We start from the raw sequence: 71,886 nt of genomic DNA, 5'->3' as shown, positions 1-71,886 counted from the left end.
AGAAAATGGCCACATATCAGTTGCTAAAGAAGAAGACCAAAAAGGGTCAACCCAACCTGAATTTGCAGATGGAGCTGCTGCTTCAGAAAATCCAGGCTCAGCGAAAATAACCAGCATGCCTGCAACCGGTTGTTTAAAGTCCTAAAGTGTGATTTATGAATCTTGCAAACAGTGAGAGAGGCGTGGAAATGTGTTTATGCTACACAGAAACTGCAGCAGACTAATATATACGTCTCCATGACTCATGTCTGTGATGGATATGAGTCAGCAAATGGTGCTGTGCTGTGTGTTTATGAACTGGTTAATGCAGTTGGGATAAAATGTGGATTTGTGTGATTTTAAAAATTTTACAGACACCTATTCTTTTTAAGTTTATTATAATTTAATGATCTCAGATTTAATGAGACCAAACTCTAATGTAAATGGAGGCTGTTTGTGCCCTACTTATCTTTTTGGAAATAAAACTACACTTCATACACTTTGTCACCACTTTGTCACTTATGCCTAATTTATGTACAATACTGAAACCATGCATTTGTCACATAAAATTGTCATCCACGCATTTTTGGTATTGCAGTGTTTCAGTTGTAAGCCACACAGTATTGTACTGGTGTCAGTATTGTACTTAGAAATTGCTCAGACTGGAAGTTTATTTGAGGTAAACCTATATTTTTTTGCTGATTTACACATACGCTTGGTCCTTAGGGGCACGCATTATCCCCACCAGGATGGATGGATGGCTGAATGAATGAATGAATGACTGTAAAACAATCAAGCAGCTGGGTTGTATGTTATGTTGCTGTGAGTTTTATGTAAACAACCAGCTGGTAAATCACATACTGTTAGAAACAAAGGGTTCCTTAAGGGTTTTTTGGATAAGTAGGTGGTTCTGCTTAACCCTCTCTGAAAGGGAAGCCCTCTAGTAGGATTTAATAAGGAACCTTTAAGGCTGGGTATGAGGGACAAACTCAAAAACTCTTTAGTGTTCTTTTCTCAAGGTTTTTAATTAAAAAACTGGAGGAGGGACATATATCTAATACTAATAATGTAGGAAAAGAAATCAATTAATCTATATAAAAACTAACATTTCAACTTAGGCATATAGATCAATGGTTCCCAAAATGGGGCCTATGAAGGAAAGCCAGGCAGGCTGTGATTTTTTTTTTTTTAATTTATTTATTATAGCAATAGAAATCACAAGCCAGCATTATGGAAGTTTCTTATTTAGTTATAATTATTAGTCTGTTTGGCTAGTCCCTTGAATTGAATGTGTTTAATCCAAACCTCAATAGCAAAAAGGCCTACAAATAAATATTTATTATTATAAAATATTATTGTACATATTTAATGTTATGTCCAGAAGAGTCCATGAAATTTATAAAGTGGTCTCTGGAACCAAAAAGTGTGAGGGCCCATGTTATAGAGAATTGCTATTTTTACATTATTGACAACTTGTAAACTCTACGTAAAGTAATTACGACATTTTACGACTTGTTTAAGTACCGTATGAGTTTGCTAAGTAGATTAGCGTGACATTTGCAGGCTAGGAGACAAGCCGGCTACGTCCTAAATCGCACGTCCATACCTGCTACACTAAATAACATGAATAGTAGACTAGAATAGTGGACTAGCCCCCCTGTTAGAGGTGATAATCTGGCTGTTCTGAGACATTAGTTATTGCAGGAGTTTGCTATTTAGGACTTGGCCTTTATCATGACTCAGGGAAAAAAAACAAACGGAGGCTGTGGGTTTTCGTCACTATGGAAACCGCGACGCAGCGACCGCGAGCGCAACTGCTGTGTCCTCGCGCTCAGTTGTAGCAGCTGATAGCCTTCAGTGACAGAAAACTGGCAGAGTAAGAAAACTAGACAAAATGCCATGGGACATATTTAGTTTCTTTAAGTTGTGTGTTCCATTTTTGTAAACGAATAGAAAATTTTTTTGTAGTGTATATTTACTTTTTTAACTTCACTTTAAATTGTAATAAGGTAAGTTTCATCTTGTGTGGTGAAAAGCAAACCTTTCCAGTTAAGTACTCTGAGGTGACAGAGCTGTAGGCTATTGAAGTACATTTCCTCGTATATATATATATATATATATATATATATATATATATATATATATATATATATATATATATATGTATATGGAAATTCTGTTAAAGGATTTATCTCATATGAAATTGCAATTGTGTAAGAAATACAAAATGGTATTTTACAAAATTTACAAACTACACCTGCCTTAATGAACTTGTTTTTTTAATGAGCCATTAAAGAAACTTTTAGCTAAGCATCTGTTAACTCTAAAGCATCAGAGAACATAATGTGAAAGAATGAAAACTAACATTAGCCTTCCCTTTAAGTGAGTCCACCCACCATGATGTGGTCTGTCTTGAGATTCTTTCTGCCTGTCAGATATTACAGGAAATTTAGCAGTTGCAGACCACACAAGCCTCTTCCTGTTGCCCCGTCTATGATGAGGTAGGACTTTCATGAAAAGGTAGGTTTCCGTTTCTCATAACTGGTTTCATTACGCTCTTTAAACATGTTGGATTTGTCCTGTTTTAATTTTTATATCAAACAATAAAGACAGGACAAATTGTCTTGTTTAGAGAAGCCTGAATAAAGGGAAGTAAATACGAATATGTGAATCCTGATAAGGACATCAGAATTTACATAGCTCTATTTTTTTTCATCTGCTATTTCATAAATTTATCAAAATACTATCAAGAAGACATAACTGCTTTAAATATTTACTAATGCGTCACATATTCATAGTCGTACTGGTGGAAAGTGTTCACTGCAGCTTTGCAGCAGTGGTGCTGCACGGTTTTACTAAGAACTTGGTCAAGGGGAACCACAACAAAGTTCTTTAAACACACGCACACACATTTCACAACGTGATGAGGTAATACGTAAAGGACAGAAAGTGATGATTGTTTCACTGTTCTCTACAGCCTGGAAGAGAAATGGATCGAAATGAAGAATCGGATTCTTTGAAATAATGTTCTTTGCTGTGGATTATATCAACTTTCTACTATGACATCTCACATTAACAGACGATTAGGGAGTGGGAAGTATGTCTGAATTCCTGAATCACAAGGCCATGAAAGTCGTCTACAAAAGTCCAGATAACGAAGACATACAGCCAGAGCCTGAGATGATGAAGGATCTGGAGAGAAGGGGATCAGGCCTGGTACTTGCTTCACAGCTGGAGAAGATCGATGAATTCTTCCAGATCTGTGACAGTGAAGGCAAGGGTTACATTACGCCCACTGATATGAGGGTAAAGAGCAGGAAACTTCTTGTGATTTGTGTTTGGGGGAAATATGAATGACTTGACATACTTGCTTTTTCAATGTTGCTTATATATTTTCTGTTTAATATAGAAATGGGTAGAACTACAAGTTTTGTTATGTTTATATATTATATCTATCTATCTATATCTATATCTATATATATATATATATATATATATACTGTATATATAATTATGTACCCTTAAACGAAGCCTCTGCCGTGAAACATATGAAATAATTTTCCTTATTCCTGTGAGAAGTTAGCAGTCGTGTGCCTCTCAGATGTTACAGGGAACATTATTAATGCCTATTTATACACATGTTTAGAGTGTGTATTTGTGATGTACGTGATGTGTTTTTTAATGTTCTTTCTTTCAGAGGTTGAACAAAGAATTACCACTCTCTGCAGAAGAACTGGAGAATGTCTTTGACTCATTAGACTTGGACAGAAATGGCTATCTTACTCTAGAAGAGTTCTCCTCTGGATTCAGTGAGTTTACAAAAAAAAAAAAATACAGTAATTCTACAGTATGGAAGATACTCAAATCATGTTACATTGTAATAAGACTACTGGTTTTCTACTCTCAGATGCTTTCAGAGGATCTAATAAGTCTTGATTTTGGGTCTGAATTCAGAATTTTGAGAAGAACCTAATGTGAGCGTATCTTGCATTCTCTTTTTATCCAAGGTAAATTTCTGCAGGGATGCAGAATGAGTCAGGTGGAATATCAGTTCACGGGTCTCTCACAGGACTCTCCAGAAGCTCTATATCAGAATGATCCACAGGATTATGAGGAAGAAAGACACTTTAGCACTCTGATGGAAAGCCTCGGCGCTAGCAATATCTTTGAAGAGTCAGTGTCTTTAGCTGTATTTGACAATTTCAATATAGTTTTGTTTTTATAAGAGTGAGACTACTATCTCTCTCTTTCTCTTTCTTGTTCTTTCGCTCTCTCTCTCTCTCTCTCTCTCTCTCTCTCTCTCTCTCTCTCTCTCCCTCCTATCTAGTCCCAGTGAAGTGCGCACTCTGTGGACTCAGCTAAGAAAAGATGAGCCACATCTCCTGTACAACTTTGAAGATTTCCTGGCTCGAGTCACATCCCAGATCAGAGTGGCCCAACAAGAGAAGAGTGAGATGGAAAGTGCCTTGAGAAAGTAGGATACTTGAGAAAAGTATTAATGCCTCCTCAAACCACTTACATCGTATGGAAACGATCATAACCTCACTGAACTTTCCAGCAAGTGGGATTAAATCCACATTGTTTAGAGCAGCAGCTCTCTGCCACAGGGGCCGCATAAAAATTCCAAAAGCAGTACTTGGTTTAAAAAAAAAAGTAGACGTATCAGAATTTACAGCCTCCAGATCAGCCCTACATCTTTTCTATGTGTGGGGTGGTTTGGGGGCTGCTGTGACACTTACTATCCACAAAGGGTGCCTTATACTGAAAATGCGTTGCTTACTCTTCTGGTTTTGTATAATGCTGTAGATCAGTTGTCATTTATGTTTTTTGTTGGTGATGTATGAAGTGTAAAGGTGTATAAAGTCAACAGTATGGTAGTTTGTGTTGCAGTGGTGTTGCAAACATATTGTCATATGCAGAGGTGTTTTTATTTGGCTCTGATAGTGATCTCATGTTGACATGCTGACATGAGGATATTAGTGTGGTTGATTCTGTAAGTGGTCTGTTTGCACATTACTTACAAGTTTCAAGGACGTAACGTAGAGCTCGGGGTTTAAAAAAGATAAAGATGTATCTTTTCTTTAACTTTTATCACTGTCTGGGCCTGAGATGTTGCAATTCACTTACTTTTGAAGTGAATATATATGAGCAAATATGTTTGTTTCCTTTTTAACAGGAAAGCTGCAACACACAATGGTGAAATCCGGCAGTTGTACGAGGAAATGGAGCAACAGATAAAAAATGAGAAAGATCGACTGAGTCACAAGGTGAAACACAATTTCCCTTTATTAATACTCTTTGTAATTATAATTGGCAAAACTAACTTTTTTACGTTTTTATGCAAAAAAAAACATTTTTATGCTTTATAATATATATATATATATATATATATATATATATATATATATATATATATATATATAAATATATATATTTTATACTAGACATTATCCAGATCAGTTATATTTCTTTGGAGATGTGTGTTAAGGTAGAAAGATGTTATGAAATTTTTTTTAACCGGTGGCCCTAACTCTCTGCAGGACTTCAGAAGTCAGGATCTGCTACAGCAGTTGAGCAGCAAAGAGCAAGAACTTGAGAAGCTCTTCCTCAAACAGAGGAGGGTGAGTGTAGTTGGGGCAGATTTAGAAATGCAAAGAACATGTCCAACAGTTGTTGTAGCTCATATTTTGCAATGTGAGAAAATTCTACTATCATTATCTAAGCTACACCTCTTCACCAAACCATTTTTCAACCTACTCGCTGACTTTGGGCAATTATGATGAAAAGAACTTTAACACTGTAAATATAAAGAGGACAGAAATGAGAAAGTTTTAGCAAAGCTGTTAGCTTGTAATTTTCCATCTTTTGAACACTGGAGTACAGATAAATTTTTTTTGTGTGACTACACTGACCACATTTGTTATGTATTAACCCTCACTGACTCACTGAGTGTCCAACAGCTTCCTTTGTAAGTGATTATGAGTAAAAAGGTTGTATTGTTACTATACCAGTACAAGGAAATTCTTGTTAGTGACAATTGTTCATACAAATGCAGCAGAAATTATTTCTTTAAAGAAAGATATAGTTATTACTTGAAAATAACTTGTTATATCTGATATGTTTTCCTTCAGTTAGAGCAACAGTGTCAAGAGCTGCACAGTGAACACCAGGAGAGTCAGGTGGAGAACATGAAACTGAAAATGACCAATCAGGAGCTCTCAAGCGAACTGGAACACACCTGTCATGAGCTGTCATTGGCTCAGGAGCAACTGGCCAAACTGCAGGAGCAAGGCTTGAGACAGCAGCGAGAAAAAGAAATGTAAGAAAGAGCACATACCCATAATACCAATGCATTTACATTACCATTCACTTATTCATTTTTAGTAGTTGCCTGGTCATGGTTGAGGTGATTTATACTAGGATACTAGTTTGTTTATATTTTGGAAAATAGAACCAACTAAACTTGTTAGAAAATATTACAGGTGCATACAAAAAAAAAATAATAACAGGATTAAAGGAGGATTAAAAAACAGTCACATATTGTGGACTTGAGTGATGTAGCTGAAGTCAAGGACCTCACACATGCTAACAGAGCATGCAAACAAAGGTAGCATGCATGCATTGCTACCTCTGTTTTTTTTTTTTCCAGTGCTTCCAGTGATAGAGTTAATTAAAAATAAATAATAATAATAATAATAATAAAAAAACTTCCTGGTTTATGCCACATCCACTTGAGTGTAAATCAGAATACAGGCACAGATACAGATTTTTCAAGCGTGATACAGATACAGGTGCATTTACTGTTCCTTTATTTTCTTATTCACCCTGGTGCACTACACACACTCACAACCAAACGTCTTTCACACAGGGAGGTGTACAGAATCGCAGAGAGACTGCAGAGAGAGAAACAAAACCTAGCTGATCAATTAGACCTGCTCAGGTATGCCTTGGGCACATCCACATGCACTGATTGAAGTCAATATTTACATCTCTCTCACAGTAATTGTGCTCTTTCAGAGAAATGAATAAACATTTAAGAGATGAAAAAGACTCTTTGGTAAGTGTTCACATAATGCCATGTTAATCTATTTATACTGTAAATGTTGTAAATGCTTCCACAGAACATATGTTGTTTTTGTTTATAGAAATGCAACAACTTGTTAAAGAAAGCCACCTTTGAACAGGGACCAGCCTCAAACTTAATTGTTCATTCTGACCAAAAGCAGACTACAGAAAGGTGAGAGATATTTGTGAGAACTATCACTATTTCACTATTTGTTTTCCTGAATAATAGATTTGTTGGCTCTTTTTCATTGCCTGGAATAGCTCCTTCAGTTAACAGTTAAAAAGCACATTCACAGACACTTTAACTCTCATCTTACACTAGTGAGGCTGGTACAGAAGTGACTCAGCACCCAAACAGGAAGACCTCGTCTCGTAGCTCTAGCCCACACTCTGCGTCCGGAGATGATGGGATGATGAGAGCGGCCAAGCATACTGCGAGTGCAGACGGGAACTCAGTGACTGAGAACCCAGACACCAATGCAGTGGATTCTCCACCATTCCACAGGGTTATCTCCATCGAGGAGGACCACCTCCCACACCTGCTAGAAGGAGAACCCTATCCTCTCTTCCACCAGATGAATGAGGAAGAAGAAGTGGCCCAGATTGATCTGCAGATGAGCCCCATGTGTCCCTTAAACATGTCCCTGCCCTCTGTGACCAGGGGCCAGCCAGTAGGCAAGGAGGCTTTGCAGAAGGTAAAGGGTGGCTCTTGTCAAATACATGAATTATTTAGAAATGACAGTTTATTTATGTAACCATACCAGCATTTTTGCATTTACATTTAGTAATTTGGCAGTTGCTCATATCCAGAGTGACTTTCAAAAAAGTATTGAAGGATTTATAACTGAAAGGTTGAAGTCTAATTCTAGTTTGTATGAGTGTTTAAAATAGTCTAGGATTTCAAAATGGAAATGAGGACCTCAATAACTGCATAAACAATAAATAGAAACAAGTTAAGAAAACAGAGAATTAATGCAAAGGACAGTAATAGGAATATATGCAAAGAGAAATACAAAGTTAATGACTTGCATATTACTCTTTATAATCAACATGTGATCTTCACTGACATCCAAGGTTTATTTTGTAAAGTAATTCTGAGTTTTAATTCGTTTCATTTTAAGCTTTTGTCATCAAAATATTGGTCATTTTTCACTTTGGTTAACAGCTTTCTACTTTACCCACAATGCCATTTGACTACTTAGAGATTGTGGTGTAAGTGGCATTTAGCCCTTGCTTCAATCTCGACCTAAAGAGAGCGATGCAGCAGTGCTTTAGTCTTGTAGTCTGTGCCCTGTCCTCTCTGACTTGTACACTCTGCTTACACAGATCCACATTTCCAAAGCGTTCATGCTAGTACTGCTGCCAACTTTGCCTGTCATCCCATGCATCGACAACTAGCTGAACTGAATCTCTGGTGTAAATCAGCACACCTGCGTCATATAGCTGCATTGCATTCTGGAACTTAGAGTCCAGCATTTGCTGTCTCCACTACATCTTAGTTGGACTTCTCAATAATTTGTCATGGAACATCTTGGGAAAAGGGCGATTTGTTTTTAGAAACTAACAGCAAAAACTGACTGTTTGAGATCAAATTTTTTCTCCAATTAAATGGTATTTTACCTGCACTAGCAGTGTCTCCTTGTGATGGCACACAAGTGCTAACTTCTAATGGGAATAGTGAAAATACAACACCAACCAAAAAAATTAGCACCAGAATCAATGAACACATCATAAATATTTCCATATAAACTTATTTAATGAGTTTCAGGGTGCAGTTTTCCTTTAAGACACAATATGTTACTCCTTAGAGTTCCATATTAACATATTGCATATATCACTCCCTTACGTTACGTTTAAGATCACTTTATATGTTGTATGTCCACAGGGTCCAGTGGAGAGTTCTGTGTCCACGCCACAGCGCCTCTTTAAAGTCATTCTTGTGGGCAACTCAAGCGTGGGTAAAACTGCTTTACTGCACCGTTTCTGTGGTCATTTCCACATGGACACTACAGCCACTGTGGGTGAGTCTCAGCCTGTATTCATAATCACACTCCCAGCCACTGTAGTTGTCTGGTCCAAGTGATGATGAGGCTAATGGTAGAAATACAAGAAGTTGTTCAATTCAGTGTGTTACGATTTATTGCCATGAAATAACATAAGATCATTTAATCTCTAACTTATGTCAGTGACTTGCAAACCAGTCTGTTCTATTATTTAACATGTACATATGCAGAGATGAGTGTGAGTGTGTTTTTATTGGCCTTTTTTTGGGCATCAGCAGAACTCACAAGCCTACTGAGTTTATGCCCAAAGAGGTGCTACAAGTTTTAAGTGGTTAACCACCTCTGCCTTTTCCTGTTACACAACTCATTTTGAGAGTTTAAAAGACACTGTGAGTTTGTAGAAGTGCTCTGGTCGTGACTGCGCGTGGTAGCATTTTTGGACTTTATTCAGATTCTAATTAGAAAATGCTAATTAAAAATGTACTTGCAGTTGCATTTCCTTTATGCGTAGTGAAATGTCCTTTTTGCATTAACAAGCATTAAAATGTCCTTTTAAATGCATTAAAATGTACTTGTCATTTCAAGAGTATTTGCTACCGTTGCCACATGTTCATAATGATTTGGTCGCTTCCTCTGGAACACATTCTGCACCATAGTGTCCCACCCTCAGCATTTGATTGACAGGTCTACCTCATTGATACTGACAACGCAAATGAAAAAGCAAAGATGTTTTATTTTTGGCTGAGTTGTAGTGGGAGGATGAATGCAATTGCAAATGGAATGATTGATAACACTTTTTCGCTTTAGCAGAATCAGACATGTTTAGACACTGGAAAATGGACTTAATGGATTTGCATTTTAATTTTGGCAGCCATTGTAAATTGTTGCGCACACAAATGTAAATGTATATACACTTGTTGCAACTGAATTTGATTTATGTCTCAAATTATGCATGCTCATAAAGGACATCACAAATACACCTGAGTACACTTTTTCTAATTAACATTTGAATTTCAATAAAGTCTGGAACATGCTACCATAACTGTGTGTGAGTGAGAGAAAGAGAAGGAGAAACAGACATGGCCCAGAAAATGAGTGTTAATGTTTATATCTGTGGATGCTGGAAATATACCTTTGCTATAAAGTTGTTAAAGAATTTGCAAAAACAGCATCACATGAAATGACTTGGGAGTAGCATCCTTTCTGAAATGTCATACACTTTGTCTGGGCAATTATTTCAAACTCCATTAGTTCACTATTATATGGGTTATCCTCTTAACCACTGAATCCAAATCCATGCACAATAGAAGCTGTTAAATTGGACTAATCATCCCAGTTATTTGCTTCTTATGGTTTGATGATGCACTTTTTGATACTGTACAGTTATTATAACTTTAGTGTGGCCATGTGTGTAGACACAGAGAGTGAATAATTCTGTTTCTATTTAAGGCATTGACTACAGTGTTCGGACTCTGAATCTGGGGGACAGTCATGTGGCTCTGCAGCTGTGGGACACTGCAGGACAAGAGAGGTGAGACAACAGATTTATTCCCCCTTTGCTGTTATAATAACCTCCACTCTCCTGGGATGGCTTTCCATTAGATTTTGGAGCATGGCTGTGGGGATTTGTGATCACTGCGTCACAAGAGAATTAGTGAGGTCAGGCACTGACATTGGGTGAGGAGGCCTGGGGCGCAGCCAGCTTTCCAGTTTATTCCAAAGGCATTCAGTTGGGTAGAGGGTCAGGGCTCTGTGCAGGTTACTCGAGTTCTTCCACTTCAGCCTTGGCAAAGCATGTCTTCATGGACCTCACTTTGTGCACAGGGGCATTGTCATGATGGAACAGGCTTGGGCCACGTAGTTCCAGGGAAGTGAAATCTTAATGCTATAGCATACAAAGACATTCTAGACAATTCTGTGCTTTCAACTTTGTGGCAAAAGTTTGGGGAAGACCGACATATGGATGTAATGGTCAGGTGTCCACATACTTTTGGCCATATGGTGTATTTTTGCTCACTGACTGACTAAATTGACTGTGCTGAATTCTCTTGTGACATCTGTATATTAGGTAGCATGTTCAATTCATTGATAAACTTAGATAAGCAGAGTAGCAAGTAACTGTGCTACCACATTAAATTCTGCCCCCCTTTGCTAGGATTGGCCTGTAGCTCTTCTTTACACGCAGCCTGCCAAAATGAACATTCGAGAAGCCAGATTATACCTCAAAACTTCTGTAATCATCAAGAATCTGATGCTCGTCCTTTCAGCCTGTTTAGTACTGTTTGCCTTTATAGCATGTAGTTGTAGAAGAGTAATGATTTATAATCCCATTATTCGGTGTCACCAGAAGAGGATGGGTTCCCTTTTGGGTCTGGTTCCTCTCAACACTTCTTTCTAGTGTTGTCTTAGAGAGTCTTTCCTTGCTACTGTTACCTCTGGCTTGCTCATTAGGGATCCAAATCTACATCTAGATTTCTGTGAAGCTGCTTTGTGGTAATGTCTACTGACTATTGTTTTTACTAATAGCTAGTGATTAATAATACTGAACATCACATGCATTAAAAGTAATAAAGGTTATGAATAAACACATTGGTTGAATGAATTATCTGTAACCTTACTGTTTGTATGAACAATAGTATTGAGGTGCAGTTTGTCTTGTTTTCTTGCAGATTTCGAAGCATCACCAAGCAGTTTTTCCGCAAGGCTGATGGCGTGGTGGTGACCTATGACATCACTCTGCGTGACAGCTTTAAGTCTGTGCGCTCCTGGCTGGTGAGCATACAGGAAACAGTCGGGGACCCAGTTCCCATCATGCTTCTGGGCAACAAATCAGACAGGGAGAGTATGAGACAGGTGGCAACTGGGGAAGGGGAAAAGCTTGCTAAGGTAAGGCTTTAAACATTCAAATTACAAAGTACTTTCATAGATTCCTGCCCACTAGACTGCAGAAATACTTAATGCATACCGTCATAATTTCTGTCTAACAGGAAGCACGTTTGTTGTTCTACGAGTGCAGTGCTTATACAGGCTACAATGTGCTAGAAGCCATGGTACACCTAGCCAGGTAAAAATGAACAGTAACACACTTTCCTACGTTCCTATGCTAATAACTGATTAATTTTCTATAACAGCAGCAGTTTATTATTAACGTACTCATTCTAATATGTTATTGTTTCTATAGTAACAGCTCATTCATATGGCCGTGTATGGTGGACGTGCCACAATAATCTAAAAAAACAAAACAGAAAAATGTATAATCATTGTGACGCTTTCTATAAGGACACATTTATTTAGCACTTATGGAAAGAGTCTTAGTAACTCTTTGACTCTTTGTAACAGTGAGTAAGTTTTCCACCACAGGAAAGTCTTCAGGACAGAGGATTTAGCATTTTCTGGTTTCTCTGACATCATATAACCTTTGGGGATTTTTAACTTCATGACGAAGAAAAAGGAGAGGCTGGTGAGGGAACTGTTTATAACTGCTATAACATAATAGATAACAGGAACCAACTTGTCTTGCAGATGCTCCACAATATTAAATGTTTAAAAGTACATAAATGGTTAAACGTTTAATGTGTCCTTCTGCGCATAAACTTTTTCATAGTTATAGCAAATTGCTGTGGGATAAGAGGAATAAAACATATAAGAATGTGCTGTTATTAAAAAAAATAATCAACTTTGGGATGGTAGCTGTAACTCTGCTTCATATCGGGTTGCACCCAGTCATTGACTCATTTCCTTTAACAGCACACCCACAAGTGTTTTATACCTTTACATCAATTTCTGTAATTTCTTTAGTGGCTTTAATCGGAGTGAGGTATGTAGTTCAGATGGCAAACCACAGCAGAGTATGTAGTGGCTATAACAGGAAGATGTGGGTGTTGGGAGTTTATTGTGGTTTGCTTTTTGTCTTTTGAGCGAAAGTGTAAAAGAGCTGATGTATTTATATCATTTAGGTAACAGGAATTCTTGAAACTGGAGGGGATCCAGTTGTCTGGTGTGAATGGTGTTGTGAGCGAGAAAGCAAAGATAGAAAATAAATTGCCAGCAGTCAGTGAAAGACTGTAGGCGAGTGAGCTACAAAATGCGTCCTGTGTCTATTTTTTCATTCTGTCAAGATGTTTTGCTCAGTTGACAATAAATGTTTGCATTTTTTGAGGTAATGAGAGCAATGCAAACTAAACAGTATCCAGACAGGTCTATGAGTGGGATTATATGGAGTATGTAACTTACTCTTTATAGTTGTACTATGTACCATTGGATTTTAATAGCACTTGCTCATGATCTTTGGAATATTCCACAAACATTTCACATTATTGTAATGTGCACTATTTTATGATGTTTTATACTGATTGCACTACATCTTGCTTATATTTACTTTACTGTAATCTCTAAGTGTATTGTATCATTTGTATTTATTTGATTTTAGTATAACCTTTTAGTAGCTTGGAACAAGAATGATTGAACTTCTAAAGAACTAAGCAGCTTAGGACAGGGCTTCTTAAACTGTCTGCAGCCAGGGATACTAATAACTGTTAAAACATCCCACAGATACCCCTAGTTTAATGAATATAAGCCAGCTTTTTAAATATTCATTTCTTAATTTTAATGTGTACGTTAATATTGGTTTGCTATTAATATATTAATTAATATTTGCTATTGATTGGAGCCAGAGAGCTTTTTATTCTGGATCATTCCACTTACGGAACACGTTTTTATTAACATTACATTAGGTTCACGTCTATTCATAGGTCTACTTGTTTGGAGTTATTATGGTTTGGATTAAATCCATTCACGAACTCAGTACAGTGAGATTGGTGGGCTGTAACTGCTTGTTTTTTTTTTTAGTCACAGACCCCCTGGATATGCTTCAAGAAGCCCATGGGGGTTCCTGGACCCCACTTTGTGAAACACTGGCTTAGGATAAACTTTAATCTTTACTTCCAACCGAAACAGCCCTTTATCCAATGAAGGGTTGTTTCACTTGGAAGTGTACATTGGTATAGGAATATAATTTAAAGAAAGATGCCTCTCACTATTTTATTATTTTTATTCTGAGGATTTCAGACAGTGTTTTCTGAATCCTGTTTAGGTATTGTTTATTTACTGATGTGTATATCTTGTTTGTTCACTGCTCTTTTTGTTGAATCAGAGTGCTGAAGGAGCAGGAGGACAGAGTTTGGGAGAACCCAGTGGGGCTGGTGGATCAACCAGTGAAGAAGAAAACCTGCTGCATGTGACCACAAACACACACACACACACACACACAGACACATACACACACAGGTATATTAAATGTGTACCATATGAGAAGGAGTGCTGGAGGTGAACAGCTAAGCAGTAATTAGGAAACGTTATCTGAATCAAATCCATCTCTTCTGCTCTGCGATTTCATTATGTTGTTGTTGCTGGGTTAATAGACTGACGAAAGTGTTCTTTACTCAGGTCTATGGACTCATGTGTCAGTAAGTGGTAGAATAAACTAGTGAGATACAGTACAGTTGATTCTGTTTAGGATTCAAATGCAACTACATGTAGAGCAACATCTACTCACTACAAGCATGAATGCCATGTATGAGCCTTGGTGAATAAGCATGAATAGGCATGAGTAGGCATGAAAGTAACAGACCAACATGCCTCCTAAGATTCTCTGTCTAAATTTGGAAGTAAAATATTTGAGGTGTAAATATTTAGTTATGTACTAAATTGTTAGTTATGTACATACATATTTTTTCTACTGTCATTCCATGTACAGATATATTTGTTATATAAAATTTGTTATACAAGATGTATAGAATTATGGTGTAATACAACATTTGTTTTTTATGTATATATATTTCTAATATAAATTAAAACTGGGTTAATAAATGTAATCAACTAGATGCACATATCGTTTTCACATCTCTGATTTATTTACCACTTCTAGCGTCCCAAATTCTTAACAAATGTTTGCATAAAATGTTTGAATTAGGCCAAAGAAACATATTTTTAATTAAAAATGGAAAAAACCCTTGAAAAATGATCATGAGGAATAAAACATGCCAGTTACATTATAAATCATTCAACCACAAAAAATAACAGAAGTAATAATTAAATTTTTAGTAATAATGAGGCATAAATGAAATATTTGAAAACAAGCAATCAAATGTCTCACTTTTAAAATCTTTCTCCATGCTGTCTGCTATAAGAATACTCATTCTGTAAATCCTGTTACTGTGCTCAAGTCTTTTTGGGCATGTTGCCTTATTTTTTTTTATTACATTACCTTGTAGATTACTATTCAACACTGTACTTGCTTTCATGCTTTCTTACTAAAATAAAGGACAACTAAGACATTCTCAAGGTCACTGACAGTTACATTCAGAGTGATGCTCTCTCACAGATTGGTAGTTTTGCAGAACTGGAGGACTGATGACACTATTGCTCTTTGTACGTGATTCACTCTGGGCTCATATTCTGCTGCTGGTCTCTCCTGTTTGGTCCGAGCATATAACAGCCTCGTGTGTTGTTCCCTGGGTGGTCGAGCTGTTAAAGAAAGTCTCCCTCTGTGGAAATCCTACCGCATCTTGTAGTCATGAGAAATCGCTGCATCACAAAGCTGCCCCTTGAAATCCAGCTCAAAGGTGAAGTCCAAGTCACGCTAGAGGAATAACAGACTTAAATGAGTGCTTCAATGGGTGTTTTTTAAAATCTTTTTCATCATGGCTATTCAGAGTGGTCCACTTCAGTTAAAAAAAATCTAATTTTACACTGGGAAAAGTTACTAATATTTAGACTCGGGTTAAGCAGCTGCTTCAGTCGATTTTCTGGGCTCCGCATTCAGGTTACGCAAATTACCTGCATGTTAGTCACACCATCAAGGTTGACAGATTTTTCTTGAGTAGAGGTGTCTGTTACAGGCTTTTTCAATAGCATAGACCATCTACAAATAATCAGGGGTAGAAATCGCTGACTGAAGAAAGAAATGCTGTTTTTTTTTCTTTTTTGCTGTCAAAAGTAATATGATGTAACATAAAAACAAGAGCACAAGCAGTCTAATAGGTATAGGTATAGATATATATACAGCCAATATATTTCTGCATGAAGAGTCGAACTTGATTAATTTACCAATATGGCTTTGACTTTCATTATTCATGGCTTATAAAATAACACTTGAACCAACGCATCTTATTATTGTGCATGTGGCATATACTGTAAAATGTGGCATATAGGATAATTTATCACTTCAAATTTGCTATTTTGATTTGACAAATTGCTAAAAAAAAAAGCCAATGATTTTGTTCGATGTGCTCTTCTGCTAATAAAAAAGGTTGAATCCGAGGTCAGAATCATGCAGAAGTGAGCCACACCTCTGTTTCCACCCCTACATGTGCAACTCTTGCGTAACTTCTGAATAGAGCTTGTTTCCGGAGCCACGTCTGATGTGTGCAATTTTGATGTTAAATCCTCACTATGCCGTTTCTCATTCTCTTTCTCTCCGCTTTTTCTCTCTTTGTTCACTGACTCACCTCATTGTTTTCATTGGGCTTGACGGCGATGCTGCCCATGATCTCCTCCCCTCTCCTCACTGTTAGGTAATCCTCTAGGTAAAACACTGTCTGCTTCCAGTGAGTACTTGGAGCATCGGGGGCTGAGATTGTGAGAGATAGATGAGTAATATCTATATGTGTGTGCATGTTTATTCAAGAATGAAAACAAGAGTGATTGCATTTTGTAGTATACTGTATATACTATATGGAAGCGAACCTGTGGAGAAGCCGGTCTTCTTGTGACACTTGGTGAACTCGATGTTGAAGTAGGTGACAAGAGCGTGGATGTAGTCATTTCTCTGGATCTGCAAGCAAAAGGCTGAGGTGAAGGTCAGATCCTCCAACTTTACTGTGTAGATGTCCACTTCCTGCAAAGCACACATGAGCACACAGCCACATAATAAAACCACAGGGTTCTCCAATTTCCTCCCACTTTCCAAAAACATGCAAGGGAATTGGCTACTCTAAATTGCCCCTAGGTGTGAATGAGTGTGTGAATGGAGCCTTGTGATGGACCGACAGCCCATTCAGGGTGTATTCTCACCTCGTGGCCAGTGTTCCTGGGACAGGCCCTGGATCCACCATGACCCTGACCAAGATAATGCGCTTACTGAAGATGAATGAAAGAATGAATATAGCTATTAATCTTATGCTACACAGAAAGGAGGCAGCATATGCATGAGCCCCATTTCCTTGTGTATTAAAATGAACGGTGCCCTATTTAATGGGTTAAATGCTTAAAATGCAATTGTGAAAAACCTGTGTAAAACCTACGACTATCTCTGGAAGGCAGACATGGGTAGGTTGCGACTGCAAAACCTTAATTTAAGTTTGATTTTGGTCTGATGTTTCAAATTTATGCAACAGGATATGAACTAGGCAACTTTTACATGATACAGTTTCAGCAGTATTGCTTAAGTAGTATTGATCTTTATGATAAATATCAGTAAACCTGTGACCATTAAAATCTGTGATCATTAAAAAAATAACGAAATGAAAATTTCTTTCTTCAAATTAAGAATGTAAGATGCACCTTGATTGGGAGAGTGACGATAGAGGAAGGAGAGGACTTGGAGAAGATGGAGAGATAAGACAGGAAAGAGAGAACACAGGTAACAGAGGACAAACAGAAAACAGAGGATAGAGAATAAGAAAGGAAGGATATTTATTAGGCTTTGGTTTATTTGATTAACGATTTTATGACTTCTATCATATCATAACACATTATTTGATTATAGCTGTAAAAATAGTTATTTTCTATATTGCTATTTTTGTACACTAAAATCCTACTGAAACACTTGAGCCTCTGCCCCACCAAAGTCTTTGCACAGCCCTGGTAAACTGTTAAGCTCCCTCCATTAACATTACACAATACTAAGCCTTCATGTCTCTAAAACATGGATTGGCGATGAAGGTGCAAAGCTTCCCTTGTGCCTTTAATCATTATATAAACAGCAGATCATTAACTTCATTTACCCTCCTGTTTGTTCATGTCATTCAGTATAGCCAACAAAGAGACAACACTCATTCTTCATTTCAGACACTTATCCTCCAGGTATTTCATGAATACACCAACTGAAGAGGCAGTGATGCTGAGATCTCTCTGGAGCCTTCTGCTTTAATGTGTCTGGCACCCTGTTTCTTCTCTGCCCTTTATTGTGTAGTTGCCTCAATTCTCTGATATTTTGACTAATGAAAGGATGTTGTGATGAAACCCCCTGAAAATAGCAAAATCTTTTCCAAAAGAAATCTGAGGCAGAAAATGTGTGCAAAATATCAAAATTGTTCACTGAATGACTAACTTGTGGTGCAAAAAAAAAAAAAAAAACAGAAATAGGGTCAGGATTAGGGTATAAAAAGACAATCACAAGATGATACAAGAGAATATATACCTGAAATGACATCAATTTTCAATGTCAGATCATTTAGACAACCTGATAAAGAACCGGGGCAGTTGTGGCCTAATGGTTGAGTCTCAGCCTTGTAACCCAAAGGTGAACCTGAAGGTCGTGGGTTTGAGTCTCAGGTCCGGCAGGGATTGTAGGTGGGGGGGCTGCCCACTGCTCCGGGTGTGTGTTCATGGTGTGTGTGTGTGTGTGTGCACGCACTTGGATGGGTTAAATGCAGAGCACAAATTCTGAGTATGGATCACCATACTTGGCTACATGTCACTTAACCTGTTATTTTAAATACAAGAACTCCAGGTTTAATCTAAATTTAACCAAAGATCCAAATAACCAAGTACTGCTCTCTGCTACTTTATGAACATTTTATAGTTAATCTGTTATAATTAATCTTGTTGGATATATATTTGAATCTACAATATGTGCAGTTTAAGCTTCCATGACCACCAGGTTTTTAGATCTTTAGTGGCATCTAGAACAAGCATGTCCCTGGATGATTCATATTATTATTTATTTTATAATTGTATATTTCTCTATTTTCATCAAATGGCATTCCACTGCTTTTTTTGTGTATTTATTTTACCGAAAGCACGATTTGGGTGAAATCTTGTAGTTACAACAAATTGTCAGGCAGTGGTGCTGGACCATTGTGCTAGAGTAAAGTTTAAAATCTGAAGAGTGGCTCAATGAGGGCGATACATCTCTCCACCACACGTTTACAACTTTCTGAGCAGGAAAAATCCACCCTGAATGAATTGCATATTAATATTTATAATTAACATGATATTCAGTGACATACAAGATTTATTTTGAGTTCACTTCTTAGTTTAAACTTTGACATGTTGATCTATTTTCACTCAGTGGTTTCCTACATTACTCACAATGCTGTTTGACTGCCTGCTGATGGTGGTGCCAGTGGGATTAAGCCCTTGCTTCATCTATACCGAAAGAGTGTGATGCAGCAGAGCTTTAATCTTTTAGATTGTCCAGCTCTCTCACCTCACCTTCCAAAGCTTCAACTTTCATGCTAATACTGCCGTCAGTGCCATCGCTCTTGTCACCTCATAGGCCACTAACTATCCGAGCTGAGTCTCTGCTATAATTTAGTGCAACTGCAATGTATAGATGCATTGCATTCTGGAACTCTGAGTACAACATTTGCACTAATGTCTTCACTACTTCTACACTGGATTTGTCATTAAGATGATGTTGAAAAATGTTGCTGGTGAGTGAGAAAAGAAACTCCTATGCTTTTGTTTTTAGGGACTAACAGCAAAACCTGACCTGATTCCTTATGCTTGAGATCACTTAAATGTTTTCTCCTATTGAACAGCATTGTAACTGCGTCCTCTTGTGACAGCAGAGTGAAAAACAGCTGCTAACTTCTCACAAAAGAAACAGCACCTACTAACAAATTCGCACAAGAATGCCAAAATACATCACATATATTTCAATGTAAATATATTTAATGTGTTGCAGGGTGGAGTTTTCCTTTATGTGCGTAGGTAATTCTGAGGTCTGTCACCGAATATGCATCATTTTGGTTTTAACTTCTCATTACACACACTGAACACCACTCCTCAGCAGCGTGACCACAAAATGATATTTTGGTCTTATCGTGTGGACGCGCTAACAGCAGAAGAAATGAGAACAGATTAGCACCCAGTCATCAGAAAGCCTCTTAATGATCATCAGGTCATTATGTAATGCTCACACAACATGTGTCCTGAGGTAGCGCCTAGTCAATCTGCTCTATGAATCAGTCGAGGGCTTTCACAAAAAGATCAAACACTCATATTCACATTCTCATATTACGTCTGCCAACCCACACACTTGCAAACACAGAATATTCCTACCTTAATAAGGCAGGAGTTGGTCACCACTTGTTTCGGGTCCACAATATCAACCAGTGGTTCCATCATAGCAACGTTGCGAATGCAGGTCATGTCAAAACCATAAACATTCTCCCACCCTAGAAGTCAGTTGGAGAGACAGTCATTACTATATAAGGAATAAAACATTTGGGGGTGTGCTGTTGTATGAAAATAATCAACAAGGGAGAGTTCACGTTTTCCAATAAAACCAAATTCTGAAGTGTTTTATTCCTCTTATACCACAGCAATTTGCCATCTATTTACATTTTTAACTAATGAACTTCACCTAATTCATTCATTAACTAATGAATTAAAAAAGTTGTACTTTTTAACCATTTATATTTACATGTAATGTTGTGGAATGACCATGAAACAAGTCAGCTCCTGTTATCCCCTAAATTCTAACAGCTCACTGGCATCTCTTTTTTTTGCTCTCTCTTGAAATTAATAACCCAGAAAATGCAGCTTTTCATGTTACAGAGGAAAAACCCACCCATGTCAGAAAACCTGCGCTTACACTGGAGACTCCTTCCGTAAATGATAACGAAAAGTCTCCTTGCAGAAAGATTCAACATATTAACAAGTACAGTACTGTGCATAAGTCTTACGCACGTGCAAAGAAATGCTGTAGAGCAATGATGCCTTCAAAAATAATGAAATTAAATGTTTCTGCATTTAAAAAAAATACTATAAAGCATAGTAAACAGTAATAACTGAAAAAAAAGTCAATATTTGGTGTGACGATCCTTCGCTTTTAAAAAATAAAAAAATAGTCTTAGGTACAGTGTGTGCAGTTTTATAAGGAAATGAGCTGTAAGTTTTACTGAGCATCTTACAGAAGCACCCACAGTTCTTCTTTGACTGTCACACTTGCTTCTTATTTTTGCAGCAAGTCTTCATTCTGTTTTTTTGTTTGAAAAGTGTCTCTTACGTATTAATCTGCTTTCTTTACTGCCATACAAACATTGTTCTGTAACATTTAATTTTGTGCTGAAAAACTACCGCTGGACATCTAAAATGTTTTTGTACTGACTCGATAATGTAGAAGTCATAAAATACAAATCTATCACAAAGTTTGTACTAAAAAATACAGGATGCCTAAGACTTTTGACAACACAGTTTTAAAAACAACCATTTTTGATTGGTCTTCGATCACGTGGATCATCCACCATGCAAGTCCACATGAATAAATTGTTACTATAGAAACGAATGAGCACATTACTTTATACCTGTGATTTGAATTACACCCGGAACTACTGTCAGAGACGTGACGTTATCGCGAATGAATAAGAATTCAGAATTCATCAAAGCTATTATAAGCAAAGTGTAGGTTAAAGTAAGAGAAAAAAGCAGCAAATGTGAATGCAGAGTAGAGCAGGAGGAGGAGAGGAGGTGCGAGCACTTGTGTAACGTGTCAGTGTGTGAAATATGGATGCTAACATTGAGATTCTTTGGCAGAGTCATCAAGTCTGAGCATATGCTGTAAGAAGGTATGATGATCTGATGCCATCTGTTTGACATCCACTGAGATAACCATTAAAATATAACAAATGAAAATTAATAATCATTAATTTAAGAAGATTAAGAATTGGCCCATGGCTGTATTGAGAAAATAAAATGCAACCATTTTAGGTGTTCTTGAATTGGCTTGTTATTAAAGGAGTTAATTAATGGACAAAAGCACAGAATAAAAAAATAAGGCTGTGGAGCAGTTTGACCTTTTGGGGTATTCTTGTTGCGTATGCTTAGCTCTTTGCAGGAGTGAAAAGAGGCGTCATCACCTCTAGGCTTTTTTGGGGCAGGGGGGGTGCATAGTGTTTTGAATTTGATGGAATGTTAAACTGGATATGTGAAAGTGATATCATGCATGTTCACATGACATGAGGAGGAAAAATGAAAAGAGTGGGTGCAGTAGATGGTTTTTTGTTACGAGGCAGAGCCATGAGACATTCTGAGAACAAGAAACTGACACCATCTGTTGTGTGTACAAGGAGACATCACTCTCCTCTCCCTTCCCAAAGATTTGATTAGTTACGTTTTGTCACTTCTGGCTTTTTTTTGCTTAGTGAACAAGCCCAGTCCAGAGCTCCTGCTGGCTGAAGATGAGTGTTAGGTTTCCTCTGGACAACCGTGAAGGAGTGAGAAACCCTAGCTTGACCCAAAACCCTATGAGAGATTCTTCAGCTGCTTCTCTATCTGTCTTTATTTATTCATGTATTTATTAAACGGTGTGTCGCTGAGGTTGTGTGTGTATACTCACAGTGGATTTTAAAGTCTTTGTATTGTCTGTCCTCTATGGCCACCACGTGTAGTGTTGCTCTATCTGGGAACATGAACCCTCCGGGCTTCTGAAAGAGGTCAGTATCATATCACTTATGTCACCAAACAATTATCATATTTGTTTCACACAACTGCCATATCAAAATATCATTATCATGTTCATTCACACTCTCTATCCCTCGTCTGTGCACAAAGCACACTCGTCCCTGTTATATATGCAGCAAATATTTATGCATTAAACCTCTGTGTCCTCTGTAATGATTCACTGTGAATAACACTGAATTGGGTTAAGAATCATATACATACAATAGAGTTATAGATATATGGGTCCTAATAGCATCTAACCACATACTTACTCATTAGCTATGCTTCAAAGATTTTTATCAAACCAAATGAATTAAATCTCATTGTAAGATTCTGATAAACTGTTTATAAGTATCCTAATTTCCTAAACAGGACATTCTGTAGACATTTCTTGATTTATTTGCACGTTACATGTAACTTCCGCTCTGAAGTTATGTGCATGCATGGAGCGTGCATTAGTGCCAAAATTACAATGATGAGAAACGTCTGAGTCTAGTAAGCGCATTCAGTGTTTTACTGCCTACATAAATTATTTCCATCTCAACAAAATGTCCTCCAAGTATAATTATTTAAAGAACAGCAAGAAGAAATTTGTGACCACAGTAAAGTTGCTCAACATTTCAATCAATACTTATCTAATAATGCTACCAACATTAAAAACAACTGCGGTCTGCACAAAAATATAATTTCTATCAAAGTATATGAAAGTTTTTACAGTAAAGCATTTGTGGTATCATCAAGAGATCACTAGTTTGAATACCGATCCCAAATCCCAGGAGCAAAATTGGCCTGGGTAGGAGGGATAGCATACTCTCCCTCCCCTGTCAATCACAGCGACACTAGCAAATAGTGGGCATCTGTGAGCTCATGTACAGTATGTGGAAGAGGGCAGATAGTCTCCAAGTGTATTCCATTACCCTGTGACACATTTTCCCTGGTTGGTAGCTCTTGTACGATAGGGGAGAGCTGGCTAGTGGGTAGGGAATTGACAGGTGACCAGATCGGGGAGAAAAATGAGGGGAAATAAATTGATGCCCATTGCACCTCCCACAAGGATCACATCGACCCAATCATACATGCACAGAACGTACATGCTGATTCAGATAGTGAATTGTTCAATCAGATAGAAAGTTCAGCCTCAGTTGGTTTACACTATCCCTATTGAGCTGTATATCTGATAGTTTTTTTTAAATCAAAATTCTGATTCAACTGTAAGTGGAATTATTTAACAGATTATTAGGCTGCATGTAAACCTTGCTACTAACCAGCCATTTGTCCCTGGCGTAAATGACAGTCTTCAGCATGGACTCGTAAAAAAGGCAGTATCCCATCCATTCAGAGACAATAATGTCCACCTGATCCACAGGCAGCTCTGTCTCCTCTACTTTCCCTTTAAAGATGGTAATAACTGCAAGATATAAACACACATACAGAGATATACAAAAAAAAAAAACACATTATGTAACGACTGTGTGTATATGAAGATTAGTTGAACTGATTCTGCCGTAAAGAAAGGGTGAAAATTAAATGCAGAGAAAACAATTACATGGAAAGTTTATCCATGAAATCCGATCTCCTTCTCTAAAGTTCAAGGTGAGATTTTTATGGACAGCTTTTTTTATCCATTCATTTTTGTCTGCCCATCCTGTTTCTCTCTCTCTCGTTTTTTTTCCAGCAGGCAAGCTGCCAGTCTCTAGTTACTAATTGCAAAGGAAGAAGGTGCTGAGAGAGTTGTGTGTGTGTTTGTAAGCACACTGCTATGATTCCTCTCCCGTTGATTCAGGCTTTACCCGGCACTGTATTAATCAGAACTGTTGAGGACTGATTTAAACAACGTTGTCACACCACAGGATGTGAGTGAGGATGTGACTGCTTTTTCCTGTGTAATGAAACCCTGTTTGCTAATTGCGAGTGTGTCACTCTTTCCTCTTCATAGGCATAAAGCATAAACTCTGTGCCCTCAGAGAAAGCAGAAAAATTTCAGCTAACAGATAAACAATTAGTGCCGTACTCAGAGTTAAGTGTGCATAATAAAGAGTTAATACAGAACTTATGAACATACAATATGTATTCAGACCTCCGAATTAATGATGCACTTAAGAGCCATTGCCCACATAATCCAGAGTGAAGTTTGCCAAAAACAGAGAAGTGCCTCTAATACATGAAGCCTGAAGCAGAATTAATTATTAAATACATCACCCTTTGCTATTAAATGTATAAATATGACATTATAATGAAAAAAAATAATAATAAGCACTTGAATTATCCATGCGTCTGTTTGACATTCCTATAGCACCGCAGCATTTTTTGACTTTTTTGTATGATACGTAAATAGCATCTTTAATAGAAAATGTGAGGATTTGCACACAAAACAATTTCAGAAACAAACTGCTAATTCTGCATGCTTATTTGAAATCTCAATGGTGAGACTTGAATGTGTGAAAAATTGAGTCCTGTTTTGTTTGGCCTGCTTCTATTATTATTAGGCTTTGCTGTATACTACCGTGGTATCAAAGTGTTATTTATGCCAATTAATGTGGGTGGAATCCCTTTTGCTAAATTGAGACAAATTTCCAAAATGGCAAATTGCTATTAGATGTTTATTTAAGTATTTGCCTTTGCCTTTTTATGTGTATTTTATCCATATTGGTCGTAAGTTATTTTGCATTTCTCCAGGCAATTAACAACAATCTGTTTTTAAAGAGGGGTTGGTCAATATGCTGTTGAAAAACTCCTGCCCAAAGTGTTCTACTTGACAAAAACATGTCAAGCTTGGAGGTAATTTCAATAATCTGAATGAGCTGCCAAAGTCCTTGTCATCTTGATGCATTTTTGAATTTAAGCTGTTGATGTAAGTCACCAACTCTGAATACGGCCCCTTGTGAGTCATTTTTTTTTTTCAATACGCAATTTTTTTCAATAGAGTATTTTTTCAAATACTTTTCACATTAAACAAAGGCACAATCATTTACACAAAATGTTTAGATTTTACCATTGTCCAGGTGGTTAGATTTGATGATTTTCTCTGAGTACTCTGATATACTTGAGCATTCAATCTGCAAAAAAACGTAAACATATGACAAATTGAGCACATTTTATTGGCCTATTGCTATTAACTGCAAGAAGATACACATCCAATTTCTCTTAATCTGCACTTATTAATGTGTTTGATTTTCACTGTCCCACTGGTTTAATCACTGTTACATATTAGCTCTGAAAAATGTGATATATATTTCATAGGTTGGCTTTTGCTTAATGAAAACAACATATGTTTTTATTATTTTTATTCATCCTAGTCATTTCCAATTCCCACCCACTGTTTGGTACTCCTACTATTATACAATAGCAACCTGGAAGTTTGAGCCATAACACAAGCTTCCTTTGCCCGAATGTCTGTTTACGTGATGCCTGTGTTTCCCTTGTGTGGGTCCCAGATCAGAACACAGCTTACTTTTTATAATTACACCACTTAAGAGCCTACATGTTGTACAGAAGGTGCCTCTGTAAGGACCCACTCTCATTCATTAATTTCTCTGCAATAACCTGCTAAGTGGCAGTAAAAATACACTCACCGACCACTTTAATAGGTACATTTGCAATTGCAAACATCCATGCAATTATTCAATCAGCCAGGGCAATACATAAACTCATGAAGATACAGGTCCAGAGCTTCAGTTAATGTTCAGAGTAACCACCAAAATGCAGGGAATATGTGATCTCAGTGACTTTGACCTGGCATTTCGTAGTTGTTGGTGCCAGATGGGCTGGTTTGAGTATTTCAGAAACTGCTGATCTCCTGGGATTTTCACACTCAACAGTCTCTAGAGTTTACCCAGAAACAGAAAGGCTGTAGTCACTCAAATAACCACTCGTTCCAACATTGCCAGCTCTTTTTCTAATCTTCAGCTGTCCAGTTTTGGTGAGCCTGTGCTTACTGTATCCTCAGATTCCCATTCTTGGCTGACATTAGTGGAACCCGATGTGGTCTTCTACTGTTGAAGCCCATCCTTCTCAAGGTCTGACATGTTGTGTGCTCTGAAGTGCTTTTTTGCACACCATGTTGGTAAAGAGTGATTATTTGAGTTACTGTAACCTTCCTGCCAGCTCGAACCAGTCTGCTCATTCTCCTTTGACTTCTCTCATCAACAAGGCTAGGCTGCTCACTGGATATTTATTATTATTATTATTATTATTATTATTATTATTATTATTATTTGCACCATTCTGTGTAAACTCTAGAGACTGTTGTATGTGAAAATCCCAGGAGATCGTCAGTTTCTGAAATACTCAAACCAGCCCATCTGGCACCAAAAAACATTCCACAGTCAAAGTCACTGAGATCACATTTTTCTCCATTCTGCTGTTTGATGTGAACATTAACTAAAGCTCTTGACCTGTATCCGTATGATTTTATGCATTGTGCTGCTGCCACATGATTGGCTGATTGGATAACTGCTTGACTGTGTGTAGGTGTGCAGATGTTCCCAATAAAGTGGTCAGTGAGTGTATAATATTATAACACAGAGAAAAGAGAAAGGAGTTCAGACTTTTTACTAGTTTCTTTTCGAACTCTTAAACTCCTAGAATCTGCCAGTGAGTCCAGACTTCCAATCCTGAATCTTGTAACTACAAACTGTTTGTTTTTAGTTTCAGTGGAGTTACAGATCAGCTCATAGTAGTTATAAATATGCTTCAAGGTGAAGAACTGAATAAGAAGAACTGTTCTCTCTCCCACTCACTCTCAGACTCTCATATGCTTATTCCTATAATACAGTGGGGAAATTGTATAAACTCTGTAACTAATCAAATTGTAGTTCTTCTTTTCTAATCTGAGCTACCTGACTCTGTGGATGTGCTTAGTGCTGAGATGTGTGTGGATGTGCTTAGTGCTGAGATGCGTGTGTTCTCACCCCGTAGACGTGCTTGGCCCCTGCTTTAGCAGCAAACATGGAAAGGATTCCCGTCCCACTGCCCACGTCTAGAACAATCTTATCCTTAAAAATGTGTTTATTGTGGTACATGGAGTTCCTGTAGGTCAGCGTTCTCACCTCATCCTTTAACATCTCCTGTTGAGGGAAAAGGTTTAAATGTATTTGTATTAGTATGTTTGTAAATACTACAGTATATATTTAATGTACAGTGTCATTACCACCCCAAAGTTGGTTATTTTCTTATAACAGCACATCCTGAAATGTTTCATTTCTCTTATACCACAGCAATTTACTAACAATTTATTCATTTTATTTATTATATTTTTATTATTAAAGAACATCATATTCTTTAACTGTTCATAGTTACGTTTATAAAACTGAAGACTCCTTCCGAAAATGCTAAATAAATGCCTCGGCTCGAAAAAGGCCCTGGGAACACATGCGAACTGAAAGACCCATTCATAGCATAGGCTCTCCATTTTCAGTCTTGCTGCAGGACTAGTGTGTGATATGTAGGACACCAAGCACTGTATCACTGCTATTCTTTTTTTTTTTTTTTTTGAGAGAGAGAGAGAGAGAGAGAGATAGACAGGTATCCATTATCACCCTGTAGGGATGAACTGATACCCATCTCTCTTTTCTCCTTCTTGCTCTTCCCTGTCCTGCTTTTTCTCTGTTATCAGGAATAGCTCCTTTATCTGCAGACAGCTCGACCTGACCCAAAAACTCAACATGTACTAGTCTCATACTGCATCACAGACATGGAGTTTTTCACAAATTGAATGATTTTTTTCTTTTATGGATGCAAGCAGTATTTTCACTGGACAGGCTGGCATCATCTGTATGTTTCAAGATTAACGATTAAGACTAAGTTAACAATTAAGAGTAAATTGTATAACAGATTAGTCAATAAATTTAAGCAGTACAACATGTAACATTTTAGGATTGGGAAATATGACTAAACAATAAAATCACAACACCTGATTACATTTTCAAGATACTTAATATGTATCAAGATAACAAAATATCAGGAAGTAGCACATTTTAAAACCTCTGGAAAACCTTTTTCAATTCTATGTTTATTTAACTACTTCAAAACATATATTTAACCTTCATGATAAAGGATGCAACTGTTACATTCTTTAAAATGTCCAATTATCTTTATAAAATGGGAGTAGGTGATATAAAAAATACAGACAATACCCACAAACCCATTCTGATTGGGGGAACCCTTGACAGCTTCAATGATTTCTTGAAGAGGGACAGATTGACGAGCGCTTGAGTGTACTACAGAGATTTGCAGCGCCGACATTGCAGACATCTGATTTAGCTCATCGAGTCATTATCAAGCCCTTGACAATATAATATCGATTTTGTCACAATATGTTTTTTCACGGGGGATTCTACATAGAAGCCCTTTGGGAAGCAAAGACCACTGAACCATCCAAAGAACAATTAAAGAACCTTTTTTTTTCTAAGACTGTTTTTACTTGTTGACATAAATCATGACCAAAAGATGACAATTATGTCAAGTCAACACTTCATACATTTTTTTTACCTCATGAATGCCAAAGTGGGCGTATGAGTCGAAGTAATAGTCTCGTGAGGTCATTTCCTCCGGGTTGAGGAGTTTGGCCATTTTTCCACGTCCAGGGCAGGTGGACAGCGCTGAGACGTGTGGGGTGTGAGGGGGACGAGGGACGTGATGAACTGAGGCCATGGGCTTAGGCACAGGGGGAGGCTGCGATGAGGGAGGATTGCCGGTGCTCTGCTGCCGCTGCTGCTGCTGCTTCTGCTAGCATATAGAGATGAAACAATAATTAACCTTTCTACTAATTTCAAACTTTTAGCTCATAGCATGTAGGCTTCCAGACCAGTATTCTTTGAATTCCACAGGTCTGGGTGCAGCACGGTGCATCCTAATGTCTTATCGGTTTAAAAGTCAGAACTGGTTTTACAGAAAAATTACATCTACACTGCTGCTCTAGGGTGGCATGGTGATGCAGCGGGTAGTAGAAGGATCCCTTATGGGATCGGTTCAATCCTGAACTTGGGTTACTGCTGTATGGAGTTTTGCATGCTCTCTCTGTATCCATGTGGGTTTCCTCTGAGTTCTCTGGGTTCCTTCTGCCTCCCAAAAACATGCCAATAGGTGGACTGGCTATGCTAAATTATGCCTAGGTGCGAATGTGTGTCCATTATGTCCTTCAGTTCCCCTGTATTCCCACCTCATGCACAGTGTTCCCAGGATAGGCTCCGGATCCACCGCAACCCTGACCAGGATAAAGCGCTGACTGAAGAATGAACGAACGAATGAATGAATGAATGAATGAATGAATACATAGTATTGTTTTATGGCAGCACAGTAGCACAGATGGTAGCATTGCCACCTCACTGCTTCAAGGTCCTTGGTTTGATCCTGAGATTTATTTGCTGTCTTCATGCCCGTCCAGGTTTCCTCCGGGTTCTCCAGTTTCCTCCCACTTCTTAAAAAACATGCCAGTTTGTGGGTTATGCTTGACCAGGACAAAAACGGTTGTTAAAGACGAATGAATGAATGAAAGCATTGCTTAATCTGCTGCATACAATGTTCAGAAAAGTACAGCTATAGAGGGATGAGCCCTGGGGATTGTGCTGTGCAGTACACCAGCGGCTCCTTCACTGCAGCACCAAGGACAGCGCTCGCGCTCCCGGAGACTGCTCGCTACGGGGCGGATTTTCATCAGCGACCGTCATAAATACCAAATATGGAAAAAAAGAGAAAAAAAACCCCGCATTTTTTGTTTTGTTTTCCTAGCACACGGAATGGAGCGTCGTCTGAGGCCAATAGTCGGGTGTCCTTTTGACCGCACGCTTTGTAAGCTTAGTGCATTGGTGTTGTATAGTGGCACGTTAATGTTGTGTGCATTTCTAGAAAATTGCATATTAGCAGCCTGTTTATCAGCAGCACATGCCGGGTGTACGGCTGTGATCTTCAGCTCGTGATGTTGCATGCAAACCTGCACGGAATTCAGATTCAAATTCGGCGCTTTGACGTTTTCAACGCAACTAAATGTGCAAGCAGGTGGAGAAGCTCACTCGCGCTGTTCTAAATGCGGTGCACTCTCTATCACGAGGGCTGATCCGTGATCCAAATGCATGTTTCAACTCACCTCCGAGCTCTCAGCCTCCGCCATCTTTCTGCGCAGGAGCAGGCACCGTGATGAGTGCCTCAGTCCCATACGAGCCAACGGGATTCCGATCAACTCGAAAAGGACAAAAATTGCTCCTATCGTTTCTGAGTGCAATGTTAGCCTACAGATCTCTTTGCAGAACTTTAGCAATACACTAAAGTATGCAATGTCACACGTAGGTTTATTCTTTATCAACAAAACCAACAAAAATATACTTCTAAATCAAGAAATTGATTATGAGGTTGTCATAAGGAGTTTTGGAACAGATTAGTCGCTCTGCGTTCTTCTGTCGAGCCCTGACCTGAGACAGGAAACATACAAGTCCTGTAGTCCATTGTGTAAAGTTAACAGAAAGCTCCTAAGCGACACTTAGCCTAGAAGGAAACCAGTTGATCCTGTAAAAAAAGCCTGAGCATCCTCAGTGTCTGACACTGCTGGATCACAGCCTCGGTGCCAAGTGCACACATCCCTTAAATACCGCACGTCCCAGGCTATAGGCAGCTGTATAACAGATTCATGTTATAATATACTCCAAGCTTTTTTATTTTTAGCCTATGCATCCACCCGGGATTCGAGCGCCTTGCTTTTCTATCCAGACCTTCCTGAAGGAAAGTTCAGCCCCGAATCGGAGAAGTTGGCTCGGTGTTGCGCAGGACAGGAGCGGGTTAAAGCGCATGAAGCGCATGGAGATGATCCCGAAACTAAATCGGTGCCTCCTACACGCGCAATGGCACCTCCACCTGCCCACACATCTTACACACTGACTCAACACGCCGAGCGCATTTTCTTCCACTTAAATGGACCGAGGATATTTTTATTTCTCCTATATAGGGCAACAGCGTTATGGTTCTCAATGTGGTGCGAAACCTGGGCATTTTTGCGCCTGGTTTGAATGTGAAGAATTGGATGTGCACTCCAAATGACAAGGGTGTTCAATGATAAAGCAGGAATGTGACAACAGAAGACCATAATCTAACAAAAGCACTATAGTTAGGCCATGTCATTTTTTTTGTTAAATTGTTTGAAAAACATGTACCACCCCAGCAATTATCCTCGCTTATTAATTATTAAACTGAATATTTCTGGATGATATAGGGATGCACTTCACATAGGCTGCATGCAGGTGTATTCCACATCAGGTACATGTGGAATTCAGGTACAGAGGCATTTATTTTCTCACCTGATGAGTCAAAGTCAAACGTTTTGTTGCTAAAACCTTGAAGTCGAACTGCTGGAGAGAAATAATCTGACTTAATTCATGTGACATCATATAAGGAGGTGTGATCAGCATCAAACTGGAAGCTGACACTGAAAATCTTGACTTAAGAAAAATGACTTATGCTTTAATTATTTAAAAAAAAAAAAAGGTTGTAAAAGTGCCATAAAAATGTATTCCACATAGTTATGATGCATATACTGTATACATATAATATATATACTACCGTAATATGTATATATATATAATGGAATCATTTTCAAGATGTCCAGCATGGTTGTCCAGACAGCATGGCTCAGGTTAATTGGGACAGTCTTAAAATAGAAAGGATATAATTGAAGGGATATAATGAATGCATGAATGGATGGAACATCTCACCGTTATGGTTAAATGATTCCTTGATGGATTCTATGTGAATTAAATGGTGTTTTAAAGCTTAAGCAGGGCAGTAAGTTAGACTGGGAAATATAGAACATTATGTAGGCCTACTACTGAACATGCAGAGATTTTTACTTAGTGTACTGCACTTAGTGTACTGTATTTATATAATTTTAGAGCTTGATGTTTATTTCTAAATCCTGGGTCATGCTGCTACTGCAAGAAATAAATGATAAAATGTTACTTACTTTTAGTGGTGGTTTTCTACTGTGACTATTATTTCTGTTCATCTGCTCATTGTAAATGCACACGTGATCATATGAGTTCACAATAATATGTGATCACGTGAAAATAAATGAATCATAATCCTTGTAGATGGGGTTGTACCCTTATGTTTTGTATATTTAATATGTAGGCTATGCTTTACTGGAAATATGGATAACTTTTAAAAAGATTTAAGGTACATAAAAGGACTATAATTGCCTCTGAGAGTAAAGCTTTAACAGTACACCACTACATGCACCTTTCTAGGTAAAGATACAGGTACAAAGGTTGCATGCTTGTGTGTACCACCTCATGACAAAGAATGGTACATTTTAGTAGCCTTTTCTGAGAGTGCCTGGGATTATATGAGTAATATGTGATCAGGGGAAAAAAAAAAGCATGTCAAGATTCATTTCACTGTGAACTAGTAAACATGTGGCATTGTAAGTGAACGTGTTATGATTATTATTTAGTTATCGTAAATGTAAGCCATATTGAATGTTCAGTTGAAATAATAAAGGGGTTACTCTAGGGTGAATCTAGGTAATTCAACCGCTCAATGATGTGTAAATAATCTAACATTTAATCTTCCTGCTATTTTAATAAAACCAGGAAGTGTTGTTACGATATATAGTGTTCCATCTTGATGAGTGGAAAGCTCAGGAGCAAGTCAAGACAAGTCAAGTGGCTTTATTATCTTTTCAACCAGATATAGCTAGTTAGTACACAGTGAAATGAAACAGTGTTCCTCCAGGACCATGGTGCTACATAAAACAACACAAAACTACACATTACTACTAAACGTGTGCAAACAGCACAAGACAGTACAATAACCACTAAAACAGGACAACAGGCACAGTAAGAGACAGTGCACAGTTCTAGTATGAAAGTGTTAGATATAATAGGTAGTGCAAAAGAATAACAATATAATAAATTGCTATGAATTTAAACGTAACAACCATGACATGGTATTCAGTGGATAAGCTTATACTATATATCGCCATAGCAGTTATTGTTAGATCAAAAAGCTCTAATGAAATGAATCCAATGTGCTGTGATCGTAAGGGGGTCATTGGAAATCCTTTTACTCTGGATGGTGTCACTGGACACAAAACATTTGAGAAATCCTGTTCTAGCCTACGTGCAATTCCATCCCTGGCTACAATTAAGCGGCTGTTTGAAATATGTAGGCTATTCATAGATGTGGTTTTACAGTTATATGTTGTGGTTGACATGCCTCAAACTTGTGTCTGCTCTAATTGTAAAAGTTGTAGCAAGAGCATCATAGGAGAATTTCAGTTGAAATCTTGACACTGGTGCCTCTGCATTGTCTACTGATGAGAGGATTTCTATTGCATATATTGCTCAGGCACCACACTGAAGGACACACACCCACTCAAGCACACTGACAAAGTCATGCATTGCATAAACCAACACAACTGACAATCCGACCTTATTTATTGTACAGTGTCCAAAGATCCATTTTATTATTCAGTTAGCTGAATACATGTGCAATCCTTGAATGGATGTAGGCAGCAAGTATTTCTTAGTATTAGAGCAATGATTTCTTGCACAAAAAGAATATTAGAAATATTTTCTTCCATTCAGTATCCAGCATACATTAATCATCATCCCTCTTTTTGAAAGTCAGATGCTTTTCAGAGTAAGACTAATTCAGCCTAGAGCATTTGCAAACCACTTGGCCTTGAAACATAAATGCTGGTTAATTGGTTAAGGGTAGTTACATTCATGCTTAACCAATAGATGACTTAAAGTCGCTGGCTCTTCTTATTTAATATATGAGCATTGTATTCAAAAGACTTTACCTATATATGGATATTGAAAGGTTTACAGCTCAAAGCCTGAAGCTAGCCAGGTTTGACCAGTGGTGTGTGTGTGAGTGTGTTTGTGTGTGTGTGTGCAAGCATGTATTTATTTCTTTAAAGATTCAAGACACACACAAAACTAATCTAAAACAAAAAAGTAATAGCCATACAGTTTTTCTTTTGGTTAATGAGGTAAACTTTGGGGTATGGTAGTCATGTAGAATGCACAAATAAATAGAAATCAATGTTAAATCAATAGAAACTCCTCACAAAGAATTCTCTCTCTCTCTCTCTCTCTCTCTCTCTCTCTCTCTCTGGGTGTGCGTGTGGGGTTGCCTGAGTCAGAGAATTTGTTTTGTCTTCTCTCTGGTCCTTTTTGACTGTGTTTGCTGGACCGTACCCTCAAAACACACACTCTCACCATCCCCCCTGTGAGAGCACCATTTAGAAAGCCTTAAGCAGGACACTAAAACCCATGGTGAAAAACTAACAAGAAAACAGACAGGGAGGTGCCTGAGAGAACCAAGCCAGAATCACAATGAGGGTCTGAAAAGAAAAATATCAAATTAATTCACGTGGTTCATTCTTCTCTGCCACCCATTTCTGTTTATTCCATGCAATTAATTAGGTACTTGCTTACTGCCAAGTCCTGTACTATGCTTGATGACTTTCAATTTTCAGTGACAATGTGGTTTGGAAATGATTTTTTTTTCCAAATTGCAGGACCCCAGCTGGTCATTTTGGAACCATATTCCCCTTCCGATATCCTATTTTGTCTTGAGTCCAGACTGTGAGAAATGAAAAATCATCATGTGGAGCTCTCTACTGAACAGAAAAATGGGCTTCTTTGTATTCCCTTTCAGACAATGTCAGTGAAACTTCATTAAACATCTTATCAGAGCCTGGATGTCAATTAGTGATGACATTTACCACATTAAATGCCCACAGGGCTGTCTCAGTAGACTCTTTGCACTGGTTCAGATATGACAGATGCAGATAAAAACCCTCTTCCGTAATGTCCTTATAGGCTCGGATGTTGCATTGGAGGCAGGTGAATTTTGCTTATATCCACTTTCCGTGGCACTCTGTCTTCTCCCGATGAAGCTTTGGTCTTTTTGAATTACAGATACAGAGTAGTGTGGGTTTGTGGAAAAGAGGACCAATTGAGAAATCCTAGGTCCTTTAACTGAGGACAACCAGAAGCAAGTTGTAATCATTCATTTCACTGACATGCTACACAATAGGATTGCCACTTGCAGCCTCACCTATAGAAAATGGGCACTGCAGGCTATTTCTTTAATAAATTCCTTGCTGCTATTGGCAGGCATAAATAAGGTGAACAGGCCTGTCTAATCAATGAAGCCCTTGGCTCACTGTGGAAAATATCAAATTAACCTAAACCCTGAGGGTCAGACAAGATCTAACACTTCATCAGCAGATGCTGTACTTTGCATAATGAAAAGGACACTTATGACAAATCCCCCTCTTGCTTCACCACCCTGTCTGATCAGGAAAGGGTGGCTGACATTGTTTTTGAGGCAATGAAAAGGAAATTTTTGAAAATGTCACTGCATTTGCATACGTCCAGCCAACTGCTTATGCCAGCATCTCCTAATTCTGGACCTAGAGTGCTAAAGTAATGAAAAGCTTACTATTTTTTCCTGCACTAACACCTGGATTAACAAGCGAACTCTTCATGAGTTTAAAACCATTGTTATTGCAGGAGAAACACTAATCAAACACTAATGCATTAGCATTATAGACATTGTCATTAGACATTGTCACAAAGCAGCTTTACAGAAGCCCAGAGTAAGCCAGAGGTGACTCACTGAGATGACATGAAGAGAAACAAGCCTCAAAACACTGGTTAGAGGGATTATAAATCATTACTTTATACAGGTGTAGAAGAGGAAAGACAAACAGTTGGAAATGTGTTGAACGCATGTTCAGTATGTGAATCTTGTGAATAGGTGTCCTGGGATGAGCACAGGATATTCTTTATGATTACAGCAGTATCTGTTTACATACAGATCTACAGTAACCAGTGAGACTTGGACAATTTTTGGGAAGTACAAATCTATCCCAGGAGCAAAACTGAGGAAACACTGTTTAATGTGTGCAGCTAAAATATTTTAGCTGTTGCCATTATTACTCTGAACATATTCAACATTGTTTTCACACACTTTAAGAAAAAAGGTACCAAAGTGGAGTTTGAACATAGAAATGTTTGTTACTAGGATGGTACCTAAAGGATACTTTTAATTAGAGAAACCCTGTTAAGGTGCATAATGAAACCTTAAAGGCTACTGCATTTAAATTTACACTTTTGTATACTAGACACAAAATTTGGACAATCTATGTGCCATTAACACAGTAGAAGACAGCTGATGTATTCTTCGGTACACTATAAGAGTCACATTTGCTGTGCAAATGCTTGATACTGTCCCATTTGAATGTAAAATATTTTAGCTGTGCACATTATTACTCTGAACATATCAGCAAAAGTCTGTAATATTCATATCAATATTCATATTCATTCATATTCAGTCATATCAAATATTCATTCACCCAGTATTCCTGAAATAAGATCCAGATCCACCATGACCCTGACCAGGGATCCTGGGAACGCTGGATGCAAGATGGAAATACACCCTGGATGGGAAGCTAGTCCATCACAGGGCTATTCTGCATCCTCTGGTGTACATTATTTGAACTCCAACCCTAAGCAGAGCATTGTGGGATTTCATGAGCACTTACTCTTCACTTTAGTTTCAGACATGGCTTCCAATATGACAATTTAATATGGTGTCAGACCCCCTTGCTTCTATAACTGCCTCCACTCTTCTGGGAAGGCTTTCTACAAGATTTTGGAGTGGGTCTGTGGAAAATGTGACCATTTGGTCAAAAGAGGTCAGTCACAAACGTTGGACGAATAAAGTCTTGGCTCACAATCGACCATCCCAGAGGTTTTCAATGGGGTTGAGGTCAGGGCTCTGTGCAGACCACTGGAGTTCCTCCACCAAACTAGTCAAATCATGTCTTCATGTAACTCACTTCCTGAAACAGGAAAGGCCTTCTACAAACTCTTGCCACAATGATGGAAGCATACAATTGTCTAAAATGCATTAACATACCCTTCACTGGAACTAAGGGGCCCAAATCCTGGAAAAAACAGCCCCAGATAATTATCCCTCCTCCACCAAACTTTACTGTTGGCACTCTGCATTCTTGTAGGTAGCATTCTCCTGGTATCTGCCAAACTCAGATTTGTCCATCAGACTGCCAGATAGGGAAGCGTGATTCATCACTGCAGAGAACATGTTTCCACTTCTCCAGAATCCACTGGCGGTGTGCTTCACACCACTCCAGCTGATGCTTTGCATATACTGATTTTAGGCTTGTGTGCAGCTGCTCGGCCATGAAAACCCATTTCATTAAGCTCACGAAGTACGGTTTCTGAACTGATGTTGCTTCCAGAGGCAATTTGGAAGTAGTCAGTAGTGAGTGATGCAAAAAAGGATAGGTGATTTTTACACGCTTCGCACTTCAGCATTCGGCGGCCCCGTTCTGTAAATTTGCACAGTCTACTGCTTCGTGACTGAGCTGTTGTTGCTGCTATATGATTCTATTTCACAGTAAGAGCACTTCTAGCAGGACAGATCTAGCAGGACAGAAATTTCACAAACTGATTTATGACAAAGTAGACAAATTTGTCTACTTGTATTAGATTCTAATTATGTTGAAATGAGTATCCCAAAGGTACACAGGTGGTGTACTATTTCCGGTAGATTTTTTGAAGTGTGGATCTGTAACTAATCTTGCATATTATTTATATTTTATTAAACTACTCTTATCCATAATGAAATATTACTTCTGTTCATTTCTGCACATAAAACAACATGTTTTGTGTATAAAACAACACTTTTGGTGTGTAAAATAACATGTTTGGTGTGAAAAAAAATGTTTGGTGTGTACAACATGTTTGGTGTGTAAATGAACATGTTTGGTGTGTAAAATAACACGTTTGGTGTAAAAAACAACATGTTCTGTGTGTAAAATAACATGTCTGGTGTGTAAAAACGACATGCTTGGTCCGTAAAATAACACGGTTGGTGTGTAAAACAACATGTTTGGTGTGTAAAACAACATGCTTGGTCTGTAAAATAACATGTCTGGTGTGTAAAACAACATGTTTCGTGTGTAAAACAACACGTCTGGTGTGACAACATGTTTGGTGTGTAAAATAACATGTTTGGTGTAAAAAACAACATGTTCCGTGTGTAAAATAACATGTCTGGTGTGTAAAACAACATGCTTGGTCCGTAAAATAACATGTTTGGTGTGTAAAATAACATGTCTGGTGTGTAAAACAACATGCTTGGTGTGTAAAACAACATGTTTGGTGTGTATAACAACATGTCTGTTGTGACAACATGTTTGGTGAGTAAAATAACACGTTTGGTGTGTAAAACAACATGTTTGTTGTATAAAATAATATGTCTGGTGTGTAAAATAACATGTTTGGTGTGTAAATGAACATGTCTGGTGTGTAAAACAATATGTTTCGTGTGCAAAACAACACATCTGGTGTGTAAAACAACATGTTTGTTATGTAAAACAACATGTTTGTTGTGTAAAACATGTTTTTTGAGCAAAACAATATGTCTGGTGTGTAAAACAGTATGTCTGGTGTGTAAAGCAACATGTTTGGTGTGTAAAGCAACATGTTTGGTGTGTAAAACAGCATGTTCGATATGGGTGAGGGGCCTGAGCAAGTTAAAAGTAAGAAATTCTACTTTCCCCCCTTTTTTTTCTAACACTAGGGTATTCTGATCAACATAATCTCAATGTTTATAGCTATTTTTTATTAGTAGTAGTACTGATTTATTCTAAAGCACGCATGCTGATTGGGACACTGTGCAGAACTGCAGAGCACTCGCAGGAAGATGAACGCTGAGTGGAGTGGAACGGGCTGCAGCACAGGGGCGGGGTGGAGCTGTGTTTCCTCCCCGCCCCTCACTGACCCTCCACTCGGACACACTCAGCAAGCAACAAGCTGCACTGCTCACACACACACACACACACACATCGTGTGGAATTAAAAAAAAAAGAGAGAGAAGACATTTTAACACTTGAATCCTCGAGGATTTTCTGCTTCTTGGGTGAGTTTGAATTTTAAACCGCTTTCTGGCCTACATCGCAAAAGTAGCTCGGCTTTGCAGCTGTGCTTTTCTGGACTACTTTTCCCGACATGCACAGTCCAGCAGGGGAAATGCAGGTGCTCAGCTGGAGCAGACACACACACACACACACACACACACGCTTTTCTCTGTTTAGAGCTTTACTCTAGCCTGGTCAAAGTCAGTTTCCTGGGAAAAAAAAAAGGCATTCTGACGAGCACAGGGGGATTACACACATAAACATAGCTTTCCGTTTCCGCTTCTCCTCTATAAGCTCTCAGATCATCACACAACACACACAAACACACACAACACACATAACACACATTAGAGCCAGTGATGATGCAGAACACTGGCGGCTTTATACTCTTTTTCCACCGCGTTGCCAAGAAACCGCAAGTGTTTCCCCTCAGTAAACACCCTGCAGTTGGGTTGTGCAGGCAGGAAAAGCAAAAAACAAAAAACAAACAAAAAAAAAACAAACAAACAAAAAAAAAACCCAAATTGAATCTCACTTACATGTTTTGCAAAGAGAGGCCTGTGTGTCTGCAATGGAAACTTGGGCAAAATTCCACTGGGCATGAAAGTGCATCACAGCAGACCTTGTGTATCAATATTTCTAATGTAGTAAAGTTTCAGATTATATTCACTCTACTTCCTGTGTGTAATGGAAACTGAAGGAGAATTCCATCCTTTCAGTATAAAAATAGTCCAGGGAAAAATCCAACTTGGCTCAGAAATGTGTATAGTTTTAGGATGCAAATGCAGCCAGATAATAATAATAATAATAATAATAATAATAATGATAAACACAGATCATTACCATAAACTCTATGGGAATTAGGCTGATACAGTAGGGGTTATAAGTTTACACACGTCTTGCAGAATCTGCAATCTGTTAATAATTTAAAAAGATAAGAGGGACGCAGAAGATGTTGGAAAAGCAAAGAATGTGCAGGACCTGGAGGATTTTTCTGAAGAACAGTGGGCAGTTTAACTGCTCAGGTCAAACAAGGGACTCATGAACAACTATCACAAAACATAAAAACAGTCGTCGATCATCCAGGTAACAACACACAGTATTATGAATCAAGTGTATGTAAACTTTTGAACTGGTTCATTTGTGTAAATTCAGTTATTATTGTGCCTTGTGGACTATATGTAAACATCTGTTGTGTGAAATAGCTTATTCGGGGCAGTACTAAATACAACACAAAATGGATCTTTTTTTATGATCCCTGTTATTTTTTTTTTATTATTAACATTTTGCAGATTCATGCAGAAGGCGTATGTAAACCTACGACCCCAACTGTATTTCTAAAGTCTTCAGTTTCACATCATATTCATGCTGCTTCCTGATCAGCAGTGGAAACTGAAGGAAAATTCCAGCCTAGGAATAAAAATAATCCAGGAAAATTCCCATGAGGTACAGAAGTGTGTATAGTTTTAGGTTCAACTGCAGCCATAAAAACAGATCAATACCATAAACTCCTTGGGAATTAGGCTAATAGCTCTGAAGCAGTTAGCAAAAAATCTTCCATTTTAAATTTTATTTGCTCTGTTTCATGTGTCAGCAATGGAAACGGAAGGAAAATTCCAACCTTTAAATATAAAAATAGTTCAACACAAAATCCCACTAGGCACAGAAGTGTATATGTAGTTTTAAGTTCAACTGCAGCAAAAACAAGCTGGTCGAACTGGTAGTCCATTTTTGTCGAGCGGTAAGTGCTCTTAGAAAGGAAAGTTTCTGAATCTGCTGCTACTGCAACGTTATGGACAAGTTGTTTTCAAGGAAATAAGAAAGCTAGAAAATAACTGACCAGTTGGCAGAGGTGACCAGTTTGACCAGCTCAGCCTGTGTGTTTGGCAGTTGGTGTAATTGGTTAAACCAAACTGGATTTTTCAGATTTTTTGGTAAGTTACGAAAAAAACAAAACAAAACACTCATTTCACATCATCATATGTTTTTCCAAGTGTGATCAGGTGAGTAATTTGTGATCACATATGAATAATATGTGAAGGTGCATTTCATCATGGAATGCCACCACAGTATTGCACATATTAATTTCACTATTGCAGCATGCGAATAATATGTGATCACAATAGACAAAATTACTGACACCCCTAAAGAATATTTTAAACAAATGCAAACATATTCTGAAAAAAAATTTTGATATTGACTGTTGTCAGTCTCCAGAAGCTCTATATTTGCCTATAACCAAAAACCTTTCAACTCAAAACAGAAAGATTTGTTGATCTAAGGCACTCAGATAGTCTGGATATTTAAAAAAAAAAAAAAAAAAAAAAAAACATACCCAGTTAGAAATACCATCACACACAATCAGGGCCAAATTTGAAAATTTCTAAACAGTTAAAAATTTGCAAGGAATTGGGAGCATAAACATTGAGCCCCCATGCGAGCTGCTTGGTGTGGAGATGAAAAAGCCCTTTCTGAGAGCAACCTGGAAGAAAGCAGTGGCTGAACTTCACCAAGCATCACTGGAACTGTGTGTTGTGATCACAACACACGAACAAACATTTTGTCCATGGACACCGTCGGCAAGGAAAAGCCCCCAAACCCAGTGTTAAACATAGTGCTGGATCATTGATGCTTTGGGGCTGTTTTGTGGCTTGTGGTCCAGAAGCTTTTGTGATGGTGATGACATCAGGTATTTTGTAATGTATAATAATGTTATATTTAATCCTAAAACCTGGCTGCCTCTGCCATGAGGTTAAGACATGCATGATAGAAATTTGAACAAGATAGGAACCCCAAACACACCTAAATCAACACAAAAACGATTGTGGGACACAAATTCAGTATTTCGCATTGAGCATCTCAGTCTTTGGATTTGAACCCTGTTAAGAATCTGTGGTCTGAATTAAACAAGAACATCCAAATGCACAAACCTAACAATAGGAATGCACAAATGCACAGACTTAACAAAAGGAGAGTGAAATATTCTGCAGAATTCAAGATTGCCTGCACATATCCAACCTTGTTAAACATTACAGAAGGAGGCTCAGCTGTTATTCTCTCCAGCAGAGGCTTTGCTGATAATTTCAGGAAAAAAATTCAAATTATGTTTGAATAAATGTTCGGTGTTGAAACTATGCAGTGTACCAGTATGTCTAACCTGAAACATTACACACTGTATGTTTAATTAATTGTTGCTTATTTTCATGTCGGGTGCCAATAATTCTGTATTCGACTGTACACTTACACTTAGAGGTGTCCTGCATGTGGGCAATTTATTATGCACTTGATACACGTTTGGGAAGTAAAAATGTATGTAAGCGTGTCCCAAAATGAACGTACATAATGATGTGGAGAATTACAACGAATGTAGGATGTACTTAAAACACCCCAGAATGAATGAGTGTAGCATGATGGACATTTTATGCGTGAACCTGTCCCATCATGCACTACAGAATGTACGGGGACGAGCTTCAGGCACATAACAGACACAACCAACATGGCTACCAAATGATGGCAGGATGGTATGAGTTCATTAGTGGTGCCACTTGTGATTCTGTCTCAAACCAGTACAGGAAGATAAAAAAAAAATCTTAAGCTTAAGTTAGCTTGTTAAATCAATGTAATCTCTCACTATTGTCACTATAGTTCCCCTCTGAATGTTTGGCCAGCTCGTTGCACCTCAGCGTTGGTGGTTTCACTGTGTACACTTTCACACTGTAGAGGAATATCACCAGCAGCTAACAGCACTTAGCTCCACATACTGTAGTGTAGGTTTATACTGATGTGGGATTAGTGTTAGTTTTCTGGATCATTTAATGTTCATCTGTATTTATTGTTCAAAAGAAAATCTCCTGATGGAGCACCTCAGAGATGTGGGAATTGTTCTCTATCAGTTAGCACGCTAATGGATCATCCATTTCTTCTCGACACATCCTGTACATGCATCTGAAATAAATAATAAATACGCCTTCCAACAGTAAGAAAACTCTAGGCCAGTGGGGTCTTGTATATGGTCTGTCCTCACTTCCTACACCAGCTGTGTGGATTTGGGTGTTTTTTGTGCGTGTTTTGGTGTATATTTTTGACCATTTCTCCCCAAACATGCTTATTTCAGGGGCCATTATTTGCCTGTTGTTTTGACACATGTTGCTTCCAAGCTCAGCCCTCGGATAGTCTGTGTCACTTGTATACACAGGCAATTCATGGGCCACAGCTATTAATTAACATGTCACAGAAACAAGCAGTTTGACTGCTGTCTCTCCGGTAAAAACTCACTCCAGCAGTCAGCCTCTTGGTGCTGTTGTTTGTGCTGTTACTCCCTTCAATTCTGTATTAGTCCTTCAATTCAATTCAATTCAGTATTACTTATATAGCACTATTTTATTTTATTTGTATATTATATAAACATTGTCACAAAGCAGCTTAATCACTGTGTTAATTATGAACAGTTAGTTAGCAATACAGACTGCATTACTGATGAGCATATATAAATCATGAGATTAAATCACAAGATTATATGTTTGATGTCTGTCTATTTGGTTGCATATTATGGTGATATATTTTGTCACACATTCCTTAATGCTGCTATTCATAGAGCTACTGTATTTCATTTAATTTATATTTCATTGTATTTAATTACAGCTGACATAAACCTACATAAACATTTAGAAAGACAATACTTATAGCTTATTTCAACCATTATAAGCTGAGTAAAAACTATAAAATCTATTTTCGTCAGGTTTATGGTCAGGATGAGAGATTATACAAGAGCACTGTTGAGTTCTCGAATCTGATTGGAACAGCAGCTCTGACAATAGTTACGAGGAGGTAAATCACAGATGTGATCGTGTAGTAGTAACTTACACAGAGACTCTACATGATTATAAAACCATGTAATTGTTGACATGGCAAGGTTTTACATGAGCAGATGTTTATTTATGATTTTTGGAAGGAGTCTCCAGTTTTCATCAAGTTTCTCCAGTTTTCATCAAAACTGTTTTCATGTGTTTCTTTAATAAATAAAAAAAAGAGTTAGCAAATTGCCACGTTGGCAAACATTTTGGGATATGGTATTATTGGAAAATATTATCTTCATGGCGTAACAGTAGCTCTGAGTCCTGGCCGCTTCACACTAACTCATCATTGATTATATTCCTATATCAGCACACCCCGAACTGCTACATAGTGAATGCTTTGATAGGACAGTCATTACATGTATACAAGTATATTTTCTCTGGTCCTTAAGTAAAATTAGTGTTTAAATAAGATTTCGCAGTTTGTAAGATTTTAATGAGTGTAACAGTGTCATGACACAGTAACGCCAGAGTTATGTGTATTCCTTTTTTTTTTTTTTTTTTTACCCCAGTTAGAGTGAGTCTGGTTCTGATGTTTGGCATCAACAGCATTATGTGACTTTGACATACCAGAGCTACAAACTAATTAACTACGTTTTAAATAAGTCCTTTAAAAAAAGTGTTATTTCTGATGTCAGTCATAGCATAACGCTTTCGAAGTAAAAAAAAAATTCAGGAAAACACAGAGTGATATCAAAACCTTTTTATTTTTACCTTCTGACCAATCAGGTTTCAGGTTTGGGTGCAGCAAGAAAACAAAAACATAGAGGTCAAACAAAGTGTTGGTGAAAAAAACGAGTATAACAATGAATCGAATCAAGTATCCACAAACTAATAAACAAACAAGGAAAACAAGTAGTGAGCCAGACTAGTTAGTTAGCTGATACTAGCTAGGATGAGTAAGAGCGTTGTTATGGTTACAGTGTGCACAATTCTCGTATGCCATATTTTTCTTACGACATGTAAGACCACGCCTGAGCCAACATTTTTTTTTCCTGTCAAAAAAACGCACCCAATATGAAAACAGTAATTTATCAAAACTCACTTGATCAGGTGTTACATCAGCTTTATGACTGACAGAATCAATCTTTATAACAGCTGCTGCTTCTTGGAATAAGACTTTATAAATGTTTATACAGGCTTATGTCAGGAGTCAAGAAGGGTTTCTGCCTTAAGAATCCACCTTAATTGACTTATTATTGACATATTTATTTGTGTTAATTTTGCTTATATTTAGCATTTGAAAACAGATAATGTGACTAAGGTAACACCTCACACTTGAAAAATCGTAACAACTCACACGACTCAAGTTGACTGAAATGATAAAGGTTAATGTTAGGGGTGGGATTATCATTTGTGAATTTTCTTACAACTTTATTTGTATAAAAATCAAACAAATTTGAAGCACAATACCCTAGTTTGTTCAAATTATTTTCTATGGAATAAGATTAGATTTTGTTTTAATTCCTACATTCATACACATGAAGGAATAGGAATATGTATATTGTATATGTATAATTCAGTTGATTTAAAATGATAAAATGCCAGTTGTTCCCAAATTTGCTGAATAATTGTGATGTATAATCCTAATGTCAATCTTGAGAAATAATTGTGGCTATCATTTTAGCTATTATCATATAGTTCTAAATAATATAGCCTTATTGTAATCTTTGCACATCTTTTGTTCAGCAGGAAAGATGGGGAGCATGTATAAGGATGAGCAGGATGACTGGGTGACAGTCTGCCTCAAATACCTTCTCTTTGTCTTCAACTTCCTGTTCTGGGTGAGTCTGGAGCCAGTGTAGAACGTGTGCTGTCTGTTTTATGCATTTCAGTGTAAGGAAAAAGTGTGGGAGTTTGATCTGTGGGCTAAAACTAGAGTCAGAGAGGGTGGAAGTAAAGACTGCACAAGATCAAATCCATGTTGATGAGTCTCAGGTGGGTTGTGTGGTGTGTGCGTGTGTGTGTGTGTGTGTGTGTGTGTGTGTGTGTGTGTGTAGGGTTTTCTTAAACAGTGAGTGTTTAATAATAGAGCTGAGTCAAGCCCTCTTGTTTCACAAAGCCCGGGGATAGAAGAGAAATCACTTTTAAATTGAAAGGGAGGAAGTTTGAGCATGTGTTTATGTATGTGTGTGAGTCATTGTCAGTAGCAATGTGGGGGCAGACGTACAAGTCAGTCTTTTATTTTCCCACCACCACCTCTCAGCTCTCAGTTCCTCTCTGCCTGCCAGTATTTCTCATTTCTGATCAGGCAGTGCAGCATGAACTGGGACAGCACCCCCTAGAGTTGTATTTGTTTGTGAGTAGTGCGTGGTTTTAAAGGCCTGGTATGATTTCTAAACACATTCAAGTGCATGTGTTGTGTACTGATTCTCTGTAGACTGAAATCACTTTGACGCTGATCCTCAGTGAAATTTGACAGCGTCAAGAACAGGCTTTGGATAAATCCGGGGGCAAGCCCTAGCGGCTACACTCAGGAAATGAGATCAAGCACTTTTTAAAACAGTTCCTACAGTACAATGTCACATATGAGTTGCTTGGTGGTGTGTAAAAAACAATCGTAATATTACAAAACAATATTTTGTCTGAAGTTTAGATATTACATCAAGCTAGTTTTAGCTATGTAAGAATAAATCACGTTGCTGTTAGAGGAAAGTAATCTATGACATGGTGGAGTGATGGTGTGATACTGTTACCATACCGAAGTTGATTTTCCAATAATAGCTCATTCTCTTGAGCAATAATAGCTTAAGTGTTTTATTCCTCTTATATCACAGCATTTACAACAGCAATTACAATTTTTAGTATATTAATGAACCAGACATCTTGCTTTTGCTGTGGAACGCCAAGTTAGTTCCAGTTATCATTTACATTATAGCAGCTATAGATTCCTCTCTTGAAGTTAATAAGACAAAAGAAAAAACACAGATTGTCAGTTTATCGAGAAACCAGAAAGTGCAGAAAACTCACTGACTGACACTAGAGACTCCTTCCATAAATGTTAAATAAATGTCTTCTTAGAAAAAACTTCACCATATTAACAGTTATATGTCTTTGTTACATACAACACTTTTTTTTTTTTTTACATGCTTTTATTATTAGTCTTAGATTATGGTGAGTGTTTGCCGTACAAGTCCCTGTGAATGAGCTGTTACTATAGAAACGATAACGTATAAGAATAAGCACATTAATATAAACCATGCAGTCAGAGCTGCTGTTATTATTGTTTAATGCGTATAATATTTTGTTCACATCTGTTAACCTCTGATCCTCTCCTGGGCCTAGGAAACTAGAGAACACATGTTTTTTTTTTACTCTGAAACAAAGCTGGCTTTTGCAGTGAAGTGGGCAGAGTGGTATGCGGTGTAGCTCGCCAGGCAGAAGTCGCCAGAGGGTGTGTCTGATTCTGCTTTGGCTTTTGTTTGGACTTAGATGAAAAGTCAGAGGAGGGCTGGAATGTGGGAGAGTTCACTGGAACTTCCTCAAATCCCCCTTATGAGGGAGATAAGGGATGGGTCAAGTAAAAATAGAAGCGCATGTTAAAATTATACTGCTGTTTCAAGATGCACTCAATAGTCTATAGATTTTTACTGCTGTATTAAACATATCATTTTATAAAATTTGCAATGCTTTGCAATATTGACAACAGTGGAGCCTGTTATTTATTTATTTATTTATTTATTTATTTATTTTCAAGCTTCTGTTTACATTTCTTTCCGGCCCAGAAAATGTTCCTTCCTAGTCAATGCAATCCTAGACAAAAAAAATCAGTGAAATATATAGCGTTTTAAATCGTTTGTGATTAAAAAAAAGCTACTATACACATTTAGGGTAAAAAGCGTATTTTGTGCTAAACAAGGAAAGCGTGTATAGCAAAATGACATAAGTATTATAAAAATTAATCAACAACTTTTATTATACCCCACTGCTGTTCAAGTCTCTATTCTGGTCAGAAGGTGTTGATTAATTTATCTAGTGCCAGTTGCAAGATAAAATACATGCTTATATGAGCTGTTCTGATATGTTATTGTTGCTATAGTAACAACTAATACACAGTTTACGTTTACATCATATAATCCTAACAAAACAGATTCAAAAATTTTATTATTTAGCAAAAAACAGGTATAATTTTTGTTATGTGGAGAGAGTTTATTTCACATGAATGGAAGGAGTCTCCAGTGTCAGCACTTCGCTCCACCATGCAAAATGCTTTGCAGTTGCTCAGTAACATGGCAAGCCTTTTTGCATTATTGTCTTACATGTTAGAGAGAAAAATGAGTGACTGATAAGGGAATGCTATTGTAATGCAAGTGATAACAGGAACTAACTTGTTCCATAACAATAAATATAATTAAAAATATGGGATGTCTTTTTATGATGAATACAAAAATGCTGTGGTATAAATGGAATAAAATACAGATCTGTGCTGTTATAAGATAAAGCATCAGTTCTGCATCACGCTTTAGGATTAGCATAAATATTTCTGCAACAGCACACTCTATAACAGCTTGTTTTATTCCTTAAATGTTTTACTTATCTAAAAGGTTTTTTTGTATTCTATCAACAACAGCTTGACTTGTTTATGAGCTGCAAGTGTCATGTGAAAAGTGCTATATAGTTAAATTTCATTATTACTTATCATATCATTTATCATGTTAAATGTTAAATCTGTTGTGTTTTCAGGTTAAGTAATAGAAATGACTCAGAAACGCTTGAGATTAATGACAAGCATGTTATGAATAAATTAGGAATGTTCATTCATTTACGTCTATAAAGAGAGAAATCTGTTGTCTGTAATATCCTCCTTTTTTGCATGACATTGTATAACACAGTGAAAATTAAAATCCATTTTGATGGAACAACCAAACTGTTCCTTGCTAATTAAGACAGCTCCTGTCTCTCTCTCCTCTTTCAGATGGGTGGAGGGGTCGTGATGGGGGTGGGGATCTGGACCCTGATTGATAAAGGAGATTACTTGAGCTTGCTGGCCTCCAGCACGTTCGCCGTGTCGGCCTATATCCTCCTGCTGGCTGGTGGCCTGGTCATGGTCACGGGCTTCCTGGGCTGCTGTGCCGTCATCCGCGAGCAGAGGAGCCTCCTTTCTACGGTACGCTCGCCTTTCCTGATCCTCACACCACTGCTCACTCATGTAGAGGAAGAGATGTCCATAAGCAAAGCTATCATTCACACTAACATGACTGGCTATGTTATGTGTTAAAAAAAAGTGGATAAATCATGTAATTACATGTCTTGTTAGTCGCTAGCTTGCTGTCCTCTATCTGACGGCTTGCTGCTGCTTCAGAGCGTGACAGTGCGACAAATGAGCTGACGGACGTCCCACTCTCCTCCATTTTTTAAAGCAGAGAAAGAGAGAGAGAGGTTGTGACTGCTGTTGCAGTGGTTCTATTTATAGCTGACCCTCTGTGTGGTGCATGATACTCAGGGAAGAAAAGGTGCAACCTTTAGGTGTATGTCTGTCTTCATGTTCTTTCTTTTGTGCTGTTTAGATTGCGTTGTTAATTATGTGTTTATAATAATTATAATAATTGTGTTGCGTTGATAATTATGGCAGCTTGGAAGGAGATCTGAAACTGTCTGTATATTTAACATTCTACTCGCCTTAAAAGGAAACTTCTCTTACTGTCCTTCTCTTACTTCTGTATATAAACACAGAAACACACAGCCACACACACACAAACACACCGGTCACAGCTAGGAGAGAGCGAGCAGCTGTACTGCACTGTAGTGACTGGCCTTGAGTTTGCCTCTATAAAGGTTTTGTCTCCTGTCTTGCTGACAGGTTGACTTAATTATCCTCACCCGTCTATGGGTGTGTGTGTGTGTTTATGTGTGTTTGTGCCAGCTGTTCTCCTGACACTGACGCTGCCTGTGTTTGTGTTTTGTTTGTTTGTTTTTTTTCCTTTCTGTCAATCACTCTGTCAATCACGCTGATGAGAAGTCTTCATCCCACACAAGCTGTGTACTGTAGGTTATGTTTAAAACATATGCTCAAAATGTTTATGAAGATGCGTTTGAAAGGTGCCAGAATTAATTGCATTCTTAAAGATAATGAGCAAAAGAAATAAAGCACTGAAAATATCCAATCAAACAGTTGCTTTAGTAATAGTACTAAATAGTACTAAATACTCATGGATCACTGCATGTACTACTTATGTCAGATTGCATTACAAGCAAACACTTGGTCAGAGAGTTAAAGGTGCAATAATCCATTTTCCATAACCAGGAAAATATGTAGAACATGATAAAAAGATAATTGTTTAAGCCATGGCTTCAGCACATGTATTACGCAGCTGAAAAAATCGGTTTGGAAAACTGCTTTATGGCCTGGAGTGTTTGTGTGTACATGGTCCTCTTGTCAGTCATTTTATAGATACTCCATAAGACCCCTTCACTTGTCCCCATCTAAACGCGGTATGTGCCCAGCGCAGCCAGATAATTCTCCATTGAGCAATAAACCATGCTGTGCTTTGAAAAACCTGAACAAGAAGTAACACAGTAAAACCAGAATTAACATTAGCAGCACTTTTTCGTGATAGAGTAATTTGTTAACGGTGAAAGGGATAAAGCTAGACACAGTATTAGCGATGTTGCTTCTGGACAGGTATATAAATGCAATCTGTATTTGAATTGAAAGAAAAATGAGACCACAACGGCACTTTTGACCTCATAAATCGGTATGAACTGAATTTTGAATGTTTATAGTATCATAACTTGGCTTTCAAGCAGCTGAATGGCCTATAGTGTAGCCTAAAATGTTAATGAAACTAATACTGGAGCTTAAAAGCGCAAAACCTTGTCCATCTTTATATAGTGTTAGCTGAATTTTGTGTGGTTATAGTGCTAACTTGCACTATATATATATATATATATATATATATATATATATATATATATCTTGGTTTTCAAACAGCTGAATGGCCTATTTTGTGTGGTTATAGTGCTAACTTGCACTATATATAACTTTGGTTTTCAAGCAGCTGAGTGGCCTATAGTGTAGCCTAAAATGCTAATGAACCTAATACTGGAGCTTAAAAACTCAAAACCTTATTACAAAGAAAAACAGGACAGAGAAACCACACACTTGTCCATCTTTATAAATCAGTGTTAGCTGAATTTTGTGTGATTATAGTGCTATAACTGGGCTTTCAAGCAGCTGAATGGCTGAGTGTGATTGGAAGTGATGTCTTGACAGTCCTTACTTCAAGTTGATCCGCCCCACAGCTGGGGGCGGAGCTTTGTGTACATGATCAGGAATGGGGGCGGGCTCACGAGTAAAGAAATCATTCCAGTCTTATTCAAGAACCTGTGATGTAATGCGCTGCTCAGCCCTAATAGTTTCATTATTGAGCTTTTGATAAATATTAGACTTTACCAGAATAATTCAGGCCTTGATAGCTAAAGGACTTCCTGTTTGTATAAAACTGTTGCTGTAACATGTGTTTACTGCCCTTTTCTTTGCTCTTGTCATCCTGCAGTACTTCTCCTGTTTGCTGGTGATATTCCTGATTGAACTTGTTGCTGGAGTTCTAGCATATGTGTATTATCAAAGGGTGAGCCAACACCCACACACACACAAACACTCAAACACTCAAAAAGACACACGCAAAATGTACATCACTGTAACTTCCCCAGATCTAAAGAGGACATGATCTCACCCTATAGAAGATTAGACCAATACACAGGAAATGGTGATTTTTAGTAACAGAATTGTGACCATTGTGATGAAAAGTATTAATTAAAGTAAGACACAGTATCTTAACACGATACTCAAATGAGCTACTTAATAATTATCATGATCATAGATGACTAGATAACTGTTGTATATATATATATATATATATATATATATATATATATATATAACTGTGTTTGGATTGTTAAACAAATGAGTCAAATGAAGGTGTAAGCTTGACACATGTAACTAACTATATAAAGAATAAAACGCAATGGGGCATGCTGTTCGAGGAAAGAAAAATAGGGTGGTCAGCATGTCCTGAAATATTTTATTCCCCATATACCACAGCAATTTGCCAACAATACATAGTACTTTTTATCAGTTTATAGTTACATTTAATGTTGTGGAACGTCTATAGTCTGTTATTACTTGTGTTATAGCAGTTATAAACAGTTGTTCCCTCACTAGCCTCTTTTTTTTCTTTTTTCTGAAGATAATATCAAAAAAATGCAGCTTTTCATGTAACAGCGAAAATGCTAAGTCCTCTGTCCAGCTGAAGACTCCCACTGACACTGGAGACTCCTTCTATATCGACTATTCTATGTTTTTCTTTGTTAAATAACAACACATTTTTGTTTATATGGAGTATCCACCATACTAGTCCCTGTGAATTAGCACTGTGATATCAGTTCTACTAAATGTTATAGAAAACTTCCAACATAGTCATTTGGAGGATGACTAGTAACTGTATGTTCTTGAGGATTTCAGATCGCTCTGTCACCCTCTGCACCTCTTCTTTTCTCAATCTCACACTCTCAAACCCTCTCACATGTCTCACACTCTTCTTGTACTTTAGTCTGAATCTCTTTCTCACTTCTCTCCTTTATTTGAAATTCCTTACTTTTTGTCTTGCCTTATTTTTTGTCTTTGTCTTTCCTTACTTTTCTTTCAGTTGAGTGAGGAGCTGAAGCAGCACCTCAGTAAGACAATGATGGAGAACTACGCTCAGCCAGGGAAGGAGGGCATCACTCAGGCCGTGGACCGACTGCAGCAGGACGTAAGAGACTCCAAATTGATATCCTGACCACGTCATAGGGTCATAATTCAAATCTTTGTCTGGGGATAATTTTTTTTTTTTAATGTTCACATAGATCCCAGTATGATGTCAGGATAAGTGTATAATGGGGCTACTGCTGAGTCAGTTTGGGTGGATTCTTGGGCTTGACCGCAGTTAATAACAAATATTTCTTCAGGCTCTCTAAAATCTTATTCAGTTAATAAGAGTTAAATTAAAACAAGGATATGTCAACATAAAATCTAACATCTTTGTGGAAAATAGGAATAATACTGCATTCTGTTGTCAGTTTTTATTTTTTTATTAGTTTATTATTTATTTATTTTTATTTTAATTCTTTTTTATTCACTGAGATCTTATCCAATTAACAGCAATTAAAACAAAGAAATGGTGACATAAAGCAAGAAAATTTAGGCAAAATTAGGAAATGTAACACTGCCTTTGATTGCCATTTTCCCTTAGATTTTTATTATTTTATTTATTTATTATGTTATTTCTATTATTATTTTTTAATTATATAATTATTATACTCAGTGTGGTATAACAACACTAGCTTAACAATGTAAATAATTAAAGTTATCTAGTACTGCGATGTTTTACTGAATAATTAATATTAATAATAGTAGATAGTAGATAATATATGTTTAAATGAGTAGCTAAATAATAACCTGGGGTTTTAAAGAATTAAAGCAAAATCATTTTTAAGATAGTCAGAATCTCTCAGAAATATGTCAGATTTTATTTGACAAATTCACAACAAAAGCCTCTAATTAAACATCAAACTTCATGCTTGAGTGTAGTCTCTGTTCTCAGATTTATACACACAAAAGCAAAGACACACTGTAAGAGGAAACAGCTATCAGCATTCTCTGTTTTTAACTCGTTTTCCATTTTTTTTTTTTTGCTGTTTCCAAAAGTGTGGGGGTTTTTGTGGGTCTTTGTAAACAGAGAAGATGACTGAGTTCATTTACATGCGCACTAATACGAACACATTATCCAATTCTGATTATTACTATATTACTCAATTTATCATGTAAACAGCATTCCACATGTAAGGAATACTCAAAGCCAGATTACTGTTAGTACACTACGGTTGATTATTTTTCTATGACAGCATTTCCCAAAGTGTTTTTTTTTTCTTCTTACAGCACAGTAATTTGGTTATAGTGGATATAAAAAGTCTGTACACTCCTGTTAAAAATCTCAGTTGTGATATAACAACCAACACAATTCAATTGAAAAACAAATCGAAAATTTAATACTTAAAAGCACCTTTTGCTTCTAATGCAGCACTCAGTATTTTGGGTAAGAGTCTAACAACGTAGCACATCTCGATTTGTCAATTTTCCACTCTTCCTTGCTCCAGCTCTGTCAGATTGCGGGATGGATCTCCTGTGCACTGCCCTCTTCAAGTCATTCCACAGGTTTTTGATAGGATTTAGATCTGGGCTCTAATTGGGCCATTCCAAAACTTTGATCGTCTTCTTCTGAAGCCATTCATTTATTGATTCGGATTTGTGCTTTGGGTCGTTAGCATGCTGGAAGGTGAAGTTTTTCTTCATCTTCAGCTGTCTAACAGAAGCCTGCAGGTTTTGTGCCAAAAATACTTATTTGGAGCTATCCATGATTCCCCTTTGTCTTGAGCCCCAGTCCCAGCTGAAGAGAAGCAGCCCCAAAGCATTACGCTGCCACCACCATGCTTCACCATAGGTATGGTGTTTTTTTGGGTTATAAGCTGTCTTTTAGAATTATTCCCAGAAAGTTCTACCTTGGTCTCATCAGACCATAACGCATTTTGCATCATGGTTTAGGGTTGGCCTGGATGTTTTTTTTCCATGAAAGGGCCTCCTCATAGCCCAGACATGTGAAGAATACAAAAGATTATTGTCACATGCAAGGAGTGACCAGTACTTACCAGATATTTCAGCTCCTTTGACTGATATTTCAGCTCCCTCTGAAATTGATGAAAGAAGAAGAAAATTTATCAGCAAGGCTGTCAAGAGATCTTCAGGAACATTAAAGGAGCTGAAATATCTGGAAAGTACTGGTTTCTCCCTGCATGTGAAGAATACAAGAGATTGTTGTCACATGCAGGGAGCGACCAGTACTTGCCAGATGTTTCAGCTCCTTTAATGTTCCTGTAGATCTCTTGACAGCCTTGCTGATACATTTTCTTCTTCTTTCATCAACTTTGGAGGGACTTCCTGTTCTTGGTTATGTCGCTTTTCTCCACTTTTTGATGATGGCCTTCATGGTGTTCCATGGTACATCTAGTGTTTTGGAAATTCTTTTGTACCCCTCTTCTGATTAATACGTTTTGAAAATGAGATCTCATACAGGCTTTGTAAGCTCTTTGTGGACCATGGCTTCAGCAGTCAGATGAAACCAAGAAAGTGACAAAAAAAAATCTGAACACAGTCACATGCCCCAATATAAAAGCGTGTTTGAACACTTGTGCAAGCTGGTTACTGTTTTTTTGTTTCTTTTTCTATTTGTTTTCAAATTAAACCACATTAAAGTTGGAAAAGATCTGACATGATTTATCTTGGTTTAATTTAGATCACAAAAAACTGCAATTTTATTTGTGTACAATTTTTATATCCACTGTATATTATATTACATTAATTAAAGAATATTATACTAGTTAAATTTAATGCTGTGAAACCTACATGAAACAAGTTATTTCCTGTAATCGTTTATAGCAGCTATAAACAGTCATTCTCTCACCATTTTTTTTTTGTCTATGGAACTTATTAAGACAGAAACAAAATTCAGCTTGCTGGTAATGTCATGTTTCCAGCTTACTGAGTATTACAAAGCACTCACACTGGAGACTCCTTCCAAAATAATTAATTAAATTAATAATATAATTAATTCAAAATAAATACTTTATTAAATATTATTTTTTATAAAGGTTTCCTTACAGAAAGCTTTAGTATATCAACAATAATACGTACACCTTTGTTGAATAACAACGTTTTTTAATTTATTTATTGTTAGTGTTAGATTATGTGGTGCATCCACCATACAAGTCCCTGTGTATTAGCTGTTCCTGTAGAAACTATATAGTATTAGAAAGAGCACATTAATATAAACCTGTGATTTGCTTTGCAGCCAGCACTATTGTTAAAGCTGCTGTTGTTGAGAATTAATCAACACCTTATGACATTCACATTGTAGTTTAAGTGCTGTGGAAGCAACAACTCCTACGATTGGCAGCACAGCGTGTATGTCACGTCCCCAGAGGCTGAAAAAAGGGTGGTTCCTGACAGCTGCTGCAAGACCATGACCCATCGCTGTGGCCAGAGAGACCACCCTTCCAACATCTACAAAGTGGAGGTGGGTGTTAGAAAGTGAACATTGGTCTCATTCCCACAGAATCGCGTAAGTGATTTTAAATGAGGTAAAGATGTAACCAGCTGAGCTGCTGCTTTGTTTGGTGGAGCTGTAATATTGCTGAACTCCATAATTCTTTTAATGTGCCACTTGGGGAAGGTTTGGATGAGGAAAATACAGCTGACAGTCTTGCAGGTGCTCATGTTGACATTATAATGAGTCTCTATGGTCTGAAGGGAAGGTGCTAATGCTAGGGCTAATTCCCCACTGAGCCATATACAGTACATTACATTACAAAATCAATCTAAAACCTGATTATCCCCACGGGTAAGATTTAAAAGAGGGGTGTAGTCATACATCAAAATCTGTTAACTTAATGAAATCTTATAATGTCAGATGACAAAGAGTAAATATTTGAACTCCCTAAACTCCAAGGACCTGTCAGCAGGTCCAGCCTTGCTTTTCTTATGACTACACAGTTTTCCAAATTGCTTAACTGTTGTTACTGAATAATATGCTTTAGAAAAGTACCTGAACGCTCAGCCAGCTGTTTAAGGGGTTAACATGAGAGAGAGAAATTGCAATTATTTTTCTAATAATTAATCATTGACTTGCCATAATTAATATTCACTAGTTAACTAGCTAGCTAAAGTATAAGTTTTGTCCGATGGAGTGAGTTTACTTGCTCTCAACATAGCCTGGGGCTCTAAAACCTATGGTAGTGAGCTAGCTGAGTAACTTTAGCTAGCTAGCTAAAAGACAGTTTGGATAACTAAGCTCTCATGCCTCATCTCTTCCAGTGTGTGTCTTCTTGTTATCAGATTTCTATATTTTGTTATTTGATATGTGCATTTTATCCAATCTTGTTTGTTTTCCGCAGCTTTCAGGACATGTTTCTTAGCTGACTAGCTAATGTTAGCTGGCTTGCTCTTTACCATTATCTCTGTGTGATGTATCTGAGGTGACATATAACAAATGCGTCTGTTTAACCAGCAGCTATTAGAAAGTTATTGAGCATATATAAACTATTAGGTTTTGAACAGTGAAAATCAAATGACAAAATACTGACTTTATAATGTTTTTATTAACAGTGTAATAAATAATTAATGTAATGCGTAACCAACTTTGCTGTTTTTTTTTTTTTTTGTCCCCTGCATATTTCCTATCTAGATCTCTTCCATATTAGTTTAAATGTTTGGTGATATCTGGAGCACATTGAAACAGTGAATCCTAGCTAGATTTCAACCTGATTGATGAGCTTAGCAAGGCAAGGTCTTTATAAGAAGTGTTTATGAGAGGTTTTATTTAATAAAGCATTTCAGGTTTTGCAGTTTTTATCTGATGAATGCAGGAGGTCTTTAGCTTCTGTCTGATTGAGAAGAAAATATGGTGCCAAGCTTCTAGAAAACAGTGTATTCTGCACAGAAAATAAATCAGGCATGTGTGAAGGTGACCTGCTATCACCCAGCAACAGCACAGCACAAGCACAGATTGGTGTTTGTAGCTGTTCTATGGAGTTTGAAGTGCTGTTTTGTCTTGCAGGGTGGCTGTATTACTAAGCTGGAACAGTTCCTGGCTGACCACCTGCTCATCATCGGCGCTGTGGGGATCGGCGTGGCCTGTCTACAGGTAATGCCTTTTTTATTAGAGCTCTGTATCTTTCTGATTATCCACAGCTGTTATTTTTCACCTTTATTTAACCTGTTAGATGATATTAGAAGATATTTCCTCATATCCCTATTTTAATACCACAGTGCCGCTGAATTCTCAGTTCTGATTGGTGAGAAGATGTTGATTAATTTTCTATAATAGCAGCTCTAACAGCCATGCTGACTGCAAGGCAAAACACAGATTTATATTAATCTGGTCTATCTAATATGTTGTTTCTATAGTAACAACTCATTCACTCATTCAGAAACAGTGTTCCACAATGTTCCACAACATTAAATGTAAATATATAACAGGATGGCCTTTAATTTTACATAATATATAGTATGAATTGTCTATCTATCAATCTATCTATCTGTCTATCTATCTAGATAGATTTACAAAGTATTTACAAAGATGCTAGTGCAAATACATTAACATGTAACTTTAAATGGATAAAACGTACTATGTATTGTTCTATACTAAATAAAAAATGATGTGACAATTTGCTGCAGTATAACTGGAATAAAACACTTCACTGTTGATGCTTAGAATCCACCCTTTATATCGTTTTGAAACTATGTAGTGATGCAATTCAAAACATAGGACACTGAACCTTTTCAGTGGTGCCCCAAGTAATTCCATTCTTAAATGGGTTCATTTATTATTATTATTATTATTATTATTATTATTATTATTATTAGCTATGTGATACCAAAGCTCTGACATGTAATAAGCATTTACCATGGGAAGACTTAATTCAGGAAGATTCAACATGGGAATATTATGTGCTTACCTGCTATTTAATTACAGTTGAAAGCAGCTCTTATCTTGTGCAAAAAAAAAAAAAACAGTGATATCTCCCTGTCAACATCAACAGTTCTTTTCAGATTACATTTTGCATGAACTATAATAAGATTGTATTAGCTGAAAATTGCTGAATTTACAAAATAACTGATGGATTTCCACTACCAAACAAAGTTGAAATTAAATGTCCTTTAAACATCAGTGCTGCACATTTCAGAGTTTCCTTTAGGACATTTTATGCTGAGCAGGTGAAGTGGATTTTAGGTCCGGTATAATAAGATGTACCACCTCAACCATGAACATACACAGAGCCACTGATTCAGTACAGAACAATCAGGCACTTAAACATTGATTTGATGTTTAAGTGCCAACTAAAATAGACTGTTACCTAGATCTATGGGTCAGTCTGAAATGGAAGACTATTTTTACCTCAGACCTCGAGTAGGCAGTATTGACAGATCCCTCGCTATTGCATGAAGAGAGATGGTAAGAGAAGAAAGAGCTCTCACTGCTAAATGCAGTCTTCCAAGTTTAGTCTTAAGCTCACTGTTGGAGTGTTGGGTGCTATTGATCTATTTCCTGTGAATAAAGTCTTTAAATAAACTCAGGCACTCGTCTCTTTTTGAGCTGGATTGCACTATATGTCAAGATCTTTGAGTTGTGGAGAATATGACAGGTTTATTCCCTTTAGTTTCTTAAAGTATTATACTGTTGAGTGCAAAAGTTTGCATCCAACATTGTTTCAAGCTGTCATATAGAGTTATTTATTTCAAGATGTGTGTAACCCATTAGCATACTTTACATATAAGTATTAGAGAAAAGTCTCTCTTTAAAAGTGGTCTCCTAAAGTGGTCTCTTTAAAGATGATCCCACCCCCACACACAGTGCCTGATGTCTCAATGAAGGGTTGAACATGATGCAAATCATATGTTATGACTATCACAGTCACCAGATCTCAACCCAGTTGAACACGTGATATACAACACTCTTCACCACCATCATCAAAACACCAATTAAGCAAATATCTTTAGAAAGAATGGTGTTAATCACTGTAGCACAGTTCCAGAGACTTGTAGAATCGATGCCAAGATGCATTGAAGCTGTTCTGAAGGCTAATGGTGGCCCAATATCTGACTGTGTAACCATCGCACAACAAGAGTGTATGGTCCAAGTGTGAAGTTTATTGAACAGAATGTGACACCAAATAAAACAGGCCAGGTGAAAACACAAAAACACCAACAACCAGTAACAACCAAAGAAGTGGGCAAAAACAGCAAAGACATTAAACTGTCTTGAGATTGAGAATGCAAGAATGGCTAACACAGAATGTGAGACAAACAGCTCAGGACTGCAGACAGTGAAGTAGGCAAGACTTCGCAAAGAGTACTTGAAGAAAAAGTCCTTATGTAGTGTTTCTTTATAAGTAAATGATGAGTATCAGGTGAGCCATGTAACCTGGAAGTGGTGTTAGGGACCTCTGGTGGTCTGGAGTGATATTGTCAGGTGAGCCCATGACTCTAAAGCACCTTATATTGGGCTTTCCTTTATTTGTGAGCAGCTGTCTGTATGCATGTAAGTATACACATGATATATATAAATGATACAGATGATGCAGTTGAATGCAAAAGTTTGAATTTTAATGGTTTCTGGGTGAAATAAGAAAAAAATCAAACATTATTTTACAAAATAGTGAAAATCCCAACATAAGGCAATGTCAGTGGAAAAAATATTACAGCTGAGGATCCAAAAGCTGCTCAAAGGATCACAAAGGGATGGAGGCAGTTAGGAAGGCAAAAGGCGGGCAAATAAAAATAACGAGAACATTCAAATCACCTCTAGAAAGAGAAACCTTAAACTGATTTTATTTTGAGTTTTCACTAGTCATATCTGAACATACACTATTTCCCCATTTTTGTTACTTGCTAATGAGGGACTGTTCATTAGTAATGAGGAACTGTGGATCCTAAGACACTAAATGCCTTGTTGAAACAAAATAAATAAATAAATAAATAGTTCTAAGGGTAAACAGACTTTCGCTTTCAACTGTATATTAGCTGCCTTGTGTTATCAGCCTCCAGATTGCACTTAGCACAGCTGCCTAATAACATGATATTGAATTTATGCATGGAATTTTCTTACCAAGCTCTCTTTTTTCAGGCGGCTGTTACAGTGTTATTTTGTTTTAAGTCACGATGAATATGTGTTTGCTGATAAGGATACAAAAGTCAGTTCATAATAAATCAGGAATGAGGGTGGTCAGGTAACTGCAGTAGCACTGTTCAGGTCCTTGAGCCAACTACCCCAGTGTGTCACATGAGTGTCAAGTCACCGTGGTAACCATTGAATCTACTATTGAAACTATTTTACAGTATAAATAAATAAATACTCAAAGTGGGCAGAAGCACCTCTCAATTGAGTGCAGTAATTACATTGATGCTCTTCAGTGAGCTGTCATTATTATGCTAATAAAACACACGGTATTGCTCCACAGAGGTCAAGTGCACTGGAGAAATAATTGTGGAAAAACAGGACGAGTAGGCATGCAGGCGATCTTCATAATGTTTCACTTCAGACTTGGACTTATGATTGGAGATCCTATACTGATGTTAATCTATAGATTGTCTGTGTATGTGTATTTTATGTGTTATGTGTAATTTATGTGTTTGGGGTGTGTGTGTGTGTGTGTGTGTGTGTGTGTGTGTGATATTTTCTTTTCCCTGAGTAATTTCCGAGTAATTAATGGCATACATTTCTACTTCAATTAACTTTTATGTGTTTCAATACTTTGTCATTTGTCTTTTATTATGTCTCTGTCTTGTTCTTACTCTTTCCCTTTCTCTCTCTCTCTCTCTCTCTCTGTCTGTCTGTCTGTCTCTCTCTCTCTCTGTAGATTTGTGTAATGTGATATTTTCTCTTCCCTCAGTAATATTTCATAGATTGATGAGTATATATTTGTGCTTTAATTAGTATTTATATATATGTATTTTAATGATTTGTCTTTTGTCTTATATCATGTCTTCTCTCACTCTCTCTGTATGTGTATATGCTCTCACTCTCTCTCTTTCTGTGTGTGTGTGTGTATGTGTGTGTTGGTTCTGTATCTGTAGTTAGCAGGAGCACTGTTGACTGCCTGCTTTATTTATCTGCTTTATAAAGAAGAGGAAGAAGACTTCTCTGATGTTTGAATGAACAGTCCCGCTTTTGGCTCCTCAACAGCCAAGTGGGCAGAAGGTCTGCCATGTGTGTGTGCGTGTGGGTGTGTGTATGTGTGCTTATGTGTGTGTATGTGTAAGTGCAAAGTGCATCATGCATGTTATTTCAGCATGTTGTCATCACCTCACCATGGCTGTGCTTTCCGAACATGAGTACAGAAAATGCTTGTTCTGCTGCTCACACATCACAAGGCTCAGTCAGTATGCAGACCAGCAATGCATGGCTTATCTTCCTTATTCAACCCATAAGTCTTAATAATAGAGTATACAAATATATGACTCCTTCTGTTTTGAAAACATCAAATAGATGGTTCACATAAGTGTGTAAGCCATTGCAGGTATTTTTCTTAGCTTAAAATATGCTACCTTTTGCTTTTGCACTGTTTGCACCACTGCTCTTTCAAACGCGTTATTTTCATAGAACAGATGTGATCTGTTACTGAGATCAGCAGCAGATGCAGTGCCAACAAGGTCAACATGTAGGGTCAAATGTTCAGGGTATAAAGTTCAAAGTTTTTGACTTTTGCTTGACACTCTACAAGACAGTCTGTGCGGTCAGTTGGAGAGCAGGAGACGTGTATTTGGTAATTTGCCCTGAATGAGATGGAAAAACAAATAATTTTTGAAGTATCTGAAAATGTTGTATAAGAGCCATTGAACAGACATGGTGTTTTTTTTTTAATCTGACTATTTAATATTTTTTTATAACTGTGGCCATAAATGAATATATTAAGGTGACAAGATAATACACTTTATGGCCAAATGTATGTGGACACCTGACCATCACAGTCATATGTGGTTCTTCTCCAAACTGTTGCCACAAATCTGGAAACACAAAATTGTCTGGAATGTTGTTAAATACTGTAGCATTAAGATTTCCCTTCACTGGAACTAAGAGGCCCAAACCTGTTCCAAAGCAAGCTCCATGAAGACATGGTTTGTCAAGGTTGGAGTGGAAGAACTTGAGTGGCCTGCACAGAGCCTTGACCTCAACTCCACTGAACACCTTTGGGATGAATAGAACTGCTGACTACATGCCAGGCCTCCTTGTCCAACATCAGTGCCTGACCTCACTAATGCTTTTGTTGCTGAATGAGCACAAATCCCCACAGCCACACTCTGAAATCTAGTGGGAAACCTTCCTAGAAGGGGTCATTATAACAGCAAACGGGGAGTAAATCTAGAATGGATTGTTCAACAAGCACATTTGGGTGTGATGGTCAGGTGTCAACATACTTTCGGCCATATAGTGAAACAATCTATTTACAGAAAGTCTTTACAACGAGGCACTTCTGTGTTTATTACAGTTATAATTATACAGATTTAGAGCCTTTTTAAGTGTAAAGACAAACCAAGACCTTGGAATTAATAGGTTTTAATTTTTAATTTTTCTGGCAAAAAATCTCAAAAAGACCTAAACTAGCCCAGAAAATTCTGGCCTTGGAAGATTGGCCTTTGCAATATGTACAGTATGGTCCATAATCCCCCTTTCCCTCTTCAGTACCTTGTCAGTACTTTTACATTCCAAAGTATGTGTTAAAACAATGGATTCTCCCTCCAGTCTTTCAGTTGCTTTAGTATGCTGAAGATTCTCATCCACTTTTCTGAGAGAGATGTGCCTAACCTGGTCGACTTTTCATTTACCATTCATTTTTTTTCTGAATGCTTTCCACCTAAACAGCAAAAGCAGAGCATACCGCAGATGATGTGAACTCAGCTTTAGCCAACTTTTGATTCTTTGTTTTGTTGAAAAGGATGGTCAAGCGGAATACGCTGATTATCTGATATAGGATATACTGTACATTATGTATTTAGAGCATTTGTCTCCCCTCTTTCCTCTCTGATGTTTTTTCCTCTTGATGCTTTTAAGAGATTGTCTTACACAAAAATACTCAGCAACTTCTACCTTTCATTAATTATTTGTGAATTCCCATTTATGGGTGAAGTAAAGCAAGTAATGTTCCCCATTCTCTCTCAAATGGACAGAAACGATTGAGCCTCACACACAGAGGAGGAATCTGTTTCTGTAGCTCTGAAGGTAGATCTGGTATCTTTCTGTCATGTTGCGTTGAACTGTGATTGGGCACATATCACTGAGTGCTTCTTAGTGTCAAATAACATGACATAACACTTATAGACTAAGTGGAAGATCGTATGTGTGCATTTTTCCTCTAAGTCAAGACATTTTTGGTGCCTGGCATTTGTTTTTGTTCTGGAACTCTGACACTTATGTATGTAGTTAACAAATCATAGAAGTCTGTCACCCAAATCTTCTTCATAATACATGCTCAAATCTTCATATACTTACTTTAAAAAAAATCTTAAGTTCAAATTTATTCATTTTTTTTTATTTTCAGTAATCAGTTTATACAGATCTGGTTGTGGCTCCAGAGCCTGTCCCATGCACAAAGCAGTAACACACCGTGAATACTCCACTATTGCAGAACACCGTGCACACATGCATTCACACATTCATTCACAACTAGGGGCAATTTCACCGGTAGCTTGTGTAGCTGTGAGGAAGGTAGGCAGATACGTTCAAAAGTTTACATAAACCTAGGCTAAAGACATTCAATCTCAATTTTTTTACAACTCCACACATTTCATGTTACCATACACCCTGTATAAAGTCAGTTAGGGTTTCTACATTATTTCAATAAGAGGTCATTTCAAAATAATAGCTAAGAGACAAATTTACACACACTTTGTTAGTATTTGGTGGCATTGCCTTTTAATTACTTGAACACTTGTGGTAGCCTTCCACAAGCTTCTCATGATACTCTGCTGGAATGTTTGTCTGTTCCTCCTGACAGAACTAGTGTAACTCAGCCAGGTTTGTGGATCTCCTTGCTCATTCACACTTTTTCAGTTCAGGCTACAAATTTTCTATGGGATTCAGATCAGGGTTTTCTTGATGGCCACTCTAATACTTTCCCTTTTTTGTCTTTAACAACAGCCAACTTTCGACAGCCAACTTTGTTTGAAGCCAACTTAGGATCATTGTCTTGCTGGAAGACCCAGTTGCAACCAAGTTGCTGATCTGTCCTGAGGTTCTGCTTCAGTATTTCTAGAAAATCCTCCTTCTACATGATGCTATCTATTTTCTGAAGTGGACCAGTCCCTTTTCCAGCAAAACACCCCCGCAACATGACGCTGACACCCCCATGCTTCACAGTTGGGATAGTGTTCTTTGTATTAAATGCCACACCCTCTTTTCACCATTTATAGTGCTGAATATTATGGCCAAATATTTTTGTTCCATCTGACCAATGAACACACCCCCAAAAGGCTAGTGATCATCTGCAAACTTCAGTCTGGTTTTTTAACGCCAATTTTAGAAAAAAGTCTTCTTCCTTGCACAACAGCCTTTCAGGCCATTGTGATGTAGGAATCTCTTAATGGTGGATGTACATATTTGGTACCCGATACCTCCAACTTCCTTACCAGTACCATTTGTTGTTGTCTTATGGTTCAGCTGAACCTTTTGGACCAAAGTTCATTCATCCCTTGGAGTTCATTTGTGCCTCGTTGCTGAATGATGCACGGTCTCTGTGATCCTAAGATTTTTATATTTGCATACGATTGTACAGATGCTCAATTCCACTGGAATTCTGATATAGGAATTAAAGCTGAAATAAATGTCTCTAATCGATTGTTTTATATTTAGCTCTAATGCAAACCAATAAGAGGCCCTAACATTAAATGTGTGGAGTTCTGAAAAATGGATATTGAATATCTTTAGTCTAGGTGTATATAAACTTTTGGCATCAACTGTATGCAGAAGAGGGCAGATAGCGATAGCTGGTTTCACGTGTCTCAGAGGACGCACGTGTTAGCCTTTACTCTCTCCTGTTGATAGCTGTCGTGTTATATAGAATTAGCTCATGGGTGGGAATTGGCAAATGAACAAATTGGGGACAAAATCAGAGGTGGGGGGTTTGGGGGATTTAAAGGAATAGGAATAGTCTGTATCAGCAATTCTGCATGTCATTATGTAAGAACTGGATCACTGGATGTAGTTTTAGGTATATATTTACATTATGTGGGAATGTATTTACGAAGAAGTGTTTGGTAAAGATAGACATTTAGTAATTAACTACATTATCCTCATAACTCCACTGAAAAGATTCCAAAGAAGCAAACATCTAACAACAAACATATCCTGGCTGATCAGCTACATCTAGGGTAAGGACAATGATGTAGTTTTTTTTATTTTTAAGTTAACTGTTCATTTAAAAACACACGGTGCTCAAATCGATTTCAGATTTCAGTGGTTTGTTTTTCAGGTCTCTCCTCTTTTACCTCTGCTCTGTGTCCGTGTTATATGGGTAGGAGGAAGCTCAATTGTTTTTTACAGAAATAATCGCCCACCATAGTACTCCAGGATACAGCCTGCAGGATAAAGCCTCCCTCTCCTAAAAATAAATAAGTAAAAATAAATAAAAAAAATAGAACAGAATAAAAATCTCAATATGGATTAAGACCTATTAGCTAAGATAGTACATGATTTACTCCTGGTGTTTCTTGTTTTTTTGTTTGTTTTTTTTTGTAGTTTGAGGGAACAATCAGAGATCAAATTTTTTATGTGGAATTTTATATTCTATTCTTTTATATTCTATTCTATATAGATTGTCTTGTATAAATTTTACAGGGAATATGGAGTGATGTCTTAAATTTCAGTCTCTTCTGCACAGATCTTCAGATTTTACTCTTTTGCACCTTTACCAACCTCATAAGATGAAATATTTTTAAAAAAAATTTGTAACTGATTGTTTACACACAGGCTGTTTACTCTCTCTTTTTGATTTTAACAGTTGCTACCAGTCTAACTCTTCAACTGCATGCACGTGTATAGATACACACTCCCACACATGCTAATTGACCCGATTGCAGAGCTGCTGCCATAAGGGCTGCTTTACACCATGGTTCCCATAGTAACTGGATGCTGCTCAATCTCCTTATCAGATGCTTCTATAAAGAGCTTTTACAAGTGCAACCACATACACTTATAATTAATATAGGGCAATATTTAAAAAAAGTACATTATTCACTATTAAAATGCTCATGCAAAAGAAGAATTCTGCTTAAGAATGGTGCTAGAAACTAAAATAAAAGCAAAACGGCATGCTCTATTTTCTTATTTTTTCCCTATGATTATGCATCCAGTCACTTATTATAAATGCAGATGCCCATAGATGAACATTTCTTCACAGCACTGACCTTCAAGCATTTTTGCATTTTTGTCATTTTTCTAAGTGCTCAGTAAAGTACAGTGCTCCACTAGAATACAGATATTCATCTGTGGGCTTCTGTAATACATGTGCTAATTCATTTATATGCAACTTTATATAAACATATTGCATATATGTGTGTGGGATTTTTTTTTACAGATCTGTGGGATGGTGTTTACTTGTTGCTTGCACAGACGGATAAAGCTCGACCCGTACTGACCGATCAGCAGGAGCTTTACGGGTTGCCTCAACTGCTTGCTGCCAGTCCACACACTTGTTTTTTCATTCCTCCTTTTCTTTTCCTAAACTGCATGAATGTGTTCTCCCTCCAGTATAGTCTTACATGAATATGTCTTATTTCTTCTTTTAACCTTCTATTAATATATTCATTCAATCATTAATATATTTGTTTCCAAGGGTCTTGCCTGTGTAATGTGGGATTCCCAGCAAGAATGTAATGTAGTTATCACTGGTATCCCTATTACACACAATAATAATTTTTATAATCTTCTTCAAAAAAGAAAAGGCAGAAATCTATTTTTTTCCTCTGTGAGCACTGTGTATGTTTAACTATATCTGTAACCAGTTTAAGCTGCTATCTTTATGGAACTAGATGCTATTTTCTTCTTAAGCTTAACGTACAGAAATCATATAAAGGTCATGTGATGCAGTCAAAGGATGCATCGCATGAACTATGAATAATGTGTGTAGTAGTATATGTTCTACTAACACAACGTACGCTGAGAGCCTTGAAAAAAACTACTGAGAAGCTAAAAATAACACAGGGATTTCTGGACTATAGCATACGCTATATGCACCCTATGGTGCCTTGCATAAGAATTCACCCCACGTAAATTTTTCCTCATTTTGTAGTATTACAGTGTGAACCTGGAATCGACTTAATTGGGATGTTTACCATTTAATTTACACAATATGTCTAACATTCAAAAGTGCAAAATGATCTTTCATTCTGACACAAAGGTTAATTTAAAAAAATATTCGTGGCAAAATTGCTCAAGCTCTGTCAGAATGGATGGAAATGAATTGTGACCATACATTTTTAATCCTTGCCACAGATTCTGTATCAGGTCTGGGCTTTGACACATTCAGGTGGTTCTTGTTGAGCCACTCTAGCGCAGCGTTGGCTGTATGTTTAAGGTTGTTGTACAGTTGGAAGGCGAACCTCTGCCCCACTCTGAAGTTGGGCTCCATCCATCCTGCCTTCAGCCCTGACCAGTTTCCCAATCCCTGCACTTGGAACATTATGCTACCACCACCATGCTTCACAGTGGCAATGGTATTCTTAGTGGCAATGGAAATTCTGCTAAAGATATGATATTACCCCTATTAAGTTCCTTTCATTTACAGGTTGTAACACTATAAAATGGGGAAAAGCTCAGGAGTGGTGCAAATATTGTATTTAACAAGTAGCATTCCTAAGACACATATATATTTGGATACATAAAGCTCTTATTTTCACTGGGTGCTCTCTTAACATAACTTGTCTGAAACCTGTTCCATGTTTCTTGTTATCTTTCTAATGTCATGTGCCAGCTGTTTGTCAGCTTCTCTGTCAGTATTTATATTTTTATTATCTCGATTTCAGACATCAGGCTCTTAAACCTGAGCACCGATAACTGATGCATTACAATGCAAGAGTGAACTTTCCATATCTTTTCAAAGAGGCCTTTAACACACAACTGCCTCTGATACTAGAGCTTCTAGGGCTGCAAAAGATTTCGAGGTTTGGAGGCGCTACATACATGAAACCTTCATGAAGTCTCCATCAATTACTGAAGCAAATATGTACCATAAAAGACAAAATAATATTTTCTACCACTGCTTAATGTGGTAACCATAGCAACCGCCATCTCATTGAAGTTCGGTCTCATTGGAAAAATAATGCAATCTTTGCATTTGATTATCAGCAATTGATGTTTTAAGCTACTATTTTTAATTGGGCTTATATATTTGAATATGCATATCAGTGCACTTGGGTGGATGGTGCAGCAAATAATGTCTGCATGTCAGATGTCTGACCACGCTTCATTTCACTGGTTTATCATTTATTTAGCTAGATACTACAACACTGTATTGTAAAACAATGATGATATCTGTCCAGTATGTCACATATTTGTTGCCTAGATGCCTTTAGACAAATATGTGCCTCTTTCAAAGGACAGCAGATGTACTTCTTAATGCTGATATAGCAATGGCATGTATTATATATAGGTATGCATACTGATCCTTGTTACTGAAAATAAAATGTTTTTGGGATAAATCTCCTGAATGCAAACCTAGTGTTTATGTTGAGACATTGGCACCTTTACAGCTACTGGGTCCTGCGTTCGATCCTGAGCTCAGGTCACTGTTCTTCCTGTGTCTGTGTGGGGTTTTTTCCCCAGCTGTTCTGGGTTCCACCCTCCTCCCAAAAACATGCCAGTACTGTAGGTGGATTGGCTAAGATGAATTGCCTCTAGGTGTAAATGGGTGTGAACGTGTGTGTGCATGGTGCCATGTGATGGACTCGTGTCCCATCTGGGTGTAATCTCACCTCACGCTTAGTGTTCCAGGGATCCTCCCCAACCCTGAGCAGGATAACGCGGTACTGAGAGTGAGTAATTAGTATGTGATGTGCTTTAACCAGCAGGTGGAGACAGAGACAACATGATCACCTGTTTACAGGGCTAACTGGTGTGTTGATGTACAGTATATGCTTTCAAGACAGTCACGCATAAAAAAAAAAAAAATGACATTTTATGTTTTTATGTGTATAGCATAAGATTTTGAGTTCAGCTGGGGTCAAAACGTGGGCCTGGTTCATAGATGGATTAGTCCATGGCAGCTCTGGCATCACATGGAGACAATTGGGAAAGTTGAGAAATGAGAAACAATCCTGTTTTATCAAAAATACAGTCAAAAGCATAGGTCAGAGGTCCTAGAGAAATTAAACACAGATTTCTCATACGAAGAGAACTCGACTCTGATTCTCTACAGGAACATCTTGATTTAACCTATTAGAAGATACTTCCTCATTTCCCAATTTTGATCCCGCAGTGCTGTTGAATTCCTGATTCTGATTAGTCAAAATTAATTTTCTATAATAGCAGCTCTGACGATAGTGCAGCTGCCAATCACAGGTTTATATTAATGTGCTCATTCTAATAATGTTATAGTTTTGCTAGTAACAGCTACGTCACAGGGAACTAGCATGGCAGACACAGCACATGAACAAATTTTTAAAATGTGAGTAATTGTTGATATGGTAACATTTTCTCTGAGTAGATGTTTATTTAGTAGTTTTGGATATAGTCTCCAGGGTTAGAGAATTGCATCAGCGGTAAATCTGTTCCTTTAAGTTTTCTGACACAGGAAAGTCTTCAGAATGGAGGCCGTTTTGGTTGCTCAATAACAAGGAAACTAATTGTTTTATTAACTTTTTTAAAAAATGAGAAAAAAAAAAGAGACGCTGATGAGAAGGTGGCTGTTTATAGCTGTATATCCCACAACTATAAATGGATAAAAAGTATGTCATTCTTCAGTAAATAAAAAAAAAATCATTATTGGCAAATTGCTGTGGTATAAAAAATACTTTTATTAAAAATGATCCATTTCGGGGTGATAATGCATCACACCACCCTGTCGCTGATTATTTTTCTATAACAGCATGCTTGAAGTGTTTTATTCTTTATGTAATGCATGGAGAATGATTCATGTACATGTGGGTGGACGTGCCAAACTGCCTCCCACCCCAAACTGTCTTTATACAGTGAGTTAGCATAGGTGTCATTTCTTCTACACATCACACATAAGGAAGGCCTGTAAGAGTGTGAAGCCTTGCACAACCTACACTGTAAGTGAAATATACAGCGTGCTCTACCAAACATGCAGCAATGTTATTTATACAGGATGTTGTTTCAGAAAGGATTGAGCGTCCTGAACTTGGGAGAATGTAGGCCAAAATTTATTCTTTTTTCGTGATCCAAAATCCTATAAATCACATACTTTTTTAAAATATCGTACATCAGTATACTGTATATCAGGCCATAGATCAGTCTTCCATAAAGCCGAAAGTGCAAGTGATCAGGCTCTTGTAACACAGACTCAGCGACCCCTGACTCCAGTCCTGCGTTATACCCTGCAGTAAATGTGCCAGACAGATTTAGGATGGGGCTCAAAGCATGAAAGGTATTGCCTTTGAGACAGCAAAAGCTCTGCATGTGAGAGGGCCCAGAGCCAGAGCCGGTCATTGCAGCAGCATAAATCTGCCCCTGTATTACTGTCAGCATGTGGACATGTGTCAGAAACATGCAGGCCCTCTGAGAGATCAAGTACTCCAGATGTTGGTTTCCCAGGTCGGGTC

The 71,886-nt window shown here is 37.5% G+C and overlaps 4 protein-coding genes across 10 annotated transcripts in view; 3 read left to right on the top strand and 1 right to left on the bottom strand.

Moving 5' to 3' along the window:
- The window catches only part of ccdc59 (coiled-coil domain containing 59), a 2,952-nt gene extending 2,474 nt beyond the window's left edge, over positions 1-478 (top strand). Inside the window, exon 4 of the mRNA XM_026923293.3 lies at positions 1-478. This exon is cut by the window's left edge and continues 55 nt beyond it. Coding sequence (XP_026779094.1) covers positions 1-110 — 110 coding nt within the window. The 3' untranslated portion in view covers positions 111-478.
- A 1,011-nt stretch (positions 479-1,489) lies between these two features.
- cracr2ab (calcium release activated channel regulator 2Ab) lies at positions 1,490-14,874 on the top strand. Of its 3 annotated transcripts, XM_026923840.3 has the most exons (18): positions 1,490-1,988; positions 2,415-2,499; positions 2,957-3,285; positions 3,677-3,788; positions 3,987-4,152; positions 4,307-4,453; positions 5,156-5,246; positions 5,520-5,600; positions 6,111-6,298; positions 6,848-6,919; positions 6,997-7,036; positions 7,125-7,216; positions 7,367-7,739; positions 8,930-9,065; positions 10,497-10,578; positions 11,717-11,933; positions 12,035-12,111; positions 14,200-14,874. In XM_026923840.3, the coding sequence occupies exons 3-18, from the start codon at positions 3,079-3,081 to the stop codon at positions 14,285-14,287; spliced, it is 2,169 nt and encodes a 722-aa protein (XP_026779641.3). In that variant the 5' UTR covers positions 1,490-1,988; positions 2,415-2,499; positions 2,957-3,078; the 3' UTR covers positions 14,288-14,874. The 3 variants fall into 3 exon arrangements, with proteins under 3 accessions (XP_026779641.3, XP_053097809.1, XP_026779644.3); XM_053241834.1 differs by lacking the exon at positions 1,490-1,988 and having other exon boundaries at positions 2,274-2,499; XM_026923843.3 differs by lacking the exons at positions 1,490-1,988; positions 2,415-2,499 and having other exon boundaries at positions 3,082-3,253.
- An 86-nt stretch (positions 14,875-14,960) lies between these two features.
- On the bottom strand, positions 14,961-31,523 carry prmt8b (protein arginine methyltransferase 8b). Of its 3 annotated transcripts, none has more exons than XM_026923398.3 (10): positions 30,802-31,523; positions 29,208-29,444; positions 27,629-27,784; positions 25,711-25,774; positions 23,984-24,126; positions 22,615-22,699; positions 20,337-20,452; positions 16,794-16,944; positions 16,556-16,677; positions 14,961-15,687 (listed from the first exon to the last, which is right to left on the bottom strand). In XM_026923398.3, exons 1-10 carry the CDS (start codon positions 30,868-30,870, stop codon positions 15,604-15,606), a joined length of 1,227 nt encoding a protein of 408 aa, XP_026779199.1. In that variant the 5' UTR covers positions 30,871-31,523; the 3' UTR covers positions 14,961-15,603. The 3 variants fall into 3 exon arrangements, with proteins under 3 accessions (XP_026779199.1, XP_034169027.1, XP_026779198.1); XM_034313136.2 differs by having other exon boundaries at positions 22,615-22,702; positions 29,208-29,441; XM_026923397.3 differs by having other exon boundaries at positions 22,615-22,702; positions 30,802-31,522.
- A 7,989-nt stretch (positions 31,524-39,512) lies between these two features.
- Positions 39,513-69,804, top strand: tspan11 (tetraspanin 11). 3 transcript variants are annotated; one of them, XM_034313138.2, is made up of 9 exons: positions 39,513-39,668; positions 46,209-46,303; positions 49,435-49,626; positions 52,016-52,090; positions 53,168-53,272; positions 56,471-56,629; positions 58,169-58,255; positions 62,188-62,311; positions 67,683-69,804. In XM_034313138.2, the coding sequence occupies exons 2-8, from the start codon at positions 46,217-46,219 to the stop codon at positions 62,263-62,265; spliced, it is 783 nt and encodes a 260-aa protein (XP_034169029.1). In that variant the 5' UTR covers positions 39,513-39,668; positions 46,209-46,216; the 3' UTR covers positions 62,266-62,311; positions 67,683-69,804. The 3 variants fall into 3 exon arrangements, with proteins under 3 accessions (XP_034169029.1, XP_026779290.1, XP_026779287.1); XM_026923486.3 differs by having other exon boundaries at positions 39,514-39,668; positions 46,212-46,303; XM_026923489.3 differs by lacking the exon at positions 62,188-62,311.
- The last annotated feature ends 2,082 nt before the right edge of the window (positions 69,805-71,886 follow it).

This window comes from Pangasianodon hypophthalmus, chromosome 18, assembly GCF_027358585.1.
Source record: "Pangasianodon hypophthalmus isolate fPanHyp1 chromosome 18, fPanHyp1.pri, whole genome shotgun sequence".
NCBI lineage: Eukaryota > Metazoa > Chordata > Actinopteri > Siluriformes > Pangasiidae > Pangasianodon > Pangasianodon hypophthalmus.
This window is presented reverse-complemented; position numbering and strand designations above follow the sequence as displayed.

Excerpts from the sequence above, each read along its gene's own strand:
- tspan11 (XM_034313138.2), top strand. The coding sequence starts at position 46,217 with ATGGGGAGCATGTATAAGGATGAGCAGGATGACTGGGTGACAGTCTGC. Across the intron at positions 46,304-49,434 it reads TCTTCAACTTCCTGTTCTGG|ATGGGTGGAGGGGTCGTGAT; the intron begins GTGAGTCTGGAG and ends CTCCTCTTTCAG. Across the intron at positions 58,256-62,187 it reads TCGGCGTGGCCTGTCTACAG|TTAGCAGGAGCACTGTTGAC; the intron begins GTAATGCCTTTT and ends CTGTATCTGTAG.
- cracr2ab (XM_026923840.3), top strand. The coding sequence starts at position 3,079 with ATGTCTGAATTCCTGAATCACAAGGCCATGAAAGTCGTCTACAAAAGT. Across the intron at positions 4,153-4,306 it reads GCTAGCAATATCTTTGAAGA|TCCCAGTGAAGTGCGCACTC; the intron begins GTCAGTGTCTTT and ends CCTCCTATCTAG. Across the intron at positions 7,037-7,124 it reads GAGATGAAAAAGACTCTTTG|AAATGCAACAACTTGTTAAA; the intron begins GTAAGTGTTCAC and ends TTTTGTTTATAG.
- prmt8b (XM_026923397.3), bottom strand. The coding sequence starts at position 30,870 with ATGGGACTGAGGCACTCATCACGGTGCCTGCTCCTGCGCAGAAAGATG. Across the intron at positions 20,453-22,614 it reads CAAAGACTTTAAAATCCACT|GGTGGGAGAATGTTTATGGT; the intron begins GTGAGTATACAC and ends ACTGACTTCTAG. Across the intron at positions 15,688-16,555 it reads AGCCCAATGAAAACAATGAG|CGTGACTTGGACTTCACCTT; the intron begins GTGAGTCAGTGA and ends TTATTCCTCTAG.